Source organism: Hibiscus syriacus, unplaced genomic scaffold (assembly GCF_006381635.1).
Source record: "Hibiscus syriacus cultivar Baekdansim isolate YM2019G1 unplaced genomic scaffold, ASM638163v2 tig00110183_pilon, whole genome shotgun sequence".
Classification (NCBI taxonomy): domain Eukaryota; kingdom Viridiplantae; phylum Streptophyta; class Magnoliopsida; order Malvales; family Malvaceae; genus Hibiscus; species Hibiscus syriacus.
This window is the reverse complement of record NW_024062614.1, coordinates 292,818-364,001: the sequence shown is the minus strand read 5'-3', so window position 1 is coordinate 364,001 and position 71,184 is coordinate 292,818. Positions and strand designations below refer to the sequence as shown.

At 35.4% G+C, this 71,184-nt stretch overlaps 6 protein-coding genes and 1 long non-coding RNA gene across 12 annotated transcripts; 4 read left to right on the top strand and 3 right to left on the bottom strand.

Annotated features, from left to right (window-relative positions):
• The first annotated feature begins 23,132 nt into the window (after window positions 1-23,132).
• Window positions 23,133-28,745, top strand: LOC120217115 (filament-like plant protein 4). 3 transcript variants are annotated; one of them, XM_039214328.1, is made up of 7 exons: window positions 23,592-23,706; window positions 24,783-24,887; window positions 25,045-25,264; window positions 25,352-25,524; window positions 25,609-27,680; window positions 27,863-27,920; window positions 28,106-28,745. In XM_039214328.1, the coding sequence occupies exons 2-7, from the start codon at window positions 24,804-24,806 to the stop codon at window positions 28,538-28,540; spliced, it is 3,042 nt and encodes a 1,013-aa protein (XP_039070259.1). In that variant the 5' UTR covers window positions 23,592-23,706; window positions 24,783-24,803; the 3' UTR covers window positions 28,541-28,745. The 3 variants fall into 3 exon arrangements, with proteins under 3 accessions (XP_039070258.1, XP_039070259.1, XP_039070257.1); XM_039214327.1 differs by lacking the exon at window positions 23,592-23,706 and adding an exon at window positions 23,133-23,396 and having other exon boundaries at window positions 25,352-27,680; window positions 28,106-28,744; XM_039214326.1 differs by having other exon boundaries at window positions 25,352-27,680; window positions 28,106-28,744.
• Window positions 28,746-30,004: 1,259 nt separating this feature from the next.
• Window positions 30,005-30,331, bottom strand: LOC120217103 (auxin-responsive protein SAUR50-like). Its single transcript, XM_039214310.1, has one exon. The coding sequence runs from the start codon at window positions 30,317-30,319 to the stop codon at window positions 30,005-30,007; it is 315 nt and encodes a 104-aa protein (XP_039070241.1). The 5' UTR covers window positions 30,320-30,331.
• A 3,318-nt stretch (window positions 30,332-33,649) lies between these two features.
• On the bottom strand, window positions 33,650-35,012 carry LOC120217124. Of its 2 annotated transcripts, none has more exons than XR_005525125.1 (4): window positions 34,800-35,012; window positions 34,620-34,706; window positions 34,494-34,541; window positions 33,650-33,791 (listed from the first exon to the last, which is right to left on the bottom strand). It is a non-coding gene; the product is annotated as an uncharacterized LOC120217124 (long non-coding RNA). The 2 variants fall into 2 exon arrangements; XR_005525124.1 differs by having other exon boundaries at window positions 34,494-34,529.
• Window positions 35,013-46,813: 11,801 nt separating this feature from the next.
• Window positions 46,814-55,471, top strand: LOC120217113 (5'-3' exoribonuclease 3-like). Of its 3 annotated transcripts, XM_039214322.1 has the most exons (24): window positions 46,912-47,115; window positions 47,218-47,320; window positions 47,405-47,481; window positions 47,646-47,837; window positions 47,931-48,050; window positions 48,184-48,246; window positions 48,490-48,636; window positions 48,725-48,889; window positions 49,030-49,107; window positions 49,204-49,290; window positions 49,837-50,103; window positions 50,300-50,395; window positions 50,779-50,874; window positions 50,966-51,036; window positions 51,202-51,330; window positions 51,409-51,485; window positions 51,564-51,604; window positions 51,718-51,792; window positions 51,886-52,043; window positions 52,134-52,250; window positions 52,355-52,430; window positions 53,260-53,360; window positions 53,478-54,240; window positions 55,404-55,471. In XM_039214322.1, exons 1-23 carry the CDS (start codon window positions 46,912-46,914, stop codon window positions 54,235-54,237), a joined length of 3,300 nt encoding a protein of 1,099 aa, XP_039070253.1. In that variant the 3' UTR covers window positions 54,238-54,240; window positions 55,404-55,471. The 3 variants fall into 3 exon arrangements, with proteins under 3 accessions (XP_039070254.1, XP_039070253.1, XP_039070255.1); XM_039214323.1 differs by lacking the exon at window positions 55,404-55,471 and having other exon boundaries at window positions 46,814-47,115; window positions 53,478-54,473; XM_039214324.1 differs by lacking the exon at window positions 55,404-55,471 and having other exon boundaries at window positions 52,146-52,250; window positions 53,478-54,473.
• A 2,214-nt stretch (window positions 55,472-57,685) lies between these two features.
• LOC120217093 (WEB family protein At1g75720-like) lies at window positions 57,686-58,629 on the bottom strand. Its single transcript, XM_039214302.1, has 3 exons — window positions 58,595-58,629; window positions 58,221-58,476; window positions 57,686-58,153 (listed from the first exon to the last, which is right to left on the bottom strand). The coding sequence occupies exons 1-3, from the start codon at window positions 58,627-58,629 to the stop codon at window positions 57,701-57,703; spliced, it is 744 nt and encodes a 247-aa protein (XP_039070233.1). The 3' UTR covers window positions 57,686-57,700.
• A 1,017-nt stretch (window positions 58,630-59,646) lies between these two features.
• Window positions 59,647-60,750, top strand: LOC120217114. Its single transcript, XM_039214325.1, has 4 exons — window positions 59,647-59,919; window positions 60,071-60,182; window positions 60,376-60,440; window positions 60,523-60,750. The coding sequence occupies exons 1-4, from the start codon at window positions 59,716-59,718 to the stop codon at window positions 60,736-60,738; spliced, it is 597 nt and encodes a 198-aa protein (XP_039070256.1). The 5' UTR covers window positions 59,647-59,715; the 3' UTR covers window positions 60,739-60,750.
• On the top strand, window positions 60,742-61,440 carry LOC120217091. Its single transcript, XM_039214301.1, has 3 exons — window positions 60,742-60,978; window positions 61,041-61,091; window positions 61,321-61,440. Exons 1-3 carry the CDS (start codon window positions 60,742-60,744, stop codon window positions 61,438-61,440), a joined length of 408 nt encoding a protein of 135 aa, XP_039070232.1.
• The last annotated feature ends 9,744 nt before the right edge of the window (window positions 61,441-71,184 follow it).

The window sequence follows — 71,184 nt, the reverse complement described above, 5'->3', positions numbered from 1 at the left end:
TTTACATAATTTTATTTCTATAATTTTTAATGATTTCTCTCCCAAATTATCAACTATCAACTTAATAAAGGTATGTTCTTCTCTAAGTTAGACATTCATTAGTAACTTGAGTTTGAACATTGCTATCTGTTCAGTTGTTATCATGTTGGGATTTTCTCTTGTGTTGATTGCTTGGATAGTTTGTTCTCTTGCTTTTTCAAGTGTCCTTAGCTTGTATTTATAACTTGGAATGTGTTTGATGTTGTATATAACTTGATGTTGTATGTTGCGATCAACGCGAAAGTCAAATTCGCAACGCGAAATAAGCGTTGCGATAGTCAAATTCGCAACGCAAAATCGCAAACCAAAAAACGCAACGCGAATTTGACTATCGCAACGCTTATTTCGCGTTGCGAATTTACCTTCAACAGGTCTTTTTTACCTTCAACATAATACAGATTGAATTTAAAATAACAAATCAACTTTTACAAATCAATTAAACAAGCAAAAAAATAATTCTTATTTACACATCAAATTAAACAAATCAACTTTTACAAATCAATTAAACAAGTAAAAAATAATTCTTATTTCCTCGTCAATTAAACAAATCAACTTTCAATGTAAATTCAATTAACAAGCAAAAAGTGTACCCCAGACTGTTGTTTATGCACAAATACATCAATTTCACATAGCTCACGTCAGGAATACCTGCAGAAACCAACATTTGCTCAAACAACACTTATACACATCTAAAACCAACACTTTCTACGCATCTAAAACCAACAAACAACAAAATTATGAATTCTAGGTACTTAACCAAACATTGTCAAACCAACAAAGAGTATATATGTTAACAACACTTGCTCAAACTTACCAATTGTTTATGCAAACTTTCAGCACGCGGCTGCAGGTAGGCAACATCTCGCATATATCGTTCGAGCCTAAAATGCCGAAACCATAAGCCTACTGCACATCTATCTCTATCTGTGGGAGGTAGAAGGTGTTTACTTCCTATCGTCAAACGCTCCAAGCACATGCATACAAGAGGACCACAATCCCCTCTGGCTCCCTCCGTTTATTGTGGCGCGGTATCGTCTCTGATCATTTTAACTTTGAACTTTTTGGCTTCTTGTTTCAAGAATTAGTCCAATAATCAATCGCGTCCAAGTATTTCGCCAAATGAGCGCTCTATCCCTTACAAATAATATCTCTCAAATCAGACAATGGTATGTAATTCAACATGCTGTCATATACCATTGTCTTCAGGGATGGGAGCTGAAGCTTGACGAGAAGCCAATGACGACGTTCCAAAACAGGGATAAACACCTGTAATCATAAATAATTGCGCACATCAAATAAAATTTATGAAAACCTTTAAAATATTCAAAAAATAAATACTAACCTTATCGACCACCCACCACGCAGGATAAAGTTTAGCTTTTCCATTACCCAACGTATATGAAGCATCTCGCGGATTCTTCAAGTGAGCTACGTGAAAAGATGTCGGCATAATATTCATCAAGTATTTCTTATTTTTCTCAATTTCCTTATTATTAGAAGGCGTGAGACCCATGCATCAATATGCTGTTTTATAAAAATACATATATTAATGAATTTATTAATAATTAAAAAAAATTTAATCAAAATGCAATATAAGAAGAATATAAGACTTACCACCCCTTCGAGATAGCCATTATCTTCAAACCCTAATAAAATACCCCCACAAAGACCGATCAAGAAACAAATGAATAACATCGTCGAGTTGGCATAGGTCAGAATAACACCCCTTGCTCCGCTCATGTAGATAAAAATCAACTGCGGTCTTAGCCCAAAGGGTATATCCGTAATTGTGTCTGGTAGTGTTTCCTTCTCCTGCTGAGGAATGGTACTGGTCGGTAACACATACGAAAGCCAACTTGCATCCATCATATCGGACATAGGAGGGGGTTTATCAATATGTCAACATATGACGCCATGTGAATCGGGTTCTTGAACGGCAGACGGGACCTCTTGAACGATGACAGGGGCCTCTTGAACAGTGGGAGGGGCTTCTTCGATGATGAGAGGGGCCTCTTGAATGATAGGAGGCGCCTCTTGAATGATGATAGGTGCGTCGGGCTTCTTCTTATGGAGTCTTGGCACTAGTGGGGTGAACGGAGACATAATGGCAAGTGTACGACGTCTGATGCGTGAACTCCGCCGTGCAAGAAAAACTCGACATAAAGCATCTACCTTATCGGGCCGCTGAAAATAAATTAATACATAAATCAGTAAATAAATAAATAATAATCCTAAAAAAGGTTATTTGCATTTTTAGTATAATATTAAACAAATTTACCTCATTGCGTAGAGTATTAACCTCATTCTGCAACGATAAAACAATCTCGCGTAGAGCGGCAACCTCATCACGTAAAGTATATACCTCACCACATAGCGCACTATTGTCATCGCGTAAAAATCTACTTCACCACGTAAAGATCGAACCTCATCACGCCATGCATAATTATTTTCACATAAAGTACCGACCTCATGACGCAAAACACCGACCTCATCACGTAACTCCCCTAACTCATCCCGTGGAGGTGAAGAACAGGGAGATAAATGCCGTGGCCTCTTTTTCGGTCGTCTATCATGAGGTGATAGTGGAGAAGAGACTCGATGATGTGATGGAATAGGTGATGGTGGAGGTGGAGAAGAGGCTCGATCAGGCGATGGCTCCGGGTGTCGAGCTGTAGAATCAGCCCAATCAGGTGATGGCTCTCAAAGTGGGGGGTGCTCATCATCCGTCCCATCAAAAAACCGCTTACTAGCTTGCCACCAATCAGTGGCAAGCTCAGCCTCTGTGGGTGTCAGCCTCTGTAATTGATAGTTGGCCTCCTAACAATATAAAAGCTCAAACAAAGTTAAACTTGTACTAGTAATAACTTGTTTATATATGGTATTATTTGTGTGTTAACTTACATCATTCATCGTCGTATATGAGAGTAACTCTTCCCAATCCAACATGCGGATCATCTTCCAGGTAATAGCCCTAGGAATATCATTTGATCTTTTTATCGCATATGTCCGCATGCTGGGGAAAGCCTTAAATATCCAAATCTACAAAACAATATAATACAAACATTAGTAATGTTAAATAATTAATTATAAATTTGGAAACATTATATAGAAATTCTTACCTTAAAGGCCCAAGTAAAGCCTGTCAAAGTGTATTTAGAACCATCACCCCGTAAACTTTTTCGGTCCTTAAAGGCAGACGACAACTTCTTCCAGGTAGCTTTCCATAGATATGAACCCCATGGAAACAGATTTCATGCATTTAGGTCCTCTACCATTAATATTAGGTCCTCAGAGATAGCTTGTCTGCCCTCTTTGCCTAAAAAACCGGCATGCAAAAGTAATAAATGGCATACTCGGACAACATCAAGGTCATCCATCCGAGTAAAACCATATTTAACAAATAATCTCTTCAAGTCGTCGACGTGTAAACTCGACTTCGACTTTGCCAGCTCAGGAAAAACCTGAGATAACCATGATGGGCGGGAGATATGACTAGTGTATCGGGTTACTTCATCGTGTCCGAAGCATAGACCAATGATTAAGCAAAACTCCTCATGCCCAACAACTATACGCCGGTACCGAAGGAAAATGAAATCATACTCTTTATCACCACGTTGTATCCTCTCGGGTAGATCGTTAGTCATGGTCTGAAGAAACAAATGTGCCAACATAGCATCTCCACCCGTATGTTGTACTTTCAGCCATGGCCCAAAGCAAGTATCCTCAAATAATTTTCTTTGTAGAGGTGTAAGCGTCGACGCAATTTTAGAGGTTATGCTTAATTATTCCTTAAGGTCAATGCAGCTGAAAAAAATTTCTATAAAAATAATAACATACCAAGTTAGATATACCAAAAACTACAAATTACACTATAAACAACAAGATATTAAACAGTGAAAACAAAGCCAAATATGTTTCAAACTAGCACGGTATTCACATGCTGTCATTATTCCATCATAGTTCACAAATGCATCAAATGACATTCCAGAAGTACACTTATATAAACATTAAAAGGACAACATATAGGTTTAGTGCAGGTTCAAGGACAACATAAAGAGTAGTAGTTTATTCTTGAAACTTAAATTAGCAACACTGTGAAGTTAGTATTTGTCTTTGTTTTGTCTATTTGTTGAAGTAATGTAATTCATTCAGTTTCAATTTGCAGAATAAGTAGTTTCTAAAACTTAAATTCGCAACGCGAAAATGAAAATCGCAACGCGGAACTAAATCGCGTTGCGATTTTCATTTTCGAGTTGCGATTTTGGTATTGCGATTTTCATTTTCGTGTTGTGAATTTAAGTTTTAAAAACTATTCTTCTGCAAATTGAAACTTGAATGAATTGCATTTCTTCAACAAAAGACAAAAAAAAAAGACAAATACTAACTTCACAAGGTTAAAGACTAAACAATTTAGCAGTATTGACAGCAACCGAAATGAAATTTACTAAGCAACTTAGTGAAATGGTTATTCTTTATATATATTGAAATTACCAGCAAATTTATCATCAATATAAGAAAAATCTAATAATAATACAAAAATTTCAAAATAAAAATAAGAGATTAAAAAACTAACCCTCGGTGGTTGATTTTCCATTTCTGACCGTGAATGGTTATAAGGGTTGCTCTGAGAGATGGAGATAGACGGATTTCGCCGGAGATGGGGACGGATGTCGCTGTAGAGAGTGAGAGATAGAGATAGGACTGAGTTATGATTTAGGGTTTTAGGTTATGATTTGCGATAATACTGTTTACATTTGTGTTGCGAAATTAATATTGTGTTTCGCGTTGCGAATTTGACTATCGCGTTGCAAATTTGACTTTTGTGTTGTGAATTTGACTTTTGTGTTGCGAAATTGACTATCGCGTTGCGAAATTGACTATCGCGTTGCGAATTTGACTATCGCGTTGCGAATTTGACTATCGCGTTGCGAATTTGACTTTTGTGTTGCGAATTTGACTATCGCGTTGCGAATTTGATTTATATGTTGCGATTTTGGAAAATCGCAACGCGAATTTGGAAAAATCGCAATGCGATTTACATATTCGCGTTGCAAAATTGGAAACTGGGTTGCGAAATTGAAGTCCGCGTTGCGAATTTGTTGGTCATTTTGGAAAATCCAAAAAAAGTTTGTTAAAATCGTATATTATAAGACATTTTCGGTCACTGAAATTATTTTCTCATTTTAAAATTCTACAGCATCTTTGTTTTCTCTTTGTAATTTATATTGATATTATGTTTTCGTTCTCTTAATTTTTTATAAGTTCGTTCTCTTTTAAAATTTTATAAGTTCGTTATCTTTTAAAATTTTATAAGTTCGTCCCTAACAAAAAACCATGTGTGATGTGTCCATCCCTGATCATAAGTTCAGACCTCATAGCATAAGATCATACGCCTGTCTTTGGTCTAGGGTGTTTATAATGCAATATCTATTCAAAAAATAATTCCTATGACAATATACACACCACATATCCAATATAAGAACAACATTCCCCTTTTTTATTACTGGAGCCAAACAATAGTTTTTTGCTATGAAAATTGTAAATATTCTAAAGCGTTATAAATTCATAAAAATCTTAAAATATAACATAAGATAAATAAATTTTAAAAGAAATTGTAATTTTGTACATTTTATTTTACTTTTTTAATGTTTTGTGAATTTTATTTTTTAAATGACTCCGTATTATACTTTTTTTAGAATGTAAAACGAGAAACATAAATGATATTTCTTTTGGTAATTTATCTGGTTTTTATATTTTTATTTACATTTTAAAAATTGGAAAATTCTAAAAGAAAATAGTTTAAAACTGTTAAAAAAATCCAAATTCGACAAGAAAGACTTGGAAAATTCTCTTTTTTTTAGTTTTTTTTTAATATTTTACCATTTTTATGAATTTTATTTTTTTTTAAAAAAATGAGTGGATAATAACATGAAAAAAAACACTGTTGATTTGTTGGTGAAATCAAATCCAAAGGGAAAATGGAATCCAAAGATATCGGGAGACATGGGCTAAAGGTGTCCAAATGTGCAATGCCATGCGTTCCCTAGTGTAAGGTACCTCCAATTTAAGGAGAGGGGCCACGTACATTGAATGGATACTATTTCTTAAAAATAAATACATAAATTGTTTGAATTCCGAACTCATATGATGTTATTTCAATCCTACAATATTCTCACATGTATAGGGTTGAAAAATTCCCACCAAGGAAAGGAAAAATAAATACTAGTTGAATGGATGTTCCATCTTTGGCAATCATTAGTATTTAGCGTCCACGTTCCATTGTGTGTAGGTGCAAATAACATCGCTATCCATTTATATCATCATATCTCCCAGCATGGGCATGTCTTTGCTTGCAATACCATTTCTCATCATTCTCAAACGCTTTCTCTTTTTCATATGCCAATATGCTCAATCATAATAAATATGTAATCACGTGAGATTAATTTTTTAGAGGTTATGGGTTCGAACAACTGCGTATACATCATGGTTTTAAGAATCGGACTGGTTAGCGAACCGGTCATATTACCGGTTCACTGGTTCAACCGATCGAACCGGTCCGACCGGTCGGAAGAACCGGACGACGTCATAATTATTTAAAAAATTAAATAAAAAATACTAAAAATATTTAATAAAAAATAATTTTTTATATCACAAGTCATATTCAAAGCAAGTCATAACATATATAAGTTAAAAACCATAAAATCAAGTGAAACAAAATGATTCAATTAACTACAACATAATATTAAGGTAAAACATATTAAATAATAAATATAATTATATAACTATAATTAAAATATAAATTTGGGGTTAAAAAAATCATGATAAAATGATATTGTTTGGTTTAATTTTTTTTAAAAACAATCTCACATGGCTAAGAAACATAGAAGAGCATCCCAAAAGTCTAAAAGAGTAAAAATATGAGAACAAAACAATCTCACATTGCTAAGAAACATAAAAGCCATCACAACTAACTTCTATAAATAATAGAGGTAATTTGACATTCAAAATCATGGAGCCTTTTGGTGAGCATTGAGTGAACTATTCTTTCACTTCAATCAAGCTCGAATTTCAGGCTTCAATCGAGCTTCTAATTCGCGTTGCATTTCGCGTTGCGATAGTTAGAAATCGCGTTGCGATGGTATACAATGTCGTTGCGATTTTCCCAATTCGCAATGCGAATAAGTAAATCACAATGCGAATAAGTAATCGAAACGCGAATTGGGAAATCGCAATGCGATACTGACTATCGCAATGCGATACTTACTATCGCAATGCGATAATACAAAATCGCAACGAGATACTGACTTTCGCAATGCGATTCTGACTTTCGCAACGCGATTTACATAGCGCCATTCGTATTAACGCGTATTTTTTTTTCAAATTCCAAACAAGAATTTTTTCTTAATAAATCGGAAACTGAACCGTCCACAGTAATCGCAACTCATAACCTCAAACCCAAAAACACAACACTCAGTCCCATCTCCATCTCTCACTCTCTACGGTGAATCCGTCCCCATCTCCGAAGATTTCGTCCCCATCGCCGGGGAAATCCCTCACAACCATTCACCAGTCAAAATCCCTCACAATCATTCAGAAATGGAAAATCAACCTCCGAGGGTTAGTTTTTTTTATTTTATTTTGAAATTTTTGCATTATTTTAGGTTTTTCATATTGAGATTGATGATAAGTTTACTGGTAATTTCAATAATAGATTAACCATTTCACTTAGATTTCTTATTAAATTCATTCGATTGCTGCCAATACTGCTAAACTGTTTAGCCTGTGAAGTTAGTATTTGTCTTTGCTTTGTCTTTTGGTTGAAGTAATGCAGAAGAAGAATAGTTTCGAGAATAAAAATCGCAACGCGGAAATAACTATCGCCACGAGATAATCGCAACGCGAAATAAAAAACGCAACGCGAAACAAAAATCGCATTGCGATTTTTATTTCGCGGTTGCGATTTTCATTTCGCGTTGCGATTGTCTGGTCGCGATAGTCATTCGCGTTGCGATTATCTCGTTGCGATAGTCATTTCCGCGTTGCGATTCTCATTATCGTTGCGATTTTCATTTCAACCAAAAGACAAAAACATGTGCAAATTTTAGTTTCAAGAATAAACTACTATTTATGTTTATTGTTTTGTTTTTGGTATATTTGACATTGTAATTTTTGGTATATCTAACTTGGTATGTTTATTGTTTTTTTGTAGAATTTTTTTTCGCTTCATTGACATTAAGGAATAAAGTTAGCCTAGCCACTACAATTGCTTCGAAGCTTTCACCTGCACAAAGAAAATTGTTTGAAGAAACCTGCTTCGGGCCATGGATGAGAGTACAACATCCGGTGGAGATGCTAGTTTGACCCATTTGTGGCTTCAGACCATGACTAGCGATCTACCCGACAGTATACAACGTGGTGAGGAAGAGATATGGTTTCATTTTCCACCGCGTATACTTGTTTTGGGCAGAAGGAGTTCTGCTTAATCACTGGTCTACGATTCGGACACGATGATGTAGGTCGGTACACTCGTCATATCACCCGCCCATCATGGTTATCCAGTTTTTTCCTGATGAGTCAATAGAGAAGCCGAACTTACCGTCGACGACATGAAGAAATTGTTTAATAAGAAATGGTTTTACTCGGATGAATGACGTCGATGTTGTCCGAGTATGCCTTCTACTACTTTTGTATGCCGGCTTTTTAGGCAGAGAGGCCAGACAACCTATTCCTCAGGAGCTATAGTATTGGTAGATGACCTAAATGCATGGAATCTGTTTCCGTGGGGTTCGTATATATGGAAAGCTACCTGGACTAAGTTGTCGTCTGCCTTTGATGACCGCAAAAGTTTGCGGGGCGATGGGTCGAAATACACTTTGTCAGGCTTTGTTTGGGCCTTTAAGGTAAGAATTTCTATAATGTTTTCAAAATTATATTAATTATTTAACAATTACTAATGTTTGTTATTATATTGTTGTAGATTGGATATTCGAGGCCTTTCCTGCCATGAAGACATATGCATAAAAACTTCAAATGATATTCCAGGGCTATTTCCTGGAAGAGGAAACGTCTGTGTGGATTGGGAAGACTTAATACCATATGCGACAATAATAATGTAAGTTAACACAAATACTATCATATAACAAGTTATTAATATTAGACGTTTAACTTTGTTTGAGTTTTTATATTTTTAGGAGGCCAACATTCCATTAATGAGACTGACACCCACGGAGGCTGAGCTGCCACTGATTGGTGGCAAGCTAGTCGCGTTTTCTTGATGGCATGAATGATGAGCAGCCTCCACTTCCTCCACTCGAGAGCCATCACCTCACCTAGAGCCATCACCTGATCGACCCGACTATACACCTCTAAACGAGAGCCATCACCTATCCCGTCACATCATCGAGCCTCTTCTCCAACATCACCTCATGATAGGCGACCGGCAAAGATGCCACGACTTCTATCTCCCTATTCTCCACTCCACGGGATGAGTCAAGGGAGTTACGTGATGAGGTCAATGCCTTGCGTGAGGAGATCGGTACTCTACTTGATAACGATGGTGCATGGCGTGTGGAGGTGTCTACTTTACGTGGTGAGGTTTGCCGCTCTACGTGAGATGGTAGTATCGTTGCAGAATGAGGCTCATACTCTACGCAACGAGGTAAGTTTAAGATTTTCCATATTTAACTTGATGATAAATTTACTCGTAATTCACTTAAATTAATCATTTCACTTAGATTGCTTAGTAAATTTATTCGGTTGCTGCCAAAACTGCTAAACTTTACTTTAACACTGTGAAGTTAGTATTTGTCTTTGTTTTGTCTTTTGGTTGAAAGTTTGAAATATATTATCTTTGTTTTCACTGTTTAAATATCATGTATGTTTATTTACTGATATTTGTATTTTTATTTAGCGGACCGATAAGGTGGATGCTTTACGTCGGGTTTTTTCTTGCACGACAGAGTTCACGCATCAGACGGCGTGCACGTGCTATTAAGTCTCCGTATACCCCAATAGTGCGAAGACCCGGAAGAAGAAGCCCGACTCGCCTATCATCCCTCAAGGTGGATGCTTTACGTCGGGTTTTCTTGCACGACAGAGTTCACGCATCAGACGGCGTGCACGTGCTATTAAGTCTCCGTATACCCCAATAGTGCGAAGACACCGGAAGAAGAAGCCCGACTCGCCTATCATCCCTCAAGAGTCCACTCCTATCGTTGAATAGGCCCCTATCATTCCTTGAGAGTCCCCTCCCACCGTTCAAGAGGCCACTGTCATCGTTGAAGAGGTCCCTCCCATTCAAGAGCCCGATTCACATGGCGTCCATATGTAGGATTCTTGATAAACCTCTGACGTGCCGGACATGATGGATTCAAGTTGGCTCTCGTATGAGTTACCGGCCAGTACCATACCGGTATCTGAAGAGGAGAGGAAACAACTACGGACACAATTCTGGATAACACCCTTTGGGCTAAGACCGCAGTTGATTTTTATCTACATGAGCGAAGCCAGGGGTGTTTCACTGACATATGCAAGCTCAATGATGATATCTATTTGTTGCTTGATCGGTCTTGGTGGGGCGTATTATTAGGGGTCGAAGACAATGGCTATTTCGATGGAGGGGTAAGTCTTATATTTTCTTATATTTTCATTGATTATTTTTTTGTAAATTTATGTAAGTTACTAAATATGTCTTTTTTTGTAAAACAGCATATCGATGGGGTGTCACGTCTTCTAATAATAGGAAACTTAAGGAAATAAAGAAATACACGTATATAATTATGCCGACGTCTTTTAACGCCGTTCACTTGAAGAATCAACGAGATGAATCATTTGCGTTGGGCAATGGACAAGCTAAACTTTATCCTGCATGGTGGGAGGTCGATAAGGTTAGTGTTTATTTTAGATTGAGTTTAAAGGTATTCATAATAAGTGCGCAAATGAATGAATATTACTTATGATTGCAGGTGTTTATCCCTGTTTTGGAACGTAACCATTGGCTTCTCGTCGAGCTTCAGATCCCATCCCTTAAGGCAATAGTATATGACAGCGTGATAAATTACATATCATTGGCTGATTTAAGAGATATTATTAAGGGATGGAGCTCTTATTTGGCTAAATACTTGGATGCGATAAATTATTGGACTCGTTCTGGAAACAGAAGCCAAAGAAGCTCAATATTACAGTTAGCAGAGACGAGACCGCACCACACAACGAAAGGACCCAGAGGGGATTGTGGTCCTCTCGTATGCTTGGCGTTGGACCGTTTGATCACAGGAAGTATAAAGTATCTACCTCTCACCGATATAGATAGAGCTGCAGTAGGCTTGTGGTTTCGACATTATATGGCTAGATCGATATATACGAGACGCTGCCTACTTGCATCCGCGTTATAAAATGTCCATAAACAATTGGTATGTTTATAGGCTTTGTTTGAAAATGTTTGGTTAAGTACCTAGAATTTAATAATTTGTTGTTTGTAGGTTTTAGATGTGTAGAAAGTGTTGTTTGAGCAAATGTTTGGTTTATGCAGGTTAATCTCAGAAGTGAGCTGTGTGAAAATGATGTATGGCTGCAAAAGTTGATTCAATAGTAGAAGTGTTATTTTCTCTAATAATTATTGCTTATTTTTGATTGTTTAATTGATTTGTAAAAGGTGATTTGTAAAAGTTGATTTGTTTTTGATGTTAACATAATTCTTTTGTGCTTGTTTAATTGATTGAAAGTAATGGTTGATTTTGTTGATTTCAATCTGCATTATGTTGAAGGCAAAAAGTACTATCGCAATGCGAAATGAAAATCGCAACGAGGGAATCGCAACGCGAAAATGAAAATCGCAACGCGAAATTAAATTCGCGTTGCGATTTTCATTTCGCATTGTGATTCCCTCGTTGTGATTTTCATTTCGCATTGCGAAATTAGCGTTGCGATTTTCATTTCGCATTACGATTCTCTCGTTGCGATTTTCATTTCGCATTGCGATAGTAATTTCCGCGTTGCGATAGACATTAAGATGATTGCCTATTAAGTGATAACAACTGGAACAAATCATAGCAATTTTCAAACTCAAGTTACTAATACATGCCTAACTGAAAATGTTAAAAGTTCACACATAAAATCTACATAATACAACGTTTGCATTTAAAAATCACCTAAGTTAACAGTCCCAAAAGGTGAAGCCAGTTGTGATTGGGATTTTAAAGATGATTGCGATTTTGATTGCCTTCTTCTTGACACCATATGAGCTTTGGATTTTGATGATGATCCATATTTTGGTAGAGGAAAAGATGATTGTGATGGCACTGGTGATCCACATGTCAACCTTGTATGACCACTTTCCTTGCACCAACTACATGTCGATCTCTTCTTCTCTTCACCCTTAGACGATATACGATCGTGACTTTTTGGTCGGCCAGGTAGCCTTCTGTCCATGGCTGGTGGCAAAACTGTTTGTAAGTCATCTGGTATGTCCCACTCAGAAGGATGTGAAATATGGTAGACAATCTCGACATAAGTCTGTCGATATACTTCTGTAGTGTAGTAATCCATAGCGTATGTGCTTGAATCATCTTGGTTTAGATGAAGAGCAACTTTTATAACATGGCCACATGGATAACCAGATGTTTGCCATTTCATACAACTACACGTCCTTGCATTTAGATCGACAAACCATTTAAGTTATTATCCAGTACTTCAACAAAGTGTTTGAACATGGTTCAACTCTCCATGACGTTGACTTCACAACACGTTTCGTTATCTTTTTTCAGTCCATGGTGTAACACGATGTTCCAATGTTCCTGTAAATTTAAATAAATAATACTTAGTAAAATATATGATAAGTTACGAATTCAAAGAAATAATACCTGCATGGTTTCTTTTCTTGTAGTACCACTGTTGAATAGAGGCTCGAAAAAACTCCATTAACATAGTAATGGGTAATTTTCGGGAATGACGACTTAGAGCGTTAATTGATTCTGCACTATTAGACGTCATGAAACCATATCTTGCTCCAAGTTGATGTACTCTTGACCATCTTTCAAACCCGACATCTTCTAGTGTTTGAGCACACTGAGGCAAAACACGTCTTAAACAGTTTATATGCTTATTGAAATCCACTTCCCGATAAGCCTTTACACCGTCCATGTCCATTTGTGCTTTTTTATACCAGCAGACCTTGATTTTAGATTTCTATACAAATGAACACCACAAAGTCCATGAAAAGCATCTGGGAAACACCTTCTAACAGCGTTGTCAATTGAGTTTGCCCTATCGGATATGATTGTCAGATTGCTAATAGGACCTATGCAATCCCTAAGATGCCCCATAAACCATGTCCATGAATCAGAGGTTTCAGATTTGCCAACCCCGTAAGCTATTGGCAATATCCCATTGTTAGCATCAATGGCTACTGCTAATAAGTTTACTCCAAGGTATCGACCTTTCAAATGTGCTCCGTCAACTATAATAACTGGGCGCATGCAAGTAATAAACGAACGAATCTACAAAATAATACACAAGAAATATAATAATTTAAATGTGAATGCATGTAACTAACAGAAATGATCAACAGAATTATTGATTTACTAACCGCAGCACCAATGGCGATAAACAGCAACTCAAAGCGTCCATCTCTATCTGTTTTGATATGAGTTACCGACCCAGGATTTTTCAGCTATAAATTGTGACAATAAGCCGGCAGTTGGGCAAACGATGCTTCTGGCGACCCCCTCACAATTCCAAGGCATAACATTTGGCTCTCCAAGCTTGAGAATATGATATACTAATCTTGAACCGAGCATTCATGTCAGTCATAATTTCATGTCCCCGATACACCCTGCCATTCAAAACATTAACTCAGCCAGAAACCACCCAACACCTTTTTGTTTGCCTGTCTATGGTGAGGAAAAACTTGGGTTCTTTAACATGTATGTTTATCAATAAAAGTCCTAACTTGAAACATTGCGCAATCTTTTATCCTCTTTGCAATCATACGCCACGTACAGTTTTTGTCAATCGTACACCTTGTTTCGAAACGATCTTTGCTTGATTTGTTAACTTTTAGTTGATAGCCATCTTCCACACATTTCGTATACAAAGCTATCTTCAAGTCTTCCTTTGTATCAAACAATCATTTCTTGATACGAATAACTTTTGTGTAACAATCAACTGCTTTCTTTGCCAACTCTTCTTCCGGTAACTGAAGTAATTCTGGCATATTCCAGTTATACTCCCGTGGCATTTTCTTTTATTCGGAGACTTTTTCTTCTTCTTTTTCTTCTTCAGGATTATATGAATTACAGAATGGATGTTTAACATGTTCATTCACAGTCGTAACTTCCTCCTCATTATCATCAACAACATCTTCCTCGGCAACGGGTGTTTCATCATCAAAATTCGGGTATTGACCAATATCAAAATCATTACACGCAGGGTCTGTTTCTTCTTCTGAAACATCATCAAAATCCATGTATTGACCAATATCAAAGTCCGGGTATTGACCAAGATCAAATTTCGAATAGTGACTAGTACTCACAATTTTTTCTCTTGGCTCATCATCGTCTAATTGGTCAATACGAAAACCGGAATTTGGTGCTAAAAGTTGATTTGGATTTGGATTAGAGAAAGGCTGTGGGTTTTGAGACCCACTTAGTTGATTACTACCCGCTACTGACCCAACAATACTACTTCTAGGTTCAACAACATACAATGTAACATCATCACTTGAAACATTAATGTAAGCAATGAATCGTTCAACATCTTCATTGTCGGTTAACAAATAAACTTTACCATTTCTCTGATAAGATAGCCTAAATCCACTTAGGGGCTCTAAATTCAATTTCTTTGAAACACGTAACATTAGGGTTTCATAAGTTAACTTCTTTAATGACAGTTTTAGTTGAAGATTCATGGGTAAAGCTATATTGTAAAACACCATGAACATTCTCCCATGACCCTCCAAAACACAAATCTATCCAAACATGATCAACATTAGATGATTTCATGGTTGTAACTAAACAAACGAGATGCGAAACTAAGACCTGTTGTCGGATGGGGAAGGATGTCGTTGGATATTGGAACGGATGTCTCCGGAGAGAGTGATAGATGGAGATGGAATGAGTTGCGATTTAGGGATTTAGGTTATGAGTTGTTGCTGCTGCGTATATATATACACAAAAAATTTAGCTTGCGAAACTAAAACCTGTTGCAAACTTTGAAACTCGCATTGCGATTCTGTATTATCTCGTTGCGAAAGTCAAAATCGCGTTGCGAAAGGCAATCATTTGACCATCGCAATACGAAATGCAAATCGCAACGATAGAATCGCAATGCGAAATGAAAAAGGCAACGAGGATTAACATGCATAAACTTTTAACAATTATTGAATTCTAGGTACTTAACCAAACATTTTCAAACCAAAAGGAGTATATATGTTAACAAAACTTGCATTTGACTTACCAATTAACAATGGACACTTTCATAACGCGGATGCAGGTAGGTAGCGTCTCGAATATATTGCTCTAGCCATATAATGCCGAAACCACAAGCCTACTGCAGCTCTATCTCTATCGGTGGGAGGTAAAAACTATGTGCTTCCCGTCGTCAAACGCGCCAAGCAAAGGCATACGAGAGGACCACAATCCCCTCTGGCTTCCGGCGATTGCTGTGGCGCGGTCTCGTCTCTGACAACTGTGACATTGAACTTCTTTGGCTTCTTATGTCCAGAATGACTCCAATACTTAATCCCATCCAAGAATTTAGCCAAATGAGAGCTCCATCCCTTGAAAATATCTCTCAAATCAGACAGTGATATGTATTGATCATGCTGTCATACACTATTATCTTCAGGGATGGGAGCTGAAGTTGGACGAGAAGCCAGTGACGACGTTCCAAAACAGGGATAAACACCTGCGATCATAAGTAATAATTCATTTATTTGCGCACTTATTTATGAACACCTTTAAAAAATTAAAAAAAAATAAACACTAACCTTATCGACCTCCCACCATGCAGGATAAAGTTTAGCTTGTCCATTGCCCAACAAAAATGATTCATCTCGTTGATTCTTCAAGTGAACTGCGTGAAAAGCCGTCGGCATTATTGTATATATCGAATTTTTTTTTATTTTTCCTAAGCTTCCTTATTATTAGTAGACGTGACACCCACGCATCGATATGCTGTTTTACAAAAAAAATACATATATTAGTGAATTACATTAATTTTAAACAATTAATCAAAATCATATATAAGAAAATATAAGACTTACCTCCCCATCCAAATAGCCACTATCTTCAACCCCTAATAGCACACCCCACCAAGACCGATCAAGCAACAAAAACATTTCATCGTTGAGTTTGCTGATGTCAGTGTAACACCCTTGGCTCCACTCATGTAGATAAAAATCAACTGCGATCTTAGCCCAAAGGGTATTATCCACAATTGTTTCCGGTAGTTGTCTCCTCTCCACTTCAGATACCGGAAGGTTACTAGCCGGTAACTCATACGAGAGCAAACTCTCATCCATCATGTCCGGAACCGGTGGGGGTTTCTCAATACTTCGATATATTACCCCATGTGAATCGGGCTCTGGAATGGTGGGAGGAACCTCTTCAACGATGACAGTGGCCTCTTGAACGGTGGGGGGAATCTTGAGGGAGAATAGGGGCCTCTTGAACGATTGGAGGGGACTCTTGAGGGATGACCGGTGAGTCGGGCTTCTTCTTGCGGAGTCTTCGCACCATTGGGGTGAACGGAGACGTAATAGCATGTCCACACCGTCTGATGCGTGAACTCCGTCGTGCAAGGAAAACCCGACGTAAAGCATCCACCTTATCGGGCCGCTAAAAAAAATTAATACATAAATCAGTAAATATACAGACATGATATTAAACAAAGACAAATATGTTTCAAACTAGCATTGTATTCACCCAAATCATTATTCTATCATAGTTCACAAAATGCTCAGATAACATTCCAGAAGTAAGCACTTATATAAACATTTAAAAGGACAACATATATAAACATTCCAGAAGAAGAATAGTTTACTTTCGCAACACGAAACTTAAAATCGCAACGCGAAATGACTATCGCAACGCGGAAATGGCTATCGCAATGCGAAATGAAATCGCAACGACAAAATCGCAACGTGAAATGAAATCGCAACGCGAAACACAAATCACATTGCGATTTTCATTTCGCGTTGCGATTTTGTCGTTGCGATTTCATTTCGCATTGCGATTTTGTCGTTGCGATTTTCATTTCGCATTGCGATAGCCATTTCCGCGTTGCGATAGTCATTTTCGTGTTGCGAAAGTAAACTATTCTTCTTCTGCAAATTGAAACTTGAATGGATTGCATTACTTCAACCAAAGACAAAAACAAAACCAAAAACAAATACTAACAAAAACAGTTTAGCAGTATTGGCAGCAACCGAATGAATTACGAGTATGAAAAATCTTAAACTTACCTCGTTGCGTAGAGTATGAACCTCATTCTGCAACGATGCTACCATCTCACGTAGAGCGGCTACCTCACCGCGTAATGTAGACACCTCAACACGCCATGCACCATCGTCTTTGCGTAAAGTACCGACCTCCTCACGCAAGGCATTGACCTCATCACGTAACTCCCCTAACTCATCCCGTTGAGGTGGAGGTGGAGAACAGGGAGATAAACGTCGTGGCATCTTTGCCGGTCGCCTATCTTGCGGTGATGGTGGAGAAGAGGCTCGATGATGTGACAGAATAGGTGATGGCTGTCGTTGTGGAGGTGTATAGCCGAGTCGATCAGATGATGGCTCTGGGTGAGGTGATAGCTATGGGCGAGGTGATGGCTCCCGAAGTGGATGCTGCTCATCAACCGTTCCATCAAAAAAACGCTTACTAGCTTGCCACCAATCAGTGGCAAGCTCAGCTTCCGTGGGTGTCAGCCTCTGTAGAGGAGTGTTGGCCTCCTAACAATATAAAAGCTCAAACAAAGTTAAACGTGTACTAGTAATAACTTGTTATAAACATATGGTAGTATTTATGTTAACTTACATTATTTATTGTCGTATACCGTAGTAAATCTTCCCATTGCAAGGTCCGTTTCCTCTTCCAGGAAATAGCCCTGGGAATATCATTTGAAGTTTTTATTGCATATGTCTTCATGGCGGGAAAGGCCTCAAATATCCAAATCTACAAACAATATAATAACAAACATTAGTAATTGTTAAATAATTACTTATAATTTTGGAAACATCATATAAAAATTCTTACCTTAAAGGCCCAAATAAAGCCTGTCAAAGTGTATTTGGAACCATCGCCATGCAAACTTTTTCGATCATCCAAGGCAGACGATAACTTATTCCATGTAGCTTTCCATAAATACGAGCCCCACGGAAACAGGTTCCACGCATTTAGGTCTTCTACCAATTTGATTAGATCATTTGGAATAGGTTGTCTGGCCTCTCTGCCTAAAAAGTCGGCATGCAAAAGAATTAGAAGGCATACTCGGACAACGTCGACGTCATCCATTCGAGTAAAACCATCTTTATTATTCAAAAATCTTGTCAGGTCTTCTACGTGTAGACTCGGCCTCTCCATCTCAGGAAAAACCCGGGATAGCCATGATGGGCGGGTAATGTGTCTAGTGTACCGACCTACATCATCGTGTCCGAAGCGTAGACCGGTGATTAAGCAAAACTCCTCCCGCCCAAAACACGTATACACCGGTGGAAAATCAAACCATATCTCTTCATCACGACGTTTTATAGTCTCTGGTAGATCGCTAGTCATGGTTTGAAGAAACAGGTGTGTCAACATCGCATCTCCACCGGGATGTTGTACTTTCAGCCATGGCCCGAAGCATGTATCCTCAAACATTTTTCTTTGTGCAGGTGAAAGCTTCGACGCAATTGTTTTGGCCAGGCTGACTTTATTTCTCAAGGTCAATTGAGCCGAATAAAAGTTCTACAAAAACAATAAACATACTAAATTAGATATACCAAAAACTACACTGTGAAGATATACCAAAAACAATAATAAACATAAATAGTAGTAGTTTATTCTTCAAACTTAAATAGCAACACTGTGAATTTCGTATTGTCTTTGTTTTTTGGTGAAGTAATGCAATTCATTCAAGTTTCAATTTGCAGAAGAAGAATAGTTTCTGAAAATGAAAATCGCAACACGAAAATGAAAATCGCAACGCGAATTCGACTATCGCAACGAGAGAATCGCAACGCGAAACTAAATCGCGTTGCGATTTGCATTTCGCGTTGCGATTCTCGGTTGATTTAATAAGCAATCTAAGTGAAATGGTTAATCTATTATTGAAATTACCAGTAAACTTATCATCAATTTCAATATGAAAAACCTAATAATAATGCAAAAATTTCAAAAAGAAATAATTAAAAAAACTAACCCTCGTTGGTTGATTTGGTTGATTTTCCATTTCTGATTGTGAGGGTGGCTCTGAGAGATGGAGATAGACGGATTTCGCCGGAGATGGGGACGGATTTCGTCAGAGATGGGTGAGAGAGTGAGAGATGGAGATGGGACTGAGTTGTGATTTTAGGTTTTAGGTTATGAGTTGCGATTACGGGATATACTGTGGACAGTTCAGTGTTCCAATATATAATATTCGTGTTGGAATTAAAAATAAAATACTTGGCCAGGATACTAATGGCGCTTTGAAAATCGCATTGCGATTATGTATTATCGCGTTGCGAAAGTCAGTATCGCGTTGCGAAAGTAAGTATCTCGTTGCGATTTTTTATTATCGCATTGCGATAGTCAGTATCGCATTGCGATTTTCCCAATTCGCGTTGCGATTTACTTATTCGCATTGCGATTTTCCCAATTCGCGTTGCGATTTACTTATTCGCATTGCGAATTGGGAAAATCGCAACGATACTGTAGACCATCGCAACACGATTTTCAACTATCGCATTGCGAAAATGCAACGCAAATTTGCGATAATGGAGATCGCGTTGCGAATTAGCGATCGCATTGCGATTTTGTTGGTCATTTTGGCAAATCCGGAAAAAGTTGGTTAAAATCGTATATTATATGGGATTTTTGGTCACCGAGGTTATTTTCTCTTGTTTTTATTTGTATTTGTAACACGTTTTATTTATTTTTATCTTTTTAGTATATTTTCGTTCGTTTGATTTTTTTTTCTATTTAATTTTCTCAAAATTAAATTTGATTAGGTGTTCACTATTCAATTTTAACCGAATTAATCCAGTCAATTTGATCGGCCACCGAATTAATTCGATCAGAAAATAATTAATTTTTTTCAATATTCAGTTCACGGTTAATTAACAGATTTAACTAAAATATTAAATATTTAATATAATATATATTACATCTATATTTTAAGTTCAAACCCATTAAGAATTAAGATTCAATTATTTTTTAGTCACACTAAATTCATTAAATTATCAATGCCTAATTAAATTTCAACCAAAATAAAAATATCTCTATTATAATCAAATTAATCTAATTAAAAAATTATAAATGTTTCAGTTAATTTAATTAATCGACCTAAATAACCGAACTTTGTTCAGTTTGATCAATATTTTCAAAAGAAAAATCAGTTCAATTAATGGTTAAAGAAAAAAATCGGTTAATAGTAATTTAGTTTAGTCGGTGGTTGAATTAACCGTTTGAACACCCCTAAGTTTGACGACGCCTCGACTGATCAAGATTACACATAATTTTTATTTTTTTATCTCCCAGTTTTGGACTATCGAATTAGATTTGGATATGCAATTTGTGATCGAATATAGTTTTCTTATAACGTTCGACTTTGATTTACAATTGTCAATGGTCTTTCAATAGTTTAATCTTATGTTATGATTCATTTGTCGATATAATTAGATTTGTTCGTATTTATCTTTTGTTTAAACTTTTAAATGATTTTTTAATATTTTCTTTATACGATCCTTGTAATGATTTCAATAGACTAGTTTTTTAAGTCGGTGGTTGTAAAAATATAATTATGTTCATCGTAGGTTGAATATTATCTTTTTTGGAAACAAGAGAGCACTGCCAAAGCAGTGAGAATCTATAGGTTAACTGATACTGATCGCATTCAAGAGCTTCCAAATAGCACCCGGTGGGTAGGGAAGCATCTCGAGCTCCATCCTACCGTTCCATCCCATATGTGCAAGGGCAATAGCGATCTTGTTCACACACAGTGGAGGCTAAAATTCCAACGTTGGTGGATCATCCTGCGAATCCTTCAAATGATTGTTGCCTCGTACAGGCGGGGACAATCTGGTCCCAAACCTTCTAATCCGTTGGACAATTACGAAGAACATGAGTTATCGTTTCTTCACCACTATTACAAATCGGACAGGTGGACTCAAAGGTTAAATCACGTCTTACTCTTTTGGAATTAGTCATCATGCGGCCTCGGATTACCAACCAAAGGAACTGTTTCACCCTTCGGGGGCGATCATGGTCCCATGCCAGATTCCAAATTTTACCGTGGGTCTGCCATTCATAGCTTTGCAAGGCATGGAATGCAGACTTCACACATTCACCATTATCGGTCCAGCTCCACGTAGGCTGGTCATCTCCCATGCCATCGCTCGGGGAAAGAATGAAGGCATGCTACAGACTCGTAAACAAACGGCGCCGTATCCACTAATTTAATTACAGCTCAACATCTCATATTCTCATTTATATATTATTTCTACTTTTTTTTTTCATTTATCTCATATTCCCATTTAAATAATCAATCACTTAAAATTTATTAAATGAATTCGATGATTAAAAAGAATATTGTTTTTTAAAATTTTTGATTTGAACATTTATATTTACATAATATATGTGTTATAAAAATTTTAAAAAAGATTATAAACATATTACTTTATAATTACTTTTTATTCAGTTCGACTTTATTTCTATTAATGTCTGCATTTTTTTAAAATTTAAATTTTATTTTAATATAATACATTGTGTTTTGTATTTCTACAATATTATCCGTAAATTCAAATTAAAAATCAACATTAATAGTTGAAAACGATGAAACTTTACCTTGTTCAACGTAAATCTAAATTCTTACAGTTTGTCTGCCATAATGTCTTCCAATCAATCACGTAATATAAGTCTAGATTTTGTTATATCGGTGAAAGAATATTTTATATAAATGTATTTAAAAAATTATTATTATTATTTTATCTCATTAAAAAAAATTATTGATTTTTTTAAAAGTTAATATTTTTAAATTTTGACCATAATTATTTTAAAAATTTTAAAAAATTAAATTTTATTGAATATATATTTTAGAACTACTTTAATCAAATATTTTTAAAAATAGTAAATTTTAAATAATAAAGAGTTAAAACTAGAAAAATTAACCAAATTTTTTTAATAAAGAACCATTTAAATAAGACAGATAAATTTTGTTCAGAAAAATATAAATAATTTACTGCAGGTAGGTGGACTATTTAAGTGTTCGTGTAACTTTATAATTAAATATGAATAGATTTTAGATGTTTAATTTTTTATTATATCATTTAAAATACAGTAATGTATGAAAATAAAAATGTTAATAAATAATATTTATCATCATTTAAAAATAAACATTTAGATTTATTAACTAAATTGATAATAAATGGACTTATAATATCAATTCAGTGTAAAATATTATGTAGAATACAAACACTGAACTTTGCTTTTCTGTCATCTAAAAAAATTAAATTTAAGATAAACAGACCTGAACTTAAATTACACGTCTGAAAATGAAAGAGATTCCGAAAACTGGAGTTCCAAAGAAAGAACGGTGAGGATGTGGAGACACATGGCAGCTGCATGCAGCTTTGGAGCATAGTAACAGCGAGTTATTAGAACATACTGAGCTGTAGTGAGAAGTGACGGTGGTCCAAAACACATAAACAGAACTTTACAAACTTCGAATACAGCTCAGCCGTTTGATCCTCCAAGTAAAAAACACACAACAACAATAATAAAATAAATTTTTTATTCCTTCTTGAAATATAACTAAATATTCTCAAAATTTGTTGTTTTTATGCTTTTTATTTTATCTTTAAAAAGTATTAATAAAAAATAAATATAATAAAAAGAATGGTGAGCGATTTCGGAACTTATGCAGACACGTCTTGGCTTTTAAGCGAAGCCTTCAGTCCACAATATTTCTTACCTTACCCAACTCCACCACCTCCCCCCCCTCCCCACCATTTTCCTTCCCTCCTCCGCCGTTTCATCCACCGTATAGCCTCCATTTCTCTTCTCTTTCTCAGAACTTTAACAAAAAAAAAAAAGACAAATACTTCGAATTTGGATGTTAATAGTAAAACCCGAAGCGAGTCTTGATATTCAAACTCTCTGTAGAAGGCTACATTTCTGAAGGTAAGTTAAAGTTTCTGTAATTGAAAATATATATTGTGTTTTTTTCTTTCTGATTACTTTAGCTTTCGTTTAGCGACAAATGTCGGGAGAGTACAGTCGAAAGTGATGAGTGAAATTGGAAGCAGATTCTGTTTTGTTTTCATTTCCGAACTTATCTTGTTTACGTTTTTTCCTTTTCTGATTGCAAGACAGATAGTTCGGTTTTATGCTGAGTACAATGTTCCCTTTCTCTCAAAGTTGTTTTTTTAGATTGCTTTTTAATCATATTTTGTCGGTGAAGCTTACTGTTTTCGGATTTCTTCCACTTCAAGTCTTTTCATATTCTGTTTCTTTCCCTTTTTTTTTTAATTTTCTAAAATTTAACTATAATCTAAGCTTTGCTTCATTGATTTTCATTGCTTTAAGTGAAGACCTTGTCCTTTTCTTCTTCTTCTTCTTCTTCTTCTTCTTCTTCTTCTTCTTCTTTTCGTTTGTTTTTTACAGTTTCAAGGAAAATCTGAGATCATAGTTCTTTGGTTCGGTCTTTTTCCTTTGAAGTGAAGCACCTGTTTGGCTCGAAGATGCAAGCTCAACTGATTCAATTGCAACAATTGAAACAGTATCGATCTTATTCAATTTTAAACCATTGGATTTAAGATATTTGTAGGTGTAAGATAATGGATGTGACTTGATTCTTTTATTTATTAATTTTTTGCCCTTTTCGTTTCGATACTATATCGACGGCTTGTCTTCATTTTATCAATTTTTTTTTTCAGTTCTGAACCACCGCCAATACTGACCCCTGCTTGTTCTTCGTTGTCCAAGCTAGCAAGTTTTTCTTTTAAGTTTTCTAGTTCATGTTATGGTTCTGTTTGGTGACTGAGAAAATATATGAATGAGAATAAATTTTCTGTTTCTGACAGCTGTGTCATTATTTGACTTGGTGGAAGTGAATTCTAGTTCATCGACAATTTAAACCAGAAAAAGGAAAAGGAAAAAAAGGGGTGACTTTGTTCTTAGGATTCTCTGTCGATAAGAGACAACTAATAGTTTGGTGTACGTGTGAGTGTAACTAGACATTATTCCAGCATGCAATGTGTTTTTTTTAATGTTACCAAATCCGGTGGTTAATCATCTATAAGCTGTTTCATAACTCAGCTGCTTCCTATTGTTAATTAATGTTTCGTTTTTTTCTCCTTTATTCTTTCAAGGTCCTTAAAACATTTAGTTTGTTTGAGCTCTGTTTCTGGACAGAATACAATGTTATTAGCTGTTGTCAGACATTGTTTCTGTTTATGGTCTTATGATTTGCTTTTAAGATTGGACTTGATCTATAAAATATAGTTTCAGTTTTCTTCTTTTCGTTGTATATCTTTCTTAAAGAGTTATATGGGTTCCCGGACCTAGGTGATAAACCAGATTTAAGTGATGGACCGCCGTTGGCCATGGAAGAAAAAATCATCCGATAAGGCCTCCGCTGCTTTGGCTTCAGAGGCATCTCAAGGCGATCAGGTAAACCTTTTCAACATAATTTTACTTAATTATAACGCATCAAACTTGCTTGCTTGGAGAATTTTGCGATTTGTTCAATGTTCATCTCTGCTTATCATCAGAATGATTGAGACATTTTATCTAATACTGGTAATCTGGTGATTTTCTGTTGCTACAGGATACATACAAAAAAGCAAAGTATGTTCAAATTACTGTGGAATCATATTCACATCTCACTGGTTTGGAAAATCGAGTGAAAACATACGAGGAACAAGTTCAAACATTGGAGAATGAGATTAAGGACTTGAACGAAAAGCTCTCAGAGGCCAATTTAGAGATTTCTGCCAAGGAAGACCTGGTGAAACAGCACACTAAAGTTGCAGAAGAGGCTGTCTCGGGTTAGTCTATGCTCAAACATTCGAAATGTAAGAATAAAGGTCCTCCCTATACTGTTAGCCTGAAAATTTTCTCGATCTTTGCTTTAGGTTGGGAAAAGGCTGAAGCTGAGGCCTTGGCATTGAAAAATAACCTGGAATCCATTATGCTTTCAAAGCTTGCTGCTGAAGACAAGGCATCACAATTGGACGATGCTCTTAAAGAGTGCATGTGGCAAATCCGGAATCTGAATGAAGAGCATAAACAGACATTGCAAGATGTGGTAATTAGCAAAGACAAGCAATGTGAAAAGATTAAGTTTGAGTTTGAATCTAAGATAGCTAATTTAGATCAACAACTTCTTAAGTCTGAAGCCGAAAATGCTGCAATTTCAAGGTCTTTGCAAGAACATTCCAGCATGCTGATCAAGATCGGTGAAGAAAAATCACAAGCTGAGGCTGAGATTGAGCTTCTGAAGGCTAACAGTGAATCTTGTGAAAGGGAAATAAATTCACTGAAGTATGAACTCCATGTAGCTTCCAAAGAGTTAGAAATTCGTAACGTAGAAAAGAATATGAGCATGAGGTCTGCAGAAGTTGCCAACAAACAGCATATGGAGAGTGTAAAAAAGATTGCAAAGCTAGAATCTGAGTGCCAAAGACTGCGTGGTCTTGTACGGAAGAAGTTGCCGGGGCCTGCTGCACTTGCTCAAATGAAGCTAGAGGTTGAGAGTTTAGGAAGGGATTATGGAGATTCTCGACTAAAGAGGTCTCCTTCTACGCCTTCAACTCCTCACCTATCCACGGCGACTGACTTTTCCCTTGACAATACACAGAAGTTCCTTAAAGAGAACGAATTGCTTGCAGAACGTTTGTTGGCAGCTGAAGAAGAGACAAAGATGCTGAAAGAAGCTTTGGCAAAACGTAACAGTGAACTAGTGGCTTCTAGGAATCTATGTGCTAAGACATCAAGCAAGCTTCAAGCTTTCGAAGCTCAATTTGCCATCACAAACCAGCAGAGAAGTCCCTCAAAAACAATCGTTCAGATTCCTGCAGAAGTTCACTCAAATCAAAGTGCTAGCAATCCACCAAGTTTAAATTCTTTGTCTGAAGATGGAAATGATGATGAAAAAAGCTGTGCTGAATCATGGGCAACTGCTTTGATCCCTGAGCTTTCTCAATTCAAGAAGGAAAACAACACTGAGAAGTCAAACAGAACCGAGAATGCGAAACACTTGGACCTCATGGACGACTTTCTTGAGATGGAGAAGTTGGCTTGTTCTTCATATGATTCAACTGGAAACGGTGCAGTCACCATTTCAGATTGTACACACAGTAAGATATGTGAAATTGTTAATGGGGATGCTTCAGGAGAGATTTCTTGCAAGAAACTACATTCTGAAAAGCATCACGATTCATTCCCTGTAGAATTTGATGCCGACCAATCGCTTGTTCTGAAGCTTCAGACAAAGCTCTCCATCATGCTCAAATCTATGTCTAAGGATGCTGACATGCAGAAAATTCTGGAGGACATCAAACATGCTGTGGATGATGCTCATGATAGCCTGAGAAAGCACTCCATAAGCTGTAGTGTAACTACAGATAAGGAAATTGCTTTGTCCCCAGGTGATAAGGTTACTTCAGAACCCTTGCAAATTATAAGTGAAGAATTAGCTGCTGCAATTTCTCAAATTCATGATTTTATACTATTCCTGGGAAGAGAAGCAAGTGCAGTTGACATAAGCTCTGATAGGAATGGATTTAGCCATAAAATTGAGGAGTTCTCTGTTACTTACAATAAGGTCTTTTGCAGCATTGCCAGTTTGAATGATTTTGTTTTCGATCTTTCAATGGTTTTAGCTAAAGCTGGTGAATTAAGATTCAATGTGCTTGGCTATAAGGGTAATGAAGTGGAAATCAACAGTCCACATTGCATTGATAAGGTTGCTTTACCAGAGAATATGGTAACTCAAAGGGATTCTTCAGGAGGAAGATATCAAAATGGATGTACCCACATTTCGAGTCCCACTTCCAATCCTGAGGTTCCCGATAATGGATATGAATCAAAACAATCAGGTAAATTCTCTTCGGAAGAGTTGGAAGAATTGAAGTTGGTGAAAGAAAAGATGGCAACCGATCTTGCTCGATCTACTGAAAACATGGAGATGACTAAGTCTCAATTACATGAAACCAAGCAACTTTTAGCAGAGACTAAATCTCAGTTGGCTTCTGCTCAGAACTCAAACAGCTTGGCTGAGACACGGCTCAAGTGCATGGCAGAGTCATATAAATCACTCGAAAGACGTGTAGAGGAGTTAGAGACTGAGGTAAACTTTCTCCGAGGAAAAATAGAAACTCTGGATAATGAGCTTCAAGATGAAAAAAGAGATCATCAAGATGCTTTAGCCAGATGTAAGGAACTCGAAGAGCTATTGCAAAGGTAAGCGTCAAACTCATTTCATATGGTTTGGAACTGCATTACTTATTCACTCAGACTTTGGCTTTAATGTTAGACACGGGTATGTATATGTCGGAACCACTAATTGTATGGTTTGTTTTTTGTAAATGCAATGTTTTTACTAGTAAAAAACTCTTACATAATTGTTGTCCATCACTTTTTAGGAACGAGAACTGTTCTGTTTGTTCTTCAGCAGCTGATAATGACCTCAAGAACAAGCAGGTGAGGAGTATAATTTCTTAAAATTAGTTTTTCAACACTTACTATTAAAATCTGATGTTACTGTTTACAAGCACAAATATATGATCGGTTGACAAAGTTGCTGATAATGAAACAGAGCAATTTTTGTACAGTTCACGTTTAAAGTTCTAAAGCAACCAAGTTAAGATAGTTTCCTTCGCTTTCAGGAGAAAGAATTAGAAGCTGCAGAGGAGAAACTGTCGCAGTGTCAAGAAACTATATTCCTTCTTGGTGAGCGATTGAAATCTCTGCGTCCTACGACCGACACGATGGGATCACCGTACAAAGAGTGGAACCGAAATGGCAAAAGTTTGAGTGAGGGTGAATCGACGACCAGCGGAATCAACTTTGATCAGACAGAGACAGGCAATGGAAGCAGCATAACAGGTGCAGAGTCCCCCATGCTAATGGAGTCATATAACACGCCATGTAGCACTTCTGATACTGAAGCAAACCTTTCAACATTGCCAATCAAGTCGAACAACGCAAAACACAGGTCTAGCATGTCCAGCTCTTCCATTTCTTATTCGGACCCGGCGCCGGGGAAACAATCGCGAGGCTTTAGCAGATTCTTTTCCTCTAAAGGGAAGAATGGCCATTAAACCTGCAAAGGGCGTAGAAGTTGATGACTGAGGCAACGGATAACAATACCTAGAATCATCCAACTTTAGAGATTTCGTTTTCGACTTTGCCACTCAACTATGCTATTGGGTTTCTCATCGTGAACTAATGCTTTGACGTAGATGTAATTTTATTAATATTGACTGTTTATGTAGCCATATTGTTACATAAATAATTATATCCTACTTTTAATACACGAAGTATTTTTATATTAATAAATTTTAGTAAGAAGATCACAGAAAGCAAATTGTCTAAATTGATATTAAGATAACGTTATTTTACATTTACATAAATAATTACATCAATCTAGTTTTGTCAAGTGAGCTATTATTCATATACTTCCACGTATGCATTTAAATCTTTTGTTTATCAATCACCGCATCTCTTGCGGATTCCTATTTGCTTTTCATCGCCCCAGCAATTTCCTTAATTAAACAATAGATTAGCTTGAAACCGACTTGTTAGTGGTAAAATATTAGTAACGATACGTCACTTTCTATTGGTTTTATATGAAAGATATCATGGTTAACCCAATTGAACTATAAAAAAGTTTGAAAACACTCATATTATAGTACAAGATCCAGTGAAGCAATTTTCTTTTTATACAAATGAAGCGAAATTATCCTAAAAAATACAGAGGCAGACGATACACATTTTATTCTAAGATTAAAAAAAAAACTTACCTTTTACCAAGGAACTTAATGGCTAAATAGCATAATTCGCGGCCAATCATAACATGTGAAGCTTTGTCATAATGTTCGATTGGTTTGTGGTCCCTTGCTCTAAGGAAAATATTTGGATTAGATTAAATTAATTAACAACGTTACGAGAACTAAACTATATTAACTTAACGTACGGGGATTAGATTCTAAAATTTAACATAGTATAAGGAACAAGAGCAAAATTTGACCAGCCCAAGAAGCATGAGAGTAGTATGTGAATGATCATATTATATTGATGTCTTTGTTAGGGATTTAGGGTAAGTTGGTGTGCAATCTAAGCCGTCCAATTGTGAGGATCAATACATGACTTGACTGTAACCATTGTTGATAATCTTCTATGACACGTAGTACGTGATTTCTTCATTGTGGGTCCGCATCACATGGCAATCCTAGGTGGATGTTGATCGATCAATGTGGTCTAAACATTCGGAAAAGAAATTAATTAGTTGATGGTGCGGTTAAAAGGTGGAAAAATGTAGGAAAGTATTATAATGATGACTTCTTGACATTAGTTGTCTCACAGGGTACACTGGTAGTTGATTTACAACCCACACCTGGGTGAGGAAAATTTTCAAACTGCTCTCAGATTTACAAATCTAAAACCCAGACATGAACTAAATAAATTTGTCGGGTCAGAAAAAAAAGAGAGGAGAAAATCAAAGAGAAGCGATCTTCACCTTAGTCATCTTCTCCAAAACAACACAAGTAGCATTAAGCAGATTTTCATCTCAGCATTGATGTTAGAGACTGAAAAACAACTTCTTCACAAGGAATGGTGAGGCCCATGTCATGAGCAAAACCAAACTCTTCTTCAGTTTGATGAAGCAGGGTCTGGAACTCGGGTCGGGTCAAGAAAGAGATGGGAACAATGTACCTGCTTCTGTTTTCCCCAACGTATACAACGAAGTGGCCCCTTGGGACATCCAGGGGGAGTCCTTGTTCATCATAGCTTTGTTTCTTTCCTAAGCTGGAGCATCTTTTCATGATTTGCTTTATCACTGCTGTCTGTGCCAATTTGTTTGATTTCCCCATTGCCATTTTGGTTTTTCTTCCACACACACTAGATTTGGTGGGAGAAAAATGAAGAAATAGAGAATGGTTTAGAGAAGAATGAATGGGGGTATATATGGCGTGAGCTGATGTGTTACTGAAAGAGAGGGAAAACAAAGGCATGTGAGGCTGCCTGTGGGGACAAAAAAACCAAAAACAAACCATGGGTATTTTTGGGGTTTGTGAAGAGAGCTTTTACTATAGGACATGCCCCGAGGAAACCCCCTCTTGTTGCCCTCTCTAAGGACATCTTGGCCCCCTCCCTTTTCTCAAATTTAAACTACGTTAACAAGTTTTTATAATAGCATCATGTTTCTGTATGTCCAACTCCAGATATTATCACAATCAACCATATTATACGACTAAAGTTGGAATTTCAAAAATAATATCTTGGCTGCAAGAAAAATATATCAGTTTATCAATCATATTAATCATTAATAATATGTATATAATTTATTCGAGTTTAAAATCTTTAAAGAGAATTCGCTTTAACTTGAGATTTGAGGGGTAGCGTTTATGAAACCACTTGACACTCCCTTCTCTAAGATTTAGAGCTTCGGGTTCTGAGAATCCATTGACAGATGACGTTCACATGCATGTACGTGCATATTAGTGTTAGTATTATTTCTCGTTTCAGGGTTTTGAAGCCTCGGTCGATTCAAATCATCATTTAATTCAGAAGCCTTAATTGCCTCGGCTGCAAAGATCCCTCTATATATTTTGCGTCATGAAAACAGCTTTCAGGGGTTCAATAACCCCACAATGTTAACATCAATTCTGTCCTCTTTCGTCATTTGCGCATATGAATGAGCATCATCTGAGTTTTCTGTATTTCATGTCTTCCTATTTTATAATATTATTTTCAGTTAAATGAATATTTGCTAATATTTTAATATATAATATGCAGTAATTTATAAAATCAATACCATGCACGGATCCTAAATTAAAATGACCTTCTCTCGTCTAAATATTTTAAGGAAATCCTACATGATTCATCTCATAGTTTCTTGTTAATATATATTTCATTGCGAGATAATGTATAATTCAATCAAATAAATGATCGTTTTATCACATCGGTTAAAAGCCTTTAGCCAATTAAGAGAGTGTAGCCCCATTTTTTTTATAATAATATTCTAGATATTTTTTTAGTTTAAATATTAATGAAATAATTTTTAATTTTAAAATTTAAATACTCAATATTTTTTAATATAAAATTTAATAAAAAATAATATAAATTAGTTTTGTATTTTTTAACAGACTTAATACCAAAATAAGTGTACAAACTATACCGCTTTTCACGAATATGTTTCTAAAGTATTTTTTAACTCATCACTGTGCCTAACGTTATAAATGTTTCCACTTTAGGTGTCCGGGCCGTCAACGGTGTTAATTTCCCTCGTTAAGTGACATATGTCACAATCGGATAATTTTAAAAAAAATATATTTAAAATTAAAAATTGAAATTCTATATATATTTAAAAAAACATAAATAGTTTTGAAATAACTCTAAAACTTTGAAAACCTTCATTTCAACCCCTAAACCCACATCGACCACACCCTTTGCCGTCGATGAAGCTCCATCTAACCTCATCTCTCTCTGATGAACCAAACCCCTATGAAATCGACAGTCGATCAATGACGAATCGACGTTTTATAGCCTACACCCTATAATGAAAATCGCGATCCCACACGATTTCGACAGCCAATTGGTGGCAACTATGACAACGTATGACTATGAGGATGGTAGAGACTACATTGGCGGTGGTGGTCGTGGTTGGAAAAGTTAGGGAGGTTAAAGTTAAGATTTGGGGCTTTTGGGGCTTTTTATAATTTAAGAGAAATTAGTGTTTTTATAAAATATAATAATATTTTTAATATTTTTTTTAAAAAAATTCAAAATCACTAAATTATGACACATGTCACTTAAGGGAAGAAATTAACGCCCTTTACAGCTCGAGCACTGATTAGTGTTTTATATTCAATATATTTACTTGTTAATTCTCTCGTGTTATCGATTTATTACTGTCGATTTGGTTTTGTTTCACATATTTATGTGCAATAGTCTATTTTCCAGAACCAATAGTAATAAGGGCACATTTTGCATATTTTATTAACTGATCGTGGCTGAAGACATGGGTATGATATGGGACGCGATGTAGTTCGACGTGGTAGTTTCTATAAGGTTCAATCAGTAGCAATAGTTTCTAGAAGCAGTCCAGTCAACATTATCTGGAAGGAAGACGAACGACATTATTTAGGAATTTAAGTTGGAATTCAAAAATCATTTCAGGATTTATTTTTTTATGTTTAGAATAATTTATTTTTGAATTTTCATGCTATCTTTAGAGTTTTAGAGAGCTATAATTACCTCTTAGGGTAAAGCTTGAAATGTACTTGAATTCGATTTGTTTTGTTTTGTTTTTATTTTTATAAAAGTTTTCTTCATTTCATCTTTGTTTTTACTTTAAGTATTTACTTATTTTATTTGAAAAATTTTAAGTATGATTTCTATTATGCTTAGCTAATTTTCACAATTAGCAGATGACTTTGCAGTGACTCAATGCATATTGTGAGAATTGAAAATCATTTAATATATTCGGATAATCATTTTTATTTTTCTACAAACTTGGATTGACAATCATACTTTCCTTTCAAAATCTCAACACTTTCATTTCAAGAAGTTAACGTCGATCAGGATGTTGTTCTAATTTAAAGTTGGGAGGAAGAGTCGCATGGTAGCAAATTCGACTTTATATTAACACACTTAGCGGCGGTCTGCTAAAGGAAACTGAGATCGGATTCGATTCTCATTGAGACAACATAATACGAGTCGAGCTTTTCCAACGCGTAAATTTGTTATGGTGCTAACGGCAATAACCGTAGTTAGTCCAAACAAGGATTGAATTTTGAAGATTGACTTGGGAATATCGGTTTATCAGAGAGAAAAGTAAGTAGGTTGAGCCTTGTAGACTATAAATGGCACGAATCCAGAAGTAAAATCTCTTTCGATGATCAAAATGAATTTAGACAAAGCGAAGCTTGAGGCTATTTTTTTATCATTAATGTTTTTCAATTATTATTCACTCTTTGTTATTTCTTTATTTATTTATTTTACCTAGTTTTATTACCAAATCTCCCTTTTCTTTTTACTACAATTTTCCACGCTTGTCAAATTTGTATCGTTAATGGGGACTTTGATAAATTACTAATTTAGTTTTGTTTTAATTTACGACCAAGCAAAACCCGAGAAAGCTAGTAGATTATGAACCAGAGATCGAAGCACCAACTTGCAGGATTCATGGACAAAAGCTTCGATAAAAGAGACAATAGCGACAACAATAACATCAAGAATAACAATTAGATCCAATACCTAACACCATTCTTGACGTTGATACACACTTCACAAACGAATAACCAATTCTGATGGCTGATCCCATGATCCAAGAATTGACTGCGGCACCTGTGAGTATGTGGCAAAACCTGGCTGATTACAACCCCTTCCAATACCCAATTAGGTTTGGGAAGTCATTATAATGGACTTCATTGAAGGCCTCCCTACATCCTTCAAGAAGAATTGCATCCTAGTGATAGTTGATAAGTTCACTAAATATAACCATTTTCTATCACTGTCACATCCCTATTCAACAACTGAAGTGGCTAAGTTATACTTAGATAATGTTTATAAACTCCATGACCAGCCTAAAATAGCCATTTCTGATAGGGAAAAAACCTTCACCAACACCTTTGGAATGAACTATTGAAGCAGTTGGGTACAAAGACATTGTTCAACATATCATATCACCCACAAACAGATGGTCAGTCTGAAAGAGTTAACCAATGCCTGAAGTAGTATCTAAGGGGGCTTTGTTTTCTAACTCCTAAACAGTGGGCCAAATGGTTACCCTATGCTAAGTGGTGGTACAACACTAAATACCACACATCATTGAAACTAACCCCTTTTCAGGTACTGTATGGCTATAAGCTCCAACTATGGTTTAGCAAACAGACTCTCAGGTGCAAAGTGTGAATGAATTAATTAGCAACAAGGAAAAAAATAAGGCGAATTGTAAAAGACCAGTTAGAACATGCTCAAAACAGAATGGAGCAGCATGCTGATAATAATTACTGAGAAAAACAATTTCAAGTCGGAGATGAAGTTTACCTGAAATTACAACCTTGTTGACAAAATTCCCTTGCCCTGCGAAAGAATCTTAAATTGGCAAAAAAGTTTTATGGACTATATAAAATTCTATAAAAGATTAGGAAGTGACATATCGTTTGAACTTACCCGATGACTCTCGATTGCATTATGTCTTTCACGTTAGCCTTTTGAAAAAGAGAATTGGAGAATCGTAAACTGTTTCAATGAAACCCCCTACAATGAACGAAGAAGATCAGTTTCAGATTGCACCTTTGAGGATAATGGGCAAGCCAATTGTAAAGAGAAACAACAAGCCTGTCACTCAACTCTTGGTTCGTTGGGTAAACCTCAATGCCAATCACGACACCTGGGAGGACTACTCCGTGCTCAAAGTACAATTCCCATAATTTGATCCTTGGGGACAAGGATCCTTTCAAGGGGTGGGTATTGTTACGGTTGGAGAAGAAGATGGTGGTATCGAGGAGAGGCAATTAGGAATGATTGAAGAAGGGTTAAGGATTTCGAGAAAATCAATTTAGGAAGTTGGGAATTAGAAGAATGAGGGGAGTACACGTAAGAAGCATCTGATCATTAAAACAATGGACTTAGAAGGAAGCCCAATGCATACAGCCTAAATGGATTAGATGACATCTACATACTATTAGGGTTGTTTATGACTAGGACAACCAGCTGGTAGAGCTATTAGATTCAGTACTCTTGTAAACAAATAAAACACGTATTACTGAAGCATTTTCCTTATGATTTTGCTGAATGAATTCAATACTTTTTCTGTAAACCCTTTCTTATTCTCTTCTTCGTCTCAAACTATTCTAGTTTATTATATTTAGGCACTTATTTTATTATTAAGTCTTTTTAATAGTTTTGATATTTATTGTAAGGTACAATTATACATAGTCAGGGACGGATGACAAAAACAATTTTAATTAGAAAATACAAATAAAATATCTTAAAAAAAATTTAAATTTTTTAAGGGACGGTCGTCCAAACTTGTCTCGCCTAAGTCCATCCTTGATATTCTGTATATTTCTAAATATGTTCTAATTATGAAAACAAATGATATCAATTTGATATTAGATTGTATATAAAAATATAATATTTTATTGATTAGCAGGTGTAAGATTTTGAATTTAGAAAATAATTAAATTGAATATAATAAGAGATTCTAATAATAGACATAATATTTTTCTTTTTAAATGATTCAATTTAATATAAATTTATTTGTATATATTTATGAATTTATTTGAATTTAAAATCGAACACCTACATTAGTTTATAATCATATATTTGATTTTTAATTTTGTACACTTAATTAAATTGTTAAGCTCAAAAGGTCGATTTTTATTATCCTTTTAAGAAAAATATCACTATCTTTAACCACTGAAATCATTTATATTAAATTGAGAAATCTTTATATATGAATAATTCGACGTAATATATATTATTATAAAAATAACTTACTGCAAAACAAAACATTAGCACTAGCTGGAAAAATTAATAAAATAAATAAATAAAGACTAAATAATATTATTGTGCCGTGTAGTCACCGTCTTAGAAGCAATTTCGTCTGGATTGATGAAATCCCTAAAATGGATGTTGTCCCCTAAGATTAACACAATTTTCGAAACAATGTTACTTTTTTTAGAATAAAGGAAAATATTTTATTCGGAATAAACTCTATCATAAAAAGAAAAATTTCACTATGCTTTGTGAAGAGAGAAAATGTAGAAGAAAGAGGAGAATAAAGAAATGAGCGAGTTGGAAATGAAGGATAAAGCCTTATTTTATAGCTACAAAAATTAGGACATTTAGGTAAATTTGTCAAGAGAAAAATCAGCAAAAAATCTCCCAAAAATCTCAACTCCTTTTATTTTCTCAACATTTAAATTTTAATTAATTTAAAATTTAAATTCAAATAAAATATATTTATTTCTTTACATTATTATATATATAATCAACAATCTCCCACTAATGCAAAGAAGTAGAGTTCCACAAAAGAATTAAAAGAAAAGAACAACAACGAAATTAGTCACTTAAGTACTAGTATTTGTTAGATTTGAACTAGCACATAATGGAATGAGTAATTCTTCTCTTTAGCAAGTGAACGAATCTTGATCTTGTTAAGATAGGGTTAACTTATAACAAACGACTAACCTCATACCTATTTATGTTATGTGATAGTTCAACAATTTTGCTAAAAAAACCTCATGATGCTCATATGTGCTTTAGAAATACGACCCAAAGTCTTTCATAGAAGGTGGCTAATCCTTCACACTTACGTAGGTGATTTCATCAAATCTATTTTAATATAGACCACCCAAATTAAGGCTATAAAATCATTAAGAGCTTTTACTAAGCTTAACCTCTCATTTTATAAATTCGATAAATTCATCAAGTTCGTCTCACTAGGACCACCCACAAACTTAGGCTATGAATTCATTAAGAGTTTAAAACTCAACCTCACAAATCGATGTATTCATCAAATTCGTCTCACTAGGACCATCCAAATTATGGGCTATAGATTCATTAAGAGTACAAAATTTCACATTTAAAGTGTACATGATATACCATAGGGATTGGTAGGAGTGTATGATGTGAATTACTCATCTAATGGGCTTAAGTCACATCCCCCTCGATGAATCAAGAGCCATTTTTCTACATAACCCTTTAGTTAAGGGATCACCAAGGTTCTTTTCAGATTTTATGTACTCCAAAGCGAGTACTCCATTCTTTATAAGATGTCTCACAAATTCGTGTCTTATCTTGATGTGTTTCTTCTTATTATTGTAAGATTGATTATTAGCAATACAAATTACAGTTTGTAAATCACACACTAATTCCACTAGAGGTTGCAAGTAGATTCCTAAACCACTCGGCCTCTTGTCCAGCTAAATCAAGAGCAATTAACTTTGATTCAATGGTGGAGCGAGCAATAGACGTTTCTTTTACAAACTTCCAGAAAATAACTACTCCACCTAAAGTAAAATATACCTGTCAACACACATTTTCGTCTTACTAGGATTCAAACTCCTAAAAATAAGATAGAATTTTGCTAGGATTCAAACTCCTAAAAATAGGATAGAGTTCTACTATTATTTAAACTCCTAAAGATAGGATGCACAAGCATTATAAATAGTTATTGTAACTCACTATCGTAACACATTTGAAAGAGATATACGAAATACCAAGCAAAAAAATTACAAGCAACTCGTAGCCATTTTTCGAAGCATTTATATTTTGAAAGGTAAAGTCCATACTTTCGCATGTTATTTTTTCTTACCCTTGCTGTGTTTTGATTCGAAAGAAAACAGAGAGAATTGTTTTTGGCCAATGAACGGGGGCGTTTTCGAGATCTATTTTTGTAGATCTAGCCCCCGAGGCTTGTGTTTTTTTGAAAAACTATTCGAATTTTTATAAACGAGTCGTGTGGATCCGTGTGTTTTGCCTCTATAGTGGGTTAATGCCCATTTCGGTCCCCCTGATTTTAAATACACGCAGATTCGTTTTTTCTTCAATTGGCTTTTAATTTCGACCCCTAATTCATTTTTTGTTTTAATTTAACCCTTATTATTTATATATATATATATATATATATATTTAATTATATTTTATTTATTTATTATAGTTCTCCTTTTTTTCATTTTTTTGCATTATATTATATTATTTTCCTATTATATATATATATATATTATTTTTTTTATCTATGTTTACTTATTTACTATTTTTTACTATATTTTCCTAACGTTATATATATATATATATTCTTACTTCATTTTATTTTATATTTCTATGATTACTATTTTTTTAGTTAATATTATATGTATATTTATTTTTCATTTATTTATTATTATTATTACTATTTAGTATTTTATTATATTATACATACATTTTTATATTATATATATATATATTTTATTATTTTATTTATACTATTATTTATTTTCATTATATTTTTAGTTTCTTTGCTCTTATTATTATTTTTCTTTTTAAAAAACACTTTACCTTTTTTATTATTTTTGTATATATATTTTATCTTCATTTATTTTATTTTATTCAATTTCATTTTATTTTTTTTGTTTCATCCAATTATTTTATGTTTATTATTATTGGTTTCATTTATTTCCTTAGTTTACTCTTTAGTTTTGTTGCTTTCTTTTATTATTATTATTTTCTTTTAACATCTTATTTTTTAAGGGTATTTCCGTAAACTCATTAAGGGTAAGTAATTCGGATCAAATTTTACCTTTTAATTTAACTTGCAATTTTCTTAATCAAAGACAATTGGAAATTACGTAGTACCGAAAGGGCGGTTCAAGGGTGCTAATCCTTCCTTGACCGTAACCGACTCCCGAACCCGGCACATCTTTGGAAAGACGCAGATCAGGTAAGAAATAGGGTATCCGATCAACCCATTTGTTTTAAATAAATGATCGGTGGCGACTCCAATCCACATTTTTCAAGTCGAAGCCCAATTCCGGGGCCCAACCGAAAGACGGTTGCGACAATACCAACAAGTGGAACTTACTTTGTAACATCTCGATTCCCGGGTTAGTAGTTTCAGGCTGACCTAAGAGTGTTTTAGATGAACTCATTAGCCTTGTAAGAATGCTTGGGCCAAATGAGAATTGGTTTGGGATTGGCTTGGGCCCAATGGATAATAAAAAATGTATTTTATATTATGATCAAAGATAGAAAGACCAAAGGAGAAATTATACCGTTTTTAGTGTCTAATCTATCTAATTCGAAAACGATCAGTGGCGACTCCATCACTCAATCCAAGTCGAGATGAGAATCCGGAACCACCCAAAGGACCGTTAAGACATCTTGACGACTTCATTGTGGATTTTGAGAGTCATATCAAAATCGATTACTAGTTTTCTTCTTAGGCGAAACTTGTAAGTTTAGGTTTTAATTTATTTTTGATCTCATTTATTTACCTTTGATTATTTTCCCCCCAAATAAATAGTTCTACTAATGTGTGCTATTAGTGTTTTCAGATTTTTCAATAATATTATTTCTTAAGCTTTGTACCTGAGCTCCAAACCTTTTTAAGTGGGTGAAAGCGACACCTTTATGAGAATTTATTCTCTGTATGGGTCTGACAATTAGCCTTCAGGGTTCATATACATTATGTCTTCGTAGGAATTTATTCCTCATATAGGCATAGGGGAATGTATCCTCTCAATTTTAACTCGGTCCATATAAGTCTATGATGGGTTTATGATCGAGGGTTTGGTAGGCCCAAGGGGGCACCAACAAAGAGAGCGCGAGTCCTTTTTATATAACCAAACCTTGTTGCAACGCAAGATTAGAGCTTACCCTAAAACCACATACAAACCCTAAGATGCTTGTTTCTTTATTCTCTGCTTTAATTTCACCGTTCCAAGCATGTGAACTAGAAATTCATACGGATAGGTTATTCTTTGTCAGAAAGCATGTGGGATAAAAAATCATTATTGACAGGATATATAAAATTCATGCAGATACCATTTTGGTGATTGCAGTCATACTAAATAAAATTGTGAGATTATAAGGCAAAGAGTTCAAAAACTTATCGCAGAGGGATTTCTATAATCCGAGAATGGGAAACATGTGTTCCTAAAAAGTTGAACGTTGATCGAAGAACCTAAGTATGTAGAAAATGAAGAGGATCAAACCCTCATAAGCCAGCCCCTTAGTTCTTTAAAACATGTCGATAAGGACTTATAACTACAAAATCAATTCTCAAAGCCTCATTCACCACAAGATGACATGTTGTTAGATTCTTCCAAGGGAACTATTGACGACAATGGTAAGTTTGAACCCAAGGTTCCTGTTCGAACCTATTCATTTCCCATGCCATGAGATATATTCTAAGTTGCTCATAGCACAACTAATTACGCCAAAATATGTCAAACAATCGCATCCCCCGTATCCAGGATGGTATGATGAAAAATCTCACTGCGAATACTATGCTAGAATTCAATAACACTCAATTGAGAAATGTATCAACTTTAAGTGTCGAGTACATAACCTCTTGGATCATGGAGTTATAGAATTTAAGACCAAGAGTCAGCCTAGCATGAATCATGTGTTAATGATTAATCGTACAGAGGGTAAATTTTTTTAAACAGTATGAAAGAGACAAAAATAAAAGAAAAATGACTCTTTCCCAGCATCTGCCATGGAAGATGTCTTGGGCAAGCATGACCCTCGAGGTGTTTCAAGTGCCTGTCTCAGAGTTGCTTCCATATTTGATCAAAGGTTGATACCTCGCTCTTAAACCGTTGAGAGTATTAACTAGCCTATTGGTCTACGGCTATGACCCAAACAACACATGCGACTTTCAAATAGGGGCATCAAGTCACCCTATTGGAAAATGTTTCACTAATGGAAGAAATCGAGAAGCTCGTTGCTAGCAGAGTGATAACTCACGATTTGATTAAGAAATGGGGTGGAAATTGAGTGGAGTATCCTAAAGATGAAACAAGAAAAGATCATGGAGTTGTGATGTCTAAAGCATAATATGTCTTGTTTGAATGTCTTTTATATATGCATGATTTTTTTAATAAATGACATTTCTTTGAGAAATAAAGCATTTTTTTAAATTCAGCGAATATCAAATATAATTAAATGCACATTTGGGAATCGATGTTATAACCTTTTAAAATATGACGAGATCAAACTGAGCTCTAAGGATAAAATTTTCTAACTTTCAACAATATTTAGACTATAACATATTCTTCTTGATGAACTTAAGAAATCTTAAAATCGAAAACTCAAGAAAGTAATATGATATTAATGAGATAGTTTTGTTGGGGAAATACGTTGAAAGTAGTAAGTTGATAATCTTCAAAGGTCCGTTTGTGAAGCGAGCTCCGTTTGTGTTGTCAAGTTGAAGACTTTCTGACACTTGAATCCTCTAATTAGGGGTATTCCACTAAAGTAATAGACTATATCAAGTGCTCTAACTTTATGAATATGATTACATTTAGATCATGACATTAATCTCTATGCGTCGCGATGATTCTCCCAGTAAAATCAAAAGTGAAAACATCAAATTTAATGAGGTACGATTTAAAGAATATGATAAGGCCTAAATTTTTGAATGGAGAATCAATTCCGATGAAAGGTAGACTAAGGGAGTTAAGAAATATTTGTTATAGTCGACTACAAAAAAACACTCAGGGATTTTGTGTTTAGATTAATATTTCTACACTATCTCTACTTAAGGAGTCTATGAACTTGAACAAATGGAAGATTCCTAAGAACTGAAACATAAATGCCCTCTAAAAAAAATCTAACAGTGGAATGTACTAGTTGTACTATTATATTCACATCTTATCCTAAAAACCAGAAGAAAATGAGACAAAACCGAACCAAATTACATTGCCTCCCTATATCAACCCATTGATTGACACTTTTCAAAGGGCTATAATTTTTGAAATCAACATGTGTGATTTATTTATTTGATATTCAGTAAACTAATATTTTGCTTCAATTACTTTGACATCATTTCTACATCGAACTTCTCGATAATTTGAAGAAAATACATTTTCAAAATGACATATTTTCTCAAAGATTGATTGAGGAACTTGAAATGAAGTGGGGCATCCACAGAACCTCTTCATCTTCCGTTAATGGGTCTCCCAATATGGTTCTACTCGAAATATAATGCAACAAAGAAGAAGATAGTGTAACTCATCATAAAAGCGGACTTCACAACATTGAGTTGGTTAGAAAAAAGATTTGTGCATGACAAAGAGGGAAACCTATTCACGAGCTGAACTTGAAGATGATACATTTTAATGGCTATGATAATCAAATTGAACCTTTAAAATGAAGAGGAACTTTACTACAAAGGTTTCATGCAAATATCCTGGAGTAGTTAAGGTGTTTGACATCTTTATAAGGCAGTTGGTACGCCGATTAATTTATCAGAGTAAATATCCCATGTGGAAGGAGTTTTCTTTCAATTTTCAAGCCATCCGAGGAATTTACCAGTCCAATATTAATTTATGAAAAAAATCCTAGTTTTTCAAAGTACCAAATATTCTAGTCTCATCAATGAAGCCAAGGCTGAGTGAATGCCTCAGGATGTGAAGATAAAAGTTAACCCATTCGACCAATAGTACAAGACTTATGAGTTGAGAACAACGATAAGCTTATTTTCCAATAAGCAATGTCAATTGATTTATGATGACTGCATCGCTGTTAGGGCAAAATCAACTTCAATAGACATGGGAGAAGACCAAGATTAATAGAAGAAGATCGAAACTTCTCATTAAAAATAAAATTGCCAAAAAAATAACACATTTTTGCATGTGCATTTTAGGCATACTTAAGGACATTGCATTACATTCATATATACAATTTTGTAGATTGTTTGAGATAATTTCAACTTTACAATGAAGGATATTGAACTCGAAGTACAGCTAGGACAAACTTGAGTCATAATGGAGGATTTGTCTGCAATGTGTCTTATCTTGACGACGAGGAGTTGCATCTTAATTTGACCTAAAGAAGGTCAATGGATATTGAGCCAATTTCAACCTCACGACGAAGGATATTGAGACTAAGAGATGCCTAGGATCGAATTAACTCGTGATAGACGAGTCATCTGCACTAGCTTAACTCAACAACGATGAGCTAGTTTCCAGTTGAAGTTTTCAAGCCAAGTTTCAACTTCATGATGAAGGATACTTGAACCGGAAGTAAATTTAGAACTGACTGAAAATTGGCTTAACGCAACGACGATGAGCCATCTTCTAGTCAAACCTTTTCGAAGTCAATTTCAACCCCACGATAATGGATATTGGTTTCGAAAACCAATTCATAATTAACTACAATCTAGATTAACTCAATGACGAGGAGTTAGCTTCAAATTAAAATCTTTAAACCAGATTTCAATTCCATAATGGAGGATATCCGACCTGAAGAACCACTTCACATGGCTTAAACTCGCGAAGGGGATTCATCCGAAGAACATTTCACCCGACTTAAACCAGCAAATGAGAGTTATTCGAAAGAACATTTCACCTGGCTTAAACCCACAAATGAAAGTTGATCGAAAGAACATTTTACCCGACTTAAACCCACGAAGGGGAGTCGTCCAAAAGAACATTTCACCCGGCTTAAACCCGCAAAGGAGAGTCGTTTGAAAGAACATTTCACCCTGTTTAAACCCGCGAAGAAGAGTCATTCGAAAAAACATTTCACCCGGCTTAAACCCGCGAATAGGAGTCATTTGAAGAATACTTCACATGGCTTCTTAAACTCACGAATGGAAGAACATTTCACATGGCCTAAACCCGTGAAGGGGAGTAATCCAAAAAATACTTCACCTAGCTTAAACCCACAAAGGGAAGTCATCCGAAGAATATTTCACATGGATTAAACCCGCGAATAGGAATTATCCAAAGAACATTACATATGACTTCACTCATAAAAAAGAGTCGTCCAAACCTCAACTTGAATTCCTTGGACAAAGAAACCAATCATCCAAACTAACTTTAATAGTCACATGCACAATAACTAATAATTTTGTTGACTTTTTCAGATTCAATTGCTTTGTGATCAAGATGAACTATATGAAGATTTTCAAACTCATATACTTGAAGATGTAGACAAACCCCCTAAATGGACTAAAAATGCCCAATCATTCTTGAAGCATGGAAAACATATCAATATAATATTAAAGAAAAATGATGACACCATAGAATGAAGTTATGTCAATTGAGAAAAAATCAACTTTTTTTTATCTTTGCTCTATTCACGTTACATGCCAATGAGCAAAGAAGGGCAAATATAATATCCAGTTTTTGTATGGCCTAGTTTTATTTTCCAAAGCGAAACATTTTATTGAAGTTGATTTTAAAGCCCGAGATATCAACTGATTTGCAATAAATTTTCAAGCAAGATCCAAATGTTTATAGGGCATGATGTCTTCTTGATATATGATTGACTTTCAGTTATCTTTCCAACGCATTTTGAAATGCCTCAATTGGACATCGAGAACTCGAGATATGCTTATTTTAGCGAAGATAGCATGTGTAGAAAATTGGATATGGGCTCAATACGAGAATTTTAATTTATTACGTTTTTTCAATTTTTTATTGAATATTTGTAATTAAATTCAACTTTATACTTTACATAATGTATTTATGGTACATTAGGATATTTTTATTATTTTAGGATTTTTTCTTTTAATTAGTGTATCTAGCATTAATGAAAAGATGCTGTTTTTTACTTTTAGGGTCTTTGGGAGCCTATAAATAGGCACTCTTATTTTGTAATGAGACAGAAATTACAGTTGGAAAGATATGAGCAATAAAAAGCTTTTCATTAAACATATTTTGTGTGTGTTCTTGTTACTTTGTTAATTTTGTCTTGTTTTTTCTTTTTTTCTTCTTCTTCAATCTTTTTTTTCCAGATGAGAGAAAACTTAAGAACAAGGAAAAAAGACTTTTAAATAAAATATTCGTCGATTTAGCCTTTCTTGAGTTTTCTCAATGAAAACGATGATCTTTTATTTTATTTTCATCTTTATTTTGTTTCGATCAATCACGACCTTGATTTTTTCTAAAAACCTCCGTTGAACGAGAGAAAACCGAGAAACAAAGAACAATGGCTTTTAAATAAATTCATTGATTAAGCATTTCTTGAGGTTTCTCGATGAATATCAATAATAGATCTTAAATGATTTTTTTTCTTTCCTTTAATTTTTATTAATCTATTTTGATCTATTGTTGGATTTTCTTAGTTTTGTATTCAATTAAATAACTCGACGATCCGATTGGAATCCCTTTGGGATTCACGTATCATGCATGGGTAGGAGACAATTCATTTTGTCGTCCCTCCTATTTTCTTTAAAAATTTATATTGATAACCCATATCACAACTCTATTATAATTAACTTTATTTCAATTCATTTTAGTCTATTTCCTATTTTTTCTTTTTATTTACTTATTTTTAATGTTTTCTTTTAAAAAAATTATTTTATTTCTTATTTTTTACTACCTCATATTCCATTTATTAATGACCTAACATATTTTTCAAATTATTTCGATTTCCTTCTACCGTTTGCAATTTTAATACTTTTGATTTAATGAATTTATCTTTGATTTTTTATATATATATATATATATATATATATATATATATTTAATTTTCCACTAACGAATTTTTTTATTTATTTTGATTCAATTTTTTTTCCAATGTTAATTGTTTATAGTGATGATACTCATTTTTTATTTATTTTATGTTTTGTTATTTTTTATTATGCATTTGTTTATTTCTTTTTTCTTTAATTTTGTTGTTAGTTTATTTTATCAAATAAACTAATCCATGACCTTTTCATCTTGTACATGCAGATTATATCCATTTTTTCATTCTTTAAAAACACTATATTATTTTATTTTACAACAAACAATTTTTTAAAGGTAAGTGATTGAGATCTTATTTTTAAATTTTTAACTTTAATTTTCACAATTAAGACAAATGTGTAATCGTGTTGATATCGAAAGGACAATACGGGGGTACTAATACTTCATTGATTGTAATCGACTCTCGAATCTAATATTTCTCTGGTAAGATGTAGATCTGGTAAAATTGTAAATTTAAGGTATCCGATCTACTTAATTCGAAAATGATCGATGGCGACTCCATCACTCAATCCAAGTCGATATGAGAATCCGAAACCATCCGAAGGACATTTGCGACACATCAATCACTATAAAAAAAATATGTGCAACTTCAAATTTTTACAATTAATTTACTCTCTTTTAATTGTTCATCAACTTTATATTTTATTCAATTTAATATTCCAAGGATAGTTATTTATAAATTATTTATTCTCATCAATTTCTTAAATAATTTATATTATCATCAATATTTTGTATCAAAAATATTTTCTTAAAAATATTATAAATATGCTATATAATTTTAGATTATATTTGATTTATTAAATAACATTATAAATCTTATTTATATATATAAAATATATAAATACCCATATATTTGACATGATTAAAAAGATAATTAAATTAAAACAAGTTAACATTATAACATACTAAATAATTATAATTAAATTCAAACAAAAAGTTAATAAATTATTTAATTCAATTTAAAATTTAATAAATCAAATTATAAAATAATAAAATAATATTTACCAACTAAGTCGAATTTTTACAAATGCCTCCTACCATTTAAGACCAGCCGTCTTTCCCTATTCTTAAAGGGTATTATTGTCCCGTCACATTATTTTGGTGCCCTAACCTTAACGGTTGGTCAAACACAATAGCATAAGATATAAACAAGAACACGGGGCGATCGCAATCTTTTTTCTTTCCTATTTGTCTCTATTGCAGGGGATAAGGATTATTCCTTTGGTGTTCGATTTTATTACTGATCCGCGAGGGGTTCCAGTTGCAAGCTATTTGCAATGGGAGTGCCAGCGTTCTACAGATGGTTAGCGGAGAAGTATCCGCTGATTGTGGTGGACGTTATCGAAGAAGAACCGGTGGTTATCGACGGAATAGCTATTCCTGTTGATACGAGTAAACCTAATCCAAATAAACTCGAGTACGATAATCTTTATCTCGACATGAACGGGATTATTCATCCTTGTTTCCATCCCGAAGACAGGGTAACCTTCTCAACACATTCAAATTTTCGTAATTTCTATTTCTTTTATTTCTTTGAAAATTTCAGAACTGAAGTAATTTGGCTTATTCGATGTCTTCTGCAGCCTTCACCAACCACTTTTGATGAAGTTTTTCAATGCATATTTGATTACATTGATAGATTGTTTGTTATGGTCCGTCCTCGAAAGCTTTTGTATATGGCTATTGGTAAGTAGTGCTTGTTTTAGGCTGTAAGATGTATTTTGACGTGCAGATAAATTGTATTTATGTTTATCTGGAAACATATGCTAGATGGGGTTGCCCCTCGGGCGAAAATGAATCAACAGAGATCTAGGCGTTTTAGAGCAGCTAAAGATGCTTCAGAGGCGGTATGTTATCTTATCTTTTTTGTTGGGTATATATTTGTGCTCACTATGACGGCAATCTTCAACCTGGATAAAATGTTAGACCATCGAGATATTTTAGGTATTGGTATTTCATATTTTCCCTCTGTTCGGTAGTAATTTTATTCTTGTGAACTTTCCTTTTGCAGGCAGCTGAAGAAGCACGACTGCGAGAGGAGTTTGAGAGGGAGGGCAGAAGACTCCCTCCTAAAGAGGAATCACAGCTTTTTGATTCAAATGTTATTACACCTGGCACTCCATTTATGGCTGTGCTGTCAATTGCTTTGCAATACTATATCCACCTTAGATTAAATCATGACCCTGGATGGAAAAATACCAAGGTAGTATCGATGTTGTTGTACCTTGTCATTTTATTTATTGCTTTCTTTTGACATGGTGGAGAGTTTTAGTATTTCTCTTTCATCTTTTTGAAGGTTATTCTATCTGATGCAAATGTTCCCGGTGAAGGAGAACATAAAATTATGTCATATATACGGCTCCAAAGGAACCTTCCTGGTTTTGATCCAAACACACGTCATTGCCTATATGGTTTGGTATATCTCTCCTTCACTATTTCCATTGCGGGTTTCAGTTTTTATTTAAATTTTATGCATGTGTTCTGTTTATTTCTTTGGCCTACTTTAATGGACTAAATTGAGCACTCTGCTAATTGTTGACACTTGACAGGATGCTGATTTAATTATGTTGGCCTTGGCTACTCATGAAGTTCACTTTTCAATCCTTCGAGAGGTTTGTATTTTTTTAACTTGCAGATATCTGCTACTCTTTTTTTCTTTCTTTTTTATCAATTGCCTGGAAAATGAAATGATATGTATGGTCTGCTTTTCTTTCAATTTTTAAATTTATTACTCATTTATAGGAATAAGTTGATGTTACAAGCGAAATGATTTTGTCTTGGAAGGATGTTTTTATCATTCTATTATCATGTTCCCTCTCAGCCCAAAAGTAACAGGGTTTATGGAATATTTTCAGATTGTCTTCACCCCCGGACAAGATAAATGCTTCCTATGTGGCCAGATGGGCCATGTAGCTGCAAATTGTGAAGGAAAGGCAAAGCGGAAGAATGGGGAATTTGATGAGAAAGCTGATGGAAAAGAGGTGGCCAGAAAGCCATACCAGGTTGCTTTTTAATTGAATATACAGTTGAAATGATTATAATGAAATCTTTGGATAAATTACAACTTTATATCTGCTTAATCTTTTGCAGTTTCTGAACATATGGACACTTAGGGAGTACCTGGAATATGAGATGAGAATCCCCAACCCTCCTTTTGAAATTGACTTAGAACGCATAGTGGATGATTTTATATTCATATGCTTCTTTGTCGGCAACGATTTTTTACCTCATATGCCTACACTAGAGATTCGGGAGGTTTGTATATGGTCGAAGTAATTATTCTACTGCTGGGTTGTTCTTTTATAATGAAAATTTTTAATGGACACTTTAAGAATTTTATATCAACCCGAGGTTTTAATTGGAGGCCTTCCTTTTTCCAATTTGTTAATGTACAGGGTGCAATCAACTTGCTAATGGCAGTATACAAGAAGGAATTCAAATCGTTTGGTGATTATTTGACTGATGGATGCAAGGTGCCTGTTACTCTTATTTGCATTTTCCGGTATTATTCCAGTGATCAAATCTTATCTTCTAAACTAATGCTTTTGACTGCATGATTTTTATTTCAGCCAAATTTGAGCAGGGTAGAGCATTTTATCCAAGCTGTGGGTTCCTATGAAGATAAAATATTCCAGAAAAGAGCACGATTGCATCAGGTTTGTTTTGAGTTTAGGATCAGTATGATTCTGTTCAACTTAAACAAAAAAATAGTTTATGTTTTGCTTTATTCCATGATTCAAATTATTCTGTAAAACTTGCTCATGGTCTTGTTTAATTTTTCATATAGAAGGTTGTGTCTTGCCTTGTGATTCTGCAGTCTCTTATTTATGTGGTCATGTGGTATTTATTATGTGATTAATTCTCCTTCAGTGCTCGTGCAAGAGGTTTCACTATCACCCTACTCTTAAAAGTGTTAACTATCATGATTGGAATCCTGAAAGGAGATTTGTCTATTTTTCTTTGGTGGCAAAATTGCCTTTTGTGTGATTGAAAGCATCCTCATTCCTCGGTTAAGGATGTAACAACACCTTCTGCTGTTTGCTCATTTAGTTGTTTTAACATGTCCATGGGAATATATGCTCCTTAAAATAATCATCTGACTTGAGGATTATTGGGATGAATGTATTACGTATGAACAAAATTCATTCTTTTAGCTGGTAAAAGAATTCAGTCGTAATCTGTTTTTTGCTGGTATTATTCAGCGTCAAGCAGAAAGAATCAAACGAGAAAAAGCACAAGCTAGAAGAGGAGATGATGCACAGCCTCAAGTTCAACCTGATTCTCTGGTTCCAGTTGCTAGATTTCATGGTTCCCGTCTTGCCTCTGGCCCTTCACCTACTCCGTTTCAGAAAACAATGGAGTCTAATGGTAATGGATCCTCTGGTCGGCCGCACAAAGTGCAACGTTTATCATCAGCTGCCACTATCGGTGCTGCTATTGTTGAAGCAGAAGATAGTATTGAAACAGATGTATGTTTCCTGCTCAGGAGAGGCAATTTAATATAATCTGACTCCTTCAGCCATCTTAAGGACTCATATTCCATGGGCTAACCTATGATTTGGTATGAGCCTTGTTGGCTAGGAGTTAAGAGATTATGCGTTATCCCACTATATATTTTTTACTGGACAACACTTCATGCTGTTTCTTTCTTCCCGTTGGCATCAGGCAAATGAGAACAAAGAAGAATTGAAAACAAAACTTAAAGAGGTGATCCGTGACAAATCTGATGTTTTTAATTCCCAAAACCATGAGGAAGATAAGGTTTGAATATATTCTTAAGCAATCTATGATTTTGTTTGAATCCTGTTTCTACTAATATTTTGGGTGTAGGCAGTTGTCAGATTATATATATATATATATATATATATATATATATATATATTATTTGAGAAATGCATAATGTCCCATTCCTTTATCTCAACCAAGTGGAAGAGAATTCATATTGATGTGTAATCATATGCAAAATTCAGTGGGCTTTACAAAAGACTTACAGGTTTTTGGCAGTTGAGACATGCATGTTTGGACACAGAATGCCGCCTTAGCATAAAGAACTCTGCTGTTTCTGTCTTTTCTCATAATTTTTTTCCATTTTAGTCCATGAATCAGGTTTTTTAGCTGCTCATATGTTTGTTTGCTCTTGTCAGATTAAACTGGGAGAGCCTGGGTGGAAAGAAAGGTATTATAAAGAAAAGTTTTCAGCAGAAACTCCAGAAGAAATGGAAGAAATACGGAAAGATGTTGTGAGTTAATGAATGAATCTCTATGAAGATGGTGTCTATTATATTTTTAAATTATTCCTTAATTATCTTAAATGGAGCTTCATTTATGTAGGTTTTGAAGTTCACAGAAGGTTTATGTTGGGTCATGCATTATTACTATGAAGGTGTTTGTTCGTGGAGGTGGTGAGTTTCTTTTACATAGTCATCTTATTCCTTTTTAGATCTATCCGAGTTGATTTTTTAAGCCTTATTTGGTGAGAATGATCTGTTGACCAGGATCTCATCTTTCTGCTTTAATATACATTCTTTGAGTTGTCATTGTGCTGCCACTGAATTTTGTTGTTTCAGGTTTTATCCTTATCATTATGCACCCTTTGCATCTGATTTTACGGAACTTGGCCAGCTAGATATTCAGTTTGAGCTGGGTTCCCCCTTCAAACCATTCAACCAATTATTGGGAGTGTTTCCTGCTGCTAGGTACTGTCACCTGTTTCCACTTTGTTCTCCTTGCAAGTTTTTAAGTTAGTATGATACTATAATATATTTCTTTTGCAGTTCCCATGCACTTCCCATAGAATATAGGAAGTTGATGACTGACCCGAATTCACCCATTATTGATTTTTATCCGACCGGTATGCAATTTGCTGAACAAACATGCTTCATATGTATTTCTTCTGTAAGATCTGAAATTTGAACATGCTCTGTATCAGATTTTGAAGTTGACATGAATGGAAAGCGTTTTTCATGGCAGGTAGGTTCATTTTTCACTCTCATTTGGTTTAGTTTCATATGCCAAGTGGTTTATATATACTCTTTTTTACTGAACTGGAAAGTTAATAATCTTTTTGTTGTTGCTTTCTGAAGGGTATTGCAAAATTGCCTTTCATTGATGAAGAGCGCCTTCTTGCTGAGGTTGCACAAATAGAACATACTTTGACGGTATGGCTCTTTATTGAAGTCATAATTTCATGTGTTCCTTACACTTTTTCGCCTCTTGCCGGATTTTTAACTAAATGCTACAATCTTATGCAGGATGAAGAAGCACAGAGAAATAGTACAATGTGTGACTTGCTTTTTGTGGCAGCTTCACACCGTCTGTCAGAGCAAATATTTTCTCTTGATAATCACTGTAAACAATTGCCGGAAAGGCAACGAATTGAAGTCAAGGAGGAAGTCAAACCTGATTTGAGGTGGGATATAATCTAGTATTCAAGCCATCTTGACTACTTTCCATGCTAGTTTAATTTAAGACCTGCCCCACTTGTTTCTGATTTATTTAGGTCTCCATGCAGTGACGGGATGAATGGTTACATATCCCCTTGTGCAGGAGAAACACTGCCTCCTATATTCAGGTCTCCAATCAAGGATATGGAAGATATTTTGGCCAATGAAGTCATGTAAGTTTCAATTATTGGTACTCTATATATTTATTGTTCATATGCTTGGGGCAGGTTATTAATTGAAGATTACATTAATGTTCTTTTGGATGCCTGCTTTACAGATGTTGTATATATGGACTTCCAAAAGCTCATAAGCATATCACCCATCCTCCACTGGGAGTTGTATTCCCTCCAAAGGTATGTAGCAGCTGTAGTTCTCTGCTTAATGGTAAATGTATTTGTTTTTTATTTTCTTTCAAAGTAGTGCTGTATAACCTGTAATTTAATATAGTTTTGCCTGTTCTGTATCATCTTAACTTATGTGTTACTTGGTAAACTGAAGAATTAAGTCCCGAGTTTTTTAGTAATGGATTTTGTACCGAGTTTATATTTACTAAACTGTTTGGTATATAGTAAAAATTATGTAACGAATATAGTCATATTTTTTATTATATTAAGTTATAATTTTTTGAATGTTCCTTATTTCATTTGTGTGTGTGTATTGGGGGGGGGGAGCATTTATCTCAGATATAAGTTTTTGAAAAACAAAATCAATTTATTATTTTCAACATTAAGTTATAAGTAACCATCTGCTTGTCATTTTCAACACTTTTTTGTGGAAAATTTTTACCAAGTAAAAATTTAAAATGGTTATCAAACACAGTTAAAAATCAGGTGTTGGAGCATTTCTTTTTCAGTGAAATGAAATTTTCAATGGTTTATCAAATCCATCCTTACTGCTGAGTTTGTTTGCAACCTCTTAAACATATTCCTCATGAAGTTTGTTGTTTACAAACTCAAGGACTCGTAGATAGCTACAAGCAAATTTTAGTATAAAACAATGTTAGGTTTGTGTTATCCACAATCCCCCCCTCCCCCCGAAAAAGAGAGAGAGAGAGAGAGAGGAAATAGAATTAGGATTATCTCTGTCTGAGCAAGCTTGCCTACTTTACGAATGGAGGAAAAATGCTTGTCAAGATTGATTTAGCCATGAGACATTGATATTTTTCAACATTGTGGTTCACAGATGGTGCAACTTGGTGATTTAAAACCTGAACCTGTGTTATGGCATGAAGATTCTGGGAGGAGACCTTGGGATGGAAGGCAGTCTGGTCATCAAATGAATAGGTCAGTATTCAAAAGATCGTATATTTGTTTCTGAACTTTCCTTTTTTCTTGCCAGAGTGCATGTCATTCACCGCTAGAAAACATTTACTGCCTATTTAACATGTTTTGCCCTTTCAGGCGTAACTCTTCTGGATCTCTTTCTGGCCATAAGCTTGGGGATGCATCACACAGACTTGTTGCTAATAGCTTACAGTCGAAGATGGATCGTAATGGGTTCAACAATAATATGCAGGCTCCCTATAATCCACCAGTAAATTCCTATGTAAATTATGGGTTTCATAACCAGGGACAACCTAGTATGGTTCATCCTAGACAAGATTACCCTGGTGCAGGTTACCCATTTTCTCAGAATCCACCTTCACGGCATTTGAATTCTCACAGCAACCATAACTACCAAATAAATAACCAAGCAGCGGTCAATAACATGCACTACCCTCCAAGACATCATCAGGATGGTGGATCGAGGCACATTCCTATGGCACAAGTGTCAACTGAGGCTGATATCTATCCTTCTCATCCAGGTGGTTATGACGGCAACCACTGGTATCAGGGACCCGAGAACAGTAGCTATCAGCAGTGGAGTGGTAGAATGGCTCCGCAGGCCAATCAAAATGGTTCTGGAGGGTATGGCTTATATGAACAAGGTGGAGTTAACCAGGGTTTTCATAGAGAGCATGGCCATCAGCAGCAAAGAGGTAACCAATCATATCATCATCATCGTCAGAGGGGAGATTATGAAGAAAGGGGAAGCCAGCCACACACGGGCAACCAACAGTACTATGGTAGCAACCAACAGCAAAGGAGTAATCAACAACAGAGGGGAAACACGTATTCAGCACTAGATAGGAGAGGTCACTGGAGGGCCCCCAACCACTGAAAGGTGAAGCTCATCTAACTGCTATTAGCTAGTTTGATGTTTTAGTTGTATGATACCTGGCTAGGGATTTCCTTCTGGAAAACAAATAAAGGTCGATAATTGTTGTCAAGCATCATGTAGTGTTTGCTTTATCTTCTTGTTTACCCGTGTTGTCTTCTTGCATAAGATTTAGTTTAGATTACATGTAGCCATCTACACTCAACTTTCAAATAATGGCTTCTTCTTTCCCTACTGTCTCTTTGACTTGCTTTTTTCAATTGGTCCATGAACGGAGGATAAAAACTATGAATTTAGCTCATCAGGACCACAAATTCGTTCCTTAGAAATGCCTAAAAATATTACTTGTTATGGATTAGAAAAACTTACCTAATCAATGAATGATCATAGCTCGGTTAATAAGACCGCCAAAGAACATGAAAAAAGAAAACATAGTATAGCATTTTGATATGTCTGGTCGGGCTACTGCGCCTCCACTTTAGGTGGAGAGATTATAATTTAGACAGCTTTCTTTAGCATTAAATTTTTAGTAGCGGATTTTGAGATTGACGCAGTAAAGGTTAATGATCACAGTGTTCCCACAACTGTTCAAGTCTTAGGTTAAAGACCATTTTAAGTTGTGTTTTTTTAATGGGGCAATGAGGGTCACTGCTCATCATTCACCTTCACAATCTTCCTTTGCCTCTTACTCTTTCCATGCATGGTTTTGCTTATACTTCATTTGTGGTAAACAAAGCAATACACACACATGTATACACTGGTATACATAAATTTCATTAAGAAAAAAAGAGAGATTGTGACGATTGTAAATAATTTATTCTTTTAAATTTGAATAGAAAGTCGTAATTAGTAGTTCTATGGAGGTTATGAATAGAAGTGAAGTGAAGAAAAATAGTGAGAAGCTTAAAAAGAGCATGTGAGAGAGGAAAAAAATATCCCTTATTCAGCTATGCATAGTAACTTATATATTAATTGTATGTTGGCATTAGGTCTAGGCTATGATGACCATTTGTAGGTTGACATAGCAAATAAATATAACTATCAGATAGTAGATTTGGTTCTGACAAATCATGCTAAATTTGTCACTAGTAATGTTAAGAGATTGTAGCTAATTGGAGGATATGAAACTTCGAGGTTTCTAAGAACTCTAAAGGCTTTAATCATTGTAGGAGCAAAGTTATCAAAGGCTCAAGGCGCAAAGTATCCTGGAGCCTTGAGACGCGAGGCGTATGAAAGGCGCGGGATTCACGAAGGCGAGGCGCATGATATCCAAAAAATTATAATACATGTATATATTAATGTCAAATATCATAGATACCTATTATTAGATTTCAATAGAGTTCATTCTCAAACTCAATATCAACCTAACGTCATAAAAACTATAAACAAGTATAATCAAGTACTAAGTTTAACAAAAACATCCAACATTCATAAACAAAATATCAAATAAAGACACATATGCACGAATTGCGGTGATTATCAAGAGACTTTGATTCAGAATAACAAAATTCTTTCAACACAGATGGTTAGCAGTATAAATCGAAGGATCAATCGAAGAATAAAATCACTTACGAGAAGAATTGAATGTGTGAATCGATTAATCGAAGTATTGTTGCTGTCTTGTTCAACGTCGCCAGTCGAAGAAAACGAGGAATTGGCCGACCGATAGGTTAGTATGTGTGGATTAGAAGGTCGATTGACAGTCGATTGAGGGTTTTAGGGGGTCGGCCTATAGGAGAGAAGGCCCTGCAATAATAATTACAAGGTTTTAAGCCCACATCGCGCCTCAATTGCGCCTCGACTGAGCCTCGCACCTTTGAGCCTCGCTGCGCCTAGGCTATGTGCCTCGCTTCAGTGTTGAAAAAGCCCCGTTCAGTGAACCTATGCTCTTTTGCGCCTCAGGGGTGCCTCCGCTTTTTACAACTTGGTGTAGGAGTTCTCCGAAGGCCTTAATTGGCAGATGATTGATAACAAAGGTATTACTTGCGTAGGAAACCCATAGGAGGTTAACACTTGCTCTCTTGATTGAGGAAATATCATAAAGTGGTTTAACCGAAACCTTAGGGGAGAAGACGTTTATTGATGAAGCAATCAGAGAGAATTTCTTTCAACACCTATATATATACACACACAAAAAGAAGAATCATCGAAGTCTGATGAGACAATGATAAAAAATGAAATTAAAAATATTAATAGTAGAAAAAAATCTGAAAGAAGTATAACGATAAATATACGTACATACATACAAAAGACATTAGAATAAACAAAAAACAGAGCGAGGACAAGTGATGAGAAGCACAATACAAATGATTTGGGCACATGGTGTTTGCCGCTGCACTTGAAGACTTCCAAAATAGAATAAACACACCTCTTTTAAAACCTCGGAACTTTTTTTTTTTAATATTCACAATGAATCGTACACATGATAGCCCCAGGGCATCTGGAAAGTGGCAAAGCAAAAACCTTAGGGAGAGAGAGACTACAAATTTACAATGTTGCCTCAGAATGAAACCCTACAACCAAGACCAGACCAAACCCTTGAAGCCTCACTACTTCCTGCAATGAAGCTCTTTCATCGTTTCCGCAAGTTTCTTATGCGTCTCGTTTTCTTTCTTCCTTCTGGTGGATCTTCTGGCAAATCATCAAACGCGTCTTCTAAGCAAAACAACAGCGACAGGTTTGATCCACCTAAGCTTTCATGCAGCTCTTATTACTCTTCCCATTCCCATTACACTGAGGCCATCGCTGACTGCAGGGTTCTTCAACAAGTCATCACAAGACGGGATTTTGGAGGCTCCAAAATCTGATGTTTGGGTTTAATTGTAGATCATGGATGCTGCTTCTTTTTGTTTGAGTCCAAAATCTGATGTTTCGGTCTTATGTTATTCTTCTCTTTTTTTGCTGGAAGTTTTTTTTTTTTGTTAATGCATAGCAGCTTTTTTAAAAAAGATTTGGATCAGTCTCTTCCTTCTTGGGTTACGAATCTATACCTTAAAAAGAGACATTGGAAAACTTGAAATTCATGTTTTTCTCTGTTTGTACGGTGAGAATATCTTCACATTAAAATTTGTTCTTTTTTCTGGTTTATTTTTTAAAAGAAATTTGATTCCCATCAATTTTCGTAAGGCTTCCAACCCAAGTTAAAAGAGTTTTTCACTTACGCCCAAACATTGAACTTCAAACCTAGTATTTGTACATGTTAAGATTCGAACTTTAGACTGATGGAATATAATTAACCAATTTATTTAAGTTCAATGAAACTAACAAAAAGCAGTAGAATAGGTCCAAATTTGCCAAGAAAATGAAGTGATTTATATGAACTTTATCAGATAATTCATAAAAACATCACACCCTTCATGTAACTTAAAACTGCTAGACGTGTTACAAAAGAATTGTGAAACCTCGCAAGAAGAACAAGTAAAATCTCATAAAAGTATTATAAGTTGGGTGTACGAAATTATTGGGTTCATTTTTTCTTGGAAAATAAGCCTCCAATCAAAGAGATCAATGGCTTCTTCTTCTTTCTTAGTGAAGGGTGTCTATCGAGTTTTTCCACACCTTGTGGACCGATAACTCGAGTTAAAGAAGGTTGATTAGCAAATGTCACGTATCTCTTCTTTTGAAACTCAGGAGTTCCTTCATCAAAGGTTATTGTTTCATCAAGCTCATATCTAGCGGAGCCTGGGACGATCCTGACATCGTCCATCTCAAACTCCATCATTGGTTTCTTGATATCTCCTTCTTTCATTAGCTCCAGTTCTCTCTTTGTTCTTTCAAGCTCTTCTTTGAGAGAGCACAGGCAATTCGCCATCACCATACTCCCTTCTCTAGCCTTTTCAAGGTTATATTTCGTCTCTTCCAGTTCAGCTGTAACAGTTACAAGCCTGGAAGCACCTTTTTCAGTAGCTTCACCATGCATCTGTCGCAAATGAACACAGTAAACTAACAATGACAGGTTTATTGAGGGAGTAAGAGAAAGAGGTTACCTGTTGGTTGAGCTTGGAGGCATAAATTTGGCCGGCTAAAACAGTATCGCCGAACAAGGCAACGGCTTCTTTAACAGAGGTGAAGGGTGGGGTGGTGTCGATTTCTGCCCTATTAGTATTGATCATCACAATGTCCATGCTGATGAAGTGATTGTTTTGGGGGAGGAAATTGAAGAAATATAAAATGGAGGGAAGGGAGCTTCGTTGCTTGGCGTCCACTTCACCGGAATGTGATAGTATAATATATGGGCTTCGACTGCAGAAAGGCTGTTTAACTATTCCCAACGGATCAAAGGACCTGCCTCTACTGTTTCAGTTTCAGGGCCCTCCTCTACCCATTGCTTTACTATCCCTCAATGCCCTATTTAATACACTTGGAATCTTCTTCTCCCTCCACTTCAACTTTCATTATGTATAAATATTTTATCTCAATTATGGCTTTTAATTTTTTTGAGTAGGTTTTGCTTAAATGTATTCTTATTATTGATTTAATTATATTATATTCAAATTTTATTATGTGTATACGTTTGAATTTTGATATAGATTTGTTTTAAACTTAAATTTTATTACGTGTGAATCTAATTATATTTTATAAGGATTAAATATTATAACAATTACTTGAATTTATTATTGTGATTATAATTATCATTGTACTTATAAATTTATAAAAGGAAACCGATCGTAATTATAAATGCACTTGTAATTTAAAAAGCATCTCTTAGTAATGTATAAACAGTAGTTTTTTAAAATTATTTTCCACTGAATTTAACTTTGGTTTTTTTAGAGAAAATTTAGCTTGGTTTCTATAAGGATTACTCGAATTTGAAGTAAATAAGAATATATAAATAATATAAAAAAATAAATAATATAAAAAAAGAATATAAAAATAATAAAAATTAATAATATTAAATATTAATTTAAATATTAATATATTCTAAATAAAATTATATTATTCTAAATAAAATATAAATAAATTAGGTTTAAATCTATAAAATTAAATATATATTTTAATTTAAAATACCACTCTTGTTATATACTACAATGTTATAAAACTCATATCGTTATTTAAGAAATTATTTATTTATTCAATAATAAATTAATTAATTAATTATAATTTTTTTAAAATGAAATTTTTAATCGGTCGAAACTACGTCTTAAGTCAATTTTGATATGAATTATGAAGTAATTTCATTTTCATTTCCCTCTCTTTTCTTTATAAATTAGTTTTATGCCCACAGAAGCCCAAGCCTTCAGTTAAAGAACCCAAGGGGCAGCCCCAAAAGCGAAACAGTATTTGTACGTCATGTGCGTAGGTTAGTATTACCTCTATAGTTTAGCTTTATAACGCGCCGAAGTCGGACCGTTAAACTCCCATTTGAAATTGCAACGATTCAAAATTCTCTCAGTTTCAGAACCCAACAAAAAATCTCACAATAGTCTCCTTCCTCCTCCTCTTCCTCTTGTCCTTGTAATTCAGCTATCAAGAAGGGCACAAATGGGAACGAAAACACGGTCTCAACACTCTTCAGAGCGTCTGAAGGGGGATCAAATCTTTCAGGGTTTAGTTAAGATGCTTAAAACCCAGCAACAACAGCTTGAAACGTTGGCTAAAGAACGAAAAATTCTCGAAGATCGGTTCAAGATGCAGTATGAACGGTGGGTCTCTGATGTTCGCCTTTATGAAGATCACATTTCTCAGGTAACACTTCTCAATTTAGGGGTTTTACGCTTTTCTTGTGTGTGTGTGTGGTAAATTTGGGCTTTTTTTAATCATCATTATTGTTATTATCTTGTTTCACCTAATTTGAGGTGTAATGTGAGGGGTTTTGGTTAAATTTCTGGATGTGTAGATGGAAAGTGAGTTGCAATCGGAAGAGATGGTACGTGTGCTTGAGGCTGCAAAAGCCGATATGTTGGTAGGATTGAAGCAAAGAAAAGCTTTTCTTTGTGAAATGAAATTAGGTATGTGTTGTTTCCTCTTAATATATATATTTTGTTTTGTGGGGGGGGGGTAATTCTCTGTGGAAGAAACAAACTTGTGATTATGATGGGTTGAATTCATGCTTTGATGAGTGAACTGACTACAAATTGTTTTTCTTTTTTGGTAACTTTGATATAATTTGATGTTTAGATTTTCTCAATTGGCTTATTACAGAGGAATCAGAGGATGAATCGACTGATTTCAGAGTCTGGTTTAACATCCTCAGTAAAAGTTCAAAAGAATGTTCCCATGACTTTTCTCTTTTTCATAATTTCATACTTTGTACAAACTTCTAAGCCTTTTATAATTTCATTATTTCAGGATATTTCTCAAAGGGACCTCATAGAAACCAAAAAAGGAATGTTGGGAGGCAAGCGCAGTGGTTCAAAGTCTGTTACTTTGGAAACATTGGAAGACAATGTAAGAAGGATAAAGCTTCAATATGAAAATCTTGTTTCAGAAAAGAGTTCTCAAGCCACTGCACTTATGGCCGAGAATAAGTCTGCGTGGAATCAGTTTAATGTTCGGGAAAGTTAGTACATGGATAAATTAAACAGCAAGCAGTCTGAACTTGAAAAGGCTAACAAGCGGATCGAGACACTTATTTCCGATATGGAGGAGCTGAGATCATCAAATGCTGAAAAGGATGAAATAATTGAGAGCTTAAAAGCTGAATTGTCTCAGAAGGAGGCTGATGCAAGTAGATTCCAAGAGGCTTCAAAAATTTCTTGGGATGTAGAATTGTCAAGGAAGTCCAAAACCGCTTCTTGTACACCTGTAATAAAACGATGCACTGCAGGCGAAAAAACTTCCATTCTTTGAGGTAAGAATGGAAGCAGGGAGAAGACTCTACCCCTCATGTTTCTGATCTTCAGAAGAACAATGAAAAGGTACTTTTGTTCATAAATCTAGCTTGAGTAACCAGCAATAAGAAAGTTAACGTTCATGATTATTTCATCTATTTCCCCAAATAGAACTTGAAGGCTAATACGCTTGCCAATACGTTAATTTTCATTCTGAAATCTGAACTTATTCTGTTATGATGTTAATACTGTTGTTTGTGTTGTTATATGAAAGATCCTTTGTCTAACCAAATGTTGAATTCTTATGGTCGTTTAGGGAAGCAGAAGCACGAAGAGAAAAAAAGATGATGCTATACCCCTTTCCGAAACTCCGAAATTGTTCACGCCTACATTCAAAGTTCCGAGATTGAAAACCTCGTCTCCCAAGATAGGATGACCTGCACCATCTTCTTGCCTTCGGAGGTTGCTCTTCTAGGTATTTTTTTGTTTATTAAGCTGTAATCTTAGCAGTTTAACCGATGTGTATTAGTCCCATTCCCCGGAGCAAGTGTTTGTGTATCGTTTGTATGAGTCTAAATACAATGAAGTAGCTTGTAATTCTCACAGCAATCCAATGTTCATTTAATTATTACTAGTATAAATAGGCCATGTTAGTTTATCGACCACGATTATTATAAATTGCACTATGCTTGGTACTTCTTACTCTCCCTTCTAAACATATCCTGGATTGACAACAAAAGTTGATGACATCTTAGGAGCCTGTGGTGGAATAGCACAGACACTGGATGAATTCTTGATTTGAACATTGATCATTTGTTCATCAACTTCTTTGGTCCCACGGAACATAGCCTACGCTAGGCTGTTAGGTAGCGGCCATGGCCAGGGTCAGCTCATGTTCTTCGCATCCACATTTGTTGAGTTAGCTCCGGGGTGAGATAAAATTAACGATTATAAGTTTTTAGTTTTGGATTTTAGAATTTTTTTTTTAAAATAAATTTTTAAGTTTTCTAATTTTTTTTTAAATGTATATAATTGTGACATGTATTGGATAACGATTTTTAACTAAAATAAAATTAACGATTATAAGTTTTTATTTTTGGATTTTAGAAATTTTTTTTTAAATAAATTTTTAAGTTTTCTAATTTTTTTTTAAATGTATATAATTGTGACATGTATTGGATAACGATTTTTAACTAAAATCATGACGTAGAAAATTAAAAGAGTAATGTCGAAAATATTAAACACTTAATTTGAAGAAAAAAAACGTTAAACGCTTAAAATTTACAAAGGATATAATTTAAGCATGTATTTTCTCCTTTAGCCAAAAAAATTAGTGAATAGAAGAGTTAGATGAGTTTAAACTTTGAACTAACAATTATTTATATACAAGAAGAGAAGCATAAAATGAAAAGTTTGTATTTTGAATAGAATAAACTTTAACAATTGTATAGGATATTCATGAAATGAGAAAGAGGAGGAAGGATGATATAATTAGTAAGTTGTAAATGATGAAAAGTGAGTTGTTAATAGAGGCTTACGCTCAAACCGCAATTGTGATTTGCGATTGATTCTGAAATGTCTCCCCTTTCTTTCCATTCATTTGGCCACATTTCGCCCCTTTTCTTCCTCTCATTTTCTCTTCGATTTTTAGTGTTTTTCTCTCCAACCTATCTCTGCTCCTTAGGGTTTGCCTTGTGGAGACAAATGATGAACTCTATGGATCCTCGTTCTTCTTTGCTTAACAACAGCCTCAACCAAATCTGAGAGAAACGGAAACGAATTTCGAATCTTGTAGAATAATAATAAGAGAAAATAACCTCAGTGACCAAAAATCCCATATAATATACGATTTTAACCAACTTTTTCCGGATTTGCCAAAATGACCAACAAAATCGCAATGCGATCGCTAATTCGCAACGCGATCTCCATTATCGCAAATTCGCGTTGCATTTTCGCAATGCGATAGTTGAAAATCGCGTTGCGATGGTCTACAGTATCGTTGCGATTTTCCCAATTCGCAATGCGAATAAGTAAATCGCAACGCGAATTGGGAAAATCGCAATGCGAATAAGTAAATCGCAACGCGAATTGGGAAAATCGCAATGCGATACTTACTATCGCAATGCGATAATAAAAAATCGCAACGAGATACTTACTTTCACAACGCGATATTGACTTTCGCAACGCGATTTACATAGCGCCATTCGTATTAACGCGTATTTTTTTTTCAAATTCCAAACATGAATTTTTTCTTAATAAATCGGAAAATGAACCGTCCACAGTAATCGCAACTCATAACCTCAAACCCAAAAACACAACACTCAGTCCCATCTCCATCTCTCACTCTCTACGGCAAAATCCGTCCCCATCTCCGAAGATTTCCGTCCCCATCGCCGGCGAAATCCCTCACAACCATTCACAGTCAAAAATCCCTCACAATCATTCAGAAATGGAAAATCAACCTCCGAGGGTTAGTTTTTTTTTATTTTTATTTTGAAAATTTTGCATTATTTTAGGTTTTTCATATTGAGATTGATGATAAGTTTACTGGTAATTTCAATAATAGATTAACCATTTCACTTAGATTTCTTATTAAATTCATTCGATTGCTGCCAATACTGCTAAACTATTTAGCTTGTGAAGTTAGTATTTGTCTTTGCTTTGTCTTTTGGTTGAAGTAATGCAGAAGAAGAATAGTTTCGAGAATGAAAATCGCAACGCGGAAATAACTATCGCAACGCGAAACCAAAATCGCATTGCGATTTTCATTTCGCGTTGCGATTTTACTTTCGTGTTGCGATTTTTATTTCGCGGTTGCGATTTTCATTTCGCGTTGCGATTGTCTGGTTGCGATAGTCATTTCGCGTTGCGATTCTCTCGTTGCAATAGTCATTTCCGCGTTGCGATTCTCATTATCTCGTTGCGATTTTCATTTCAACCAAAAGACAAAAACAGTGTTGCAAATTTTAGTTTCAAGAATAAACTACTATTTATGTTTATTGTTTTGTTTTTGGTATATCTTGACAGTGTAATTTTTGGTATATCTAACTTGGTATGTTTATTGTTTTTTTGTAGAAATTTTTTTTGGCTTCATTGACATTAAGGAATAAAGTTAGCCTAGCCACTACAATTGCTTCGAAGCTTTCACCTGCACAAAGAAAATTGTTTGAAGAAACCTGCTTCGGGCCATGGCTGAGAGTACAGCATCCGGGTGGAGATGCTAGTTTGACCCATTTGTGGCTTCAGACCATGACTAGTGATCTACCCGACAGTATACAACGTGGTGAGGAAGAGATATGGTTTCATTTTCCACCAGCGTATACTTGTTTTGGGCGGAAGGAGTTCTGCTTAATCACTGGTCTACGATTCGGACACGATGATATAGGCCGGTACACTCGTCATATCACCCGCCCATCATGGTTATCCAGGGTTTTTCCTGATGAGTCAATAGAGAAGCTGAACTTACACGTCGACGACATGAAGAAATTGTTTAATAAGAAAGATGGTTTTACTCGGATGAATGACGTCGATGTTGTCCGAGTATGCCTTCTACTACTTTTGTATGCCGACTTTTTAGGCAGAGAGGCCAGACAACCTATTCCTCAGGAGCTAATAGTATTGGTAGAGGACCTAAATGCATGGAATCTGTTTCCGTGGGGTTCGTATATATGGAAAGCTACCTGGACTAAGTTGTCGTCTGCCTTTGATGACCGCAAAAGTTTGCGGGGCGATGGGTCGAAATACACTTTGTCAGGCTTTATTTGGGCCTTTAAGGTAAGAATTTCTATATAATGTTTTCAAAATTATAATTAATTATTTAACAATTACTAATGTTTGTTATTATATTGTTTGTAGATTTGGATATTCGAGGCTTTCCCCAGCATGCGGACATATGCATTAAAATCCTCAGATGATATTCCTAGGGCTATTTCCTGGAAGAGGAAACGTATGTTGGATTGGGAAGACTTAATACCATATGCGACAATAAATAATGTAAGTTAACAAAAATACTATTATATATAAACAAGTTATTAATAGTAGACGTTTAACTTTGTTTTAGTTTTTATATTTTTAGGAGGCCAACACTCCATTAATGAGACTGACACCCACGGAGGCTGAGCTTGCCACTGATTGGTGGCAAGCTAGTCAGCGTTTTTTTGATGGCACGAATGATGAGCAGCCTCCACTTCCTCCACTTCGAGAGCCATCACCTGATCGACCCGACTATACACCTCTACAACGAGAGCCATCACCTATCCCGTCACATCATCGAGTCTCTTCTCCACCATCACCTCATGATAGGCGACCGACAAAGATGCCACGACTTCTATCTCCCTGTTCTCCACCTCCACGGGATGAGTCAAGGGAGTTACGTGATGAGGTCAATGCCTTGCGTGAGGAGATCGGCACTCTACGCGATAACGATGGTGCATGGCGTGTGGAGGTGTCTACTTTACGTGGTGAGGTTGCCGCTCTACGTGAGATGGTAGTATCGTTGCAGAATGAGGTTCATACTCTACGCAACGAGGTAAGTTTAAGATTTTCCATATTTAACTTGATGATAAATTTACTCGTAATTTTACTTAAATTAACCATTTTACTTAGATTGCTTAGTAAATTTATTCGGTTGCTGCCAAAACTGCTAAACTTTTACTTTAACACTGTGAAGTTGGTATTTGTCTTTGTTTTGTCTTTTGGTTGAAAGTTTGAAATATATTTATCTTTGTTTTCACTGTTTAAATATCATGTCTGTTTATTTACTGATATTTGTATTTTTATTTAGCGGACCGATAAGGTGGATGCTTTACGTCGGGTTTTTCTTGCATGACAGAGTTCACGCATCAGACGGCGCGAACGTGCTATTAAGTCTCCGTATACCCCAATAGTGCGAAGACACCGCAAGAAGAAGCCCGACTCGCCTATCATCCCTCAAGAGTCCACTCCTATCGTTGAAGAGGCCCCTATCATTCCTCGAGAGTCCCCTCCCACCGTTCAAGAGGCCACTGTCATCGTTGAAGAGGTCCCTCCCACCATTCAAGAGCCCGATTCACATGGCGTCATATGTAGGATTCTTGAGAAACCCTCTGACGTGCCGAACATGATGGATTCAAGTTGGCTCTCGTATGAGTTACCGGCCAGTACCATACCGGTATCTGAAGAGGAGAGGAAACAACTACCGGACACAATTCTGGATAACACCCTTTGGGCTAAGACCGCAGTTGATTTTTATCTACATGAGCGAAGCCAGGGGTGTTTCACTGACATATGCAAGCTCAATGATGATATCTATTTGTTGCTTGATCGGTCTTGGTGGGGTGTATTATTAGGGGTCGAAGAGAATGGCTATTTCGATGGAGGGGTAAGTCTTATATTTTTCTTATATTTTCATTTGATTATTTTTTTGTAAATTTATGTAAGTTACTAATATATGTCTTTTTTGTAAAACAGCATATCGATGCGTGGGTGTCACGTCTTCTAATAATTAGGAAACTTAAGGAAAATAAAAGAAATACACGGTATACAATTATGCCGACGTCTTTTAACGCCGTTCACTTGAAGAATCAACGAGATGAATCATTTGCGTTGGGCAATGGACAAGCTAAACTTTATCCTGCATGGTGGGAGGTCGATAAGGTTAGTGTTTATTTTAGATTGAGTTTAAAGGTATTCATAAATAAGTGCGCAAATGAATGAATTATTACTTATGATTGCAGGTGTTTATCCTGTTTTGGAACGTAACCATTGGCTTCTCGTCGAGCTTCAGATCCCATCCCTTAAGGTAATAGTATATGACAGCATGATAAATTACATATCATTGGCTGATTTAAGAGATATTATTAAGGGATGGAGCTCTTATTTGGCTAAATACTTGGATGCGATAAATTATTGGACTCGTTCTAGAAACAAGAAGCCAAAGAAACTCAATATTACAGTTAGCAGAGACGAGACCGCACCACAACAAACGAAAGGACCCAGAGGGGATTGTGGTCCTCTCGTATGCTTGGCGTTGGACCGTTTGATCACAGGAAGTATAAAGTATCTACCTCCCACCGATATAGATAGAGCTGTAGTAGGCTTGTGGTTTCGACATTATATGGCTAGATCGATATATACGAGACGCTGCCTACCTGCATCCGCGTTATAAAAATGTCCATAAACAATTGGTATGTTTATAGGCTTGTGGTTTGAAAATGTTTGGTTAAGTACCTAGAATTCAATAATTTGATGTTTGTAGGTTTTAGATGTGTAGAAAGTGTTGTTTGAGCAAATGTTTGGTTTATGCAGGTTAATCTCAGAAGTGAGCTGCGTGAAAATGATGTATGGCTGCAAAAGTTGATTCAATAGTAGAAGTGTTATTTTCTCTAATAATTATTGCTTATTTTTTGATTGTTTAATTGATTTGTAAAAGGTGATTTGTAAAAGTTGATTTGTTTAATTGATGTTAACATAATTCTTATTTGTGCTTGTTTAATTGATTGAAATGTAATGGTTGATTTTGTTGATTTCAATCTGCATTATGTTGAAGGCAAAAAGTACTATCGCAATGCGAAATGAAAATCGCAATGAGAGAATCTCAACGCGAAAATGAAAATCGCAATGCGAAATGAAAATCGCAACGAGAGAATCTCAACGCGAAAATGAAAATCGCAACGCGAAATTAAATTCGCGTTGCGATTTTCATTTCGCATTGCGATTCCCTCGTTGCGATTTTCATTTCGCATTGCGAAATTAGCGTTGCGATTTTCATTTCGCATTGCGATTCTTTCGTTGCGATTTTCATTTCGCATTGTGATAGTAATTTCTGCGTTGCGATGGACATTAAGATGATTGCCTATTAAGTGATAACAACTGGAACAGATCATAGCAATTTTCAAACTCAAGTTACTAATACATGCCTAAGTGAAAATGTTAAAAGTTCACACATAAAATCTACATAATACAACGTTTGCATTTAAAAATCACCTAAGTTAACAGTCCCAAAAGGTGAAGCCAGTTGTGATTGGGATTTTAAAGATGATTGCGATTTTGATTGCCTTTTTCTTGACACCATATGAGCTTTGGATTTTGATGATGATCCATATTTTGGTAGAGGAAAAGATGATTGTGATGGCACTGGTGATCCACATGTCAACCTTGTATGACCACTTTCCTTGCACCGACTACATGTCGATCTCTTCTTCTCTTCACCCTTAGACGGTATACGATCGTGACTTTTTGGTCGGCCAGGTAGCCTTCTGTCCATGGCTGGTGGCAAAACTGTTTGTAAGTCATCTGGTATGTCCCACTCAGAAGGATGTGAAATAGGGTAGACAATCTCGGCATAAGTCTGTCGATATACTTCTGTAGTGTAGCAATCCATAGCGTATGTGCTTGAATCATCTTGGTTTAGATGAAGAGCAACTTTTATAACATGGCCACATGGATAACCAGATGTTTACCATTTCATACAACTACACGTCCTTGCATTTAGATCGACAAGCCCATTTAAGTTATTATCCAGTACTTCAAACAAAGTGTTTGAACATGGTTCAACTCTCCATGACGTTGACTTCACAATACGTTTCGTTATCTTTTTTTCAGTCCATGGTGTAACACGATGTTCCAATGTTCCTGTAAATTTAAATAAATAATACTTAGTAAAATATATGATAAGTTACGAATTCAAAGAAATAATACCTGCATGGTTTCTTTTCTTGTAGTACCACTGTTGAATAGAGGCTCAAAAAAACTCCATTAACATAGTAATGGGTAATTTCCGGGAATGACGACTTAGAGCGTTAATTGATTCTGCACTATTAGACGTCATGAAACCATATCTTGCTCCAAGTTGATGTACTCTTGACCATCTTTCAAACCCGACATCTTCTAGTGTTTGAGCACACTGAGGCAAAACACGTCTTAAACAGTTTATATGCTTATTGAAATCCACTTCCCGATAAGCCTTTACAGCCTTCCAGTATGTCCATTTGTGCTTTTTTATACCAGCAGACCTTGATTTTAGATTTCTATACAAATGAACACCACAAAGTCCATGAAAAGCATCTGGGAAACACCTTCTAACAGCGTTGTCAATTGAGTTTGCCCTATCGGATATGATTGTCAGATTGCTAATAGGACCTATGCAATCCCTAAGATGCCCCATAAACCATGTCCATGAATCAGAGGTTTCAGATTTGCCAACCCGTAAGCTATTGGCAATATCCCATTGTTAGCATCCATGGCTACTGCTAATAAGTTTACTCCAAGGTATCGACCTTTCAAATGTGCTCCGTCAACTATAATAACTGGGCGCATGCAAGTAATAAACGAACGAATCTACAAAATAATATACACAAGAAATATAATCATTTAAATGTTAAATGCATGTAACTAACAGAAATGAGTCAACAGAATTATATTGATTTACTAACCGCAGCACCAATGGCGATAAACAGCAACTCAAAGCGTCAATCTCTATCTGTTTGGATATGAGTTACCGACCCAGGATTTTTCAGCTTTAAATTGTGACAATAGGCCGGCAGTTGGGCAAACGATGCTTCTGGCGACCCCCTCAACAATTCCAAGGCATAACATTTGGCTCTCCAAGCTTGAGAATATGATATACTAATCTTGAACCGAGCATTCATGTCAGTCATAATTTCATGTCCCCGATATACCCTGCCATTCAAAAACATTAACTCAGCCAGAAAACCACCTAACACCTTTTTGTTTGCCTGTCTATGGTGAGGAAAAACTTGGGTTCTTGAACATGTATGTTTATCAATAAAAGTCCTAACTTGAAACATTGCGCAATCTTTTATCCTCTTTGCAATCATACGCCACGTACAGTTTTTGTCAATCGTACACCTTGTTTCGAAACGATCTTTGCTTGATTTGTTAACTTTTAGTTGATAGCCATCTTCCACACATTTTGTATACAAAGCTATCTTCAAGTCTTCTTTTGTATCAAAACAATCATCTTTCTTGATACGAATAACTTTTGTGTAACAATCAACTGCTTTCTTTGCCAACTCTTCTTCCGGTAACTGAAGTAATTCTGGCATATTCCAGTTATACTCCCGTGGCATTTTCTTTTCTTCGGGACTTTTTCTTCTTCAGGATTATATGAATTACAGAATGGATGTTCAACATGTTCATTCACAGTCGTAACTTCCTCCTCATTATCATCAACAACATCTTCCTCGGCAACGGGTGTTTCATCATCAAAATTCGGGTATTGACCAATATCAAAATCATTACACGCAGGGTCTGTTTCTTCTTCTGAAACATCATCAAAATCCGTGTATTGACCAATATCAAAGTCCGGGTATTAACCAAGATCAAATTTCGAATACTGACTAGTACTCACAATTTTTTCTCTTGGCTCATCATCGTCTAATTGGTCAATACAAAAACCGGAATTTGGTGCTGAAAGTTGATTTGGATTTGGATTAGAGAAAGGCTGTGGGTTTTTTGACCCACTTAGTTGATTACTACCCGCTACTGACCCAACAATACTACTTCTAGGTTCAACAACATACAATGTAACATCATCACTTGAAACATTAATGTAAGCAATGAATCGTTCAACATCTTCATTGTCGGTTAACAAATAAACTTTACCATTTCTCTGATAAGATAGCCTAAATCCACTTAGGGGCTCTAAATTCAATTTCTTTGAAACACGTAACATTAGGGTTTCATAAGTTAACTTCTTTAATGACAGTTTTAGTTGAAGATTCATGGGTAAAGGCATATATTGTAAAACACCATGAACATTCTCCCATGACCCTCCAAAACACAAATCTATCCAAACATGATCAACATTAGATGATTTCATGGTTGTAACTAAACAAACGAGATGCGAAACTAAGACCTGTTGCCGGATGGGGAAGGATGTCGTTGGATATTGGAACGAATGTCGCCGGAGAGAGTGATAGATGGAGATGGAATGAGTTGCGATTTAGGGATTTAGGTTATGAGTTGTTGCTGCTGTGTATATATATACACTAAAAATTTGGCTTGCGAAACTAAAACCTGTTGCGAACTTTGAAACTCGCATTGCGATTCTGTATTATCTCGTTGCGAAAGTCAGAATCGCGTTGCGAAAGGCAATCATTTGACCATCGCAATGCGAAATGCAAATCGCAACGATAGAATCGCAATGCGAAATGAAAAAGGCAACGAGGATTAACATGCA

Bases quoted from the DNA above. Each gene is read 5' to 3' on its own strand.
- LOC120217103 (XM_039214310.1), bottom strand. From the start codon at position 30,319: ATGGCAATGGGGAAATCAAACAAATTGGCACAGACAGCAGTGATAAAG.
- LOC120217091 (XM_039214301.1), top strand. From the start codon at position 60,742: ATGGATAAATTAAACAGCAAGCAGTCTGAACTTGAAAAGGCTAACAAG. The intron at 60,979-61,040 runs GTAATAAAACGA...GAATGGAAGCAG, and splicing joins AAACCGCTTCTTGTACACCT to GGAGAAGACTCTACCCCTCA. The intron at 61,092-61,320 runs GTACTTTTGTTC...ATGGTCGTTTAG, and splicing joins TTCAGAAGAACAATGAAAAG to GGAAGCAGAAGCACGAAGAG.
- LOC120217115 (XM_039214327.1), top strand. From the start codon at position 24,804: ATGGACCGCCGTTGGCCATGGAAGAAAAAATCATCCGATAAGGCCTCC. The intron at 24,888-25,044 runs GTAAACCTTTTC...CTGTTGCTACAG, and splicing joins AGGCATCTCAAGGCGATCAG to GATACATACAAAAAAGCAAA. The intron at 27,681-27,862 runs GTAAGCGTCAAA...ATCACTTTTTAG, and splicing joins CTCGAAGAGCTATTGCAAAG to GAACGAGAACTGTTCTGTTT.
- LOC120217114 (XM_039214325.1), top strand. From the start codon at position 59,716: ATGGGAACGAAAACACGGTCTCAACACTCTTCAGAGCGTCTGAAGGGG. The intron at 59,920-60,070 runs GTAACACTTCTC...CTGGATGTGTAG, and splicing joins ATGAAGATCACATTTCTCAG to ATGGAAAGTGAGTTGCAATC. The intron at 60,183-60,375 runs GTATGTGTTGTT...GGCTTATTACAG, and splicing joins TCTTTGTGAAATGAAATTAG to AGGAATCAGAGGATGAATCG.
- LOC120217093 (XM_039214302.1), bottom strand. From the start codon at position 58,629: ATGAAAGTTGAAGTGGAGGGAGAAGAAGATTCCAA. The intron at 58,477-58,594 runs GTGTATTAAATA...GCCTTTCTGCAG, and splicing joins GAGGGAGAAGAAGATTCCAA to TCGAAGCCCATATATTATAC. The intron at 58,154-58,220 runs GTAACCTCTTTC...CATTTGCGACAG, and splicing joins CCTCCAAGCTCAACCAACAG to ATGCATGGTGAAGCTACTGA.
- LOC120217113 (XM_039214322.1), top strand. From the start codon at position 46,912: ATGGGAGTGCCAGCGTTCTACAGATGGTTAGCGGAGAAGTATCCGCTG. The intron at 47,321-47,404 runs GTAAGTAGTGCT...AACATATGCTAG, and splicing joins GCTTTTGTATATGGCTATTG to ATGGGGTTGCCCCTCGGGCG. The intron at 49,291-49,836 runs GTTTGTTTTGAG...GGTATTATTCAG, and splicing joins AAAGAGCACGATTGCATCAG to CGTCAAGCAGAAAGAATCAA.